The following is a 64,687-nucleotide window of genomic DNA, read 5'->3' as shown; positions in this document are numbered from 1 at the left end:
ATTTTTCGTTTTTCATATAAAAAGGAAATAAAACAAAAAAAATTTGTTGTATTGAGGAATGTCCAACGAAATGCAACAAATTTTTATTTTTATTTTTTATTTCGTTTTTAATATAAAAAACGAAATTTAAAAAAAAAAATTGTTGCATTTTCATGGACATTGCACGAAATGCAACAAATTTTTTATTTATTTTTTTAATTTTGTTTTTAATATAAAAACGAAATTAAAAAAAAAAAATTGTTGCATTTCGTTGGGATTGCACGAAATGCAACAAATTTTTTTATTTTTTTATTTCGTTTTTAATATAAAAAACGAAATTAAAAAAAAAAAATTGTTGCATTTCGTTGGACATTGCACGAAATGCAACAATTTTTTTTTTTTTTTTACTTCGTTTTTAATATAAAAAACGAAATTAAAAAAAAAAAATTTGTTGCATTTCGTTGGACATTGCACGAAATGCAACAAATTTTATTTTTTTTTGTTTTATTTCGTTTTTCATATTAAAAACGAAATAAAAAAAAAAACATTTGTTGCATTTAGATGCAATGTTGCACGTAACAACAATTTCTTTTTTTTTTTTATTTCGTTTTTTATATGAAAAACTTAAATAAAAAAAAAAAAGAAATTTTGTTGCATTTAGGTAACATTGCACGAAATGCAAAAATAAAAAATAAAAAAAAAATAATTTGATTGAAATAATTCCGCCATGAACGGTAACATTTGTGTGTGGTATTTCGTTGGTTATCCGTGAAATACCCATTTTGATCTTAAAAAAAAAGGCATGCCATTTTTGTCTAATTCTTTTCGCAAAAATAAGCCATTTTGGCTCCGGACTCGATTACAAAGGATATTCTTCTTACTCAAGAGATTATTCATAGTATTAGATCTAAAACCACTTTATGCAATGTTTTGATTAAGCTTGATATGTCTAAAGCTTAGGATAAATTATCTTGGTGGTTCCTTACTTCTGTACTCAGAACGATGAGATATTCCGAGGTATTTATTGAAATGGTTTTTAGTCTTTTCTCTAACAATTGGTACTTTGTGACCATTAATGGTACTAGGTATGGTTTCTTCAATCTATTAGAGGTGTAAAACAAGGAGTTCCTTTGTCTCCTACTCTGTTTATTATTGCTTTTGAAATTGTAACGACCCGTTTGGTCGTTACGTGTACTTTGACCATTTTACCCCTGTCGACCCAATTCCCGAGGATATCATGCGATTCTAGAAAAACTTGGGAGATTAGAACTCTTAAATGGAAAAGTTTGATCAGTAGTTGACTTTTGGGTAAACGGACTTTTTTTTTAAATTTTCGTCGATTCTGTGAGGTCCGGAGGGTCGATTATTACTTGGTGGGGTGGATGGTTCGGTTCCTGAGGCGTTTAGTTGCATTTTGGGCACTTGATTGGAAACTTAATTTTATCCGTTTGGGGGTTGACTTGGTAAATAGGACCTCCGTTGGGAATTTCGAGGCCACAAGTGAGTTCGTCGCTTGTTTTTACGTGTGTGTGCATATCTGGTTTGTGTACGGGAGGCCTCGGATTGATGTCGAGAGTTTGGGATTGACTTGTGAAAAACCAGATATTTCTGGTTTCTGGTGTGTTCGCCATGGCGGGCTTAGTGCCGCCATAGCGGGACCGCCTGCGGGGTCTTGACCGCCATGGTGAGGGTCTATGCTTTAATGAATTTTCGCCATGGCGAATGGTCTGACCTCGTGACCGCTGCGGCGGATCGACAGGACCAGATCCTTATTTTATCTTCCTAAGTTCGAATCATTAGTCCAAAACACGCAAAACCTAATTCCAAGAGCTAGGAGAGGTGATTCTCAAAGATATTGGGAGAAATCATCTATTGGGGTAAGTTTCATTCTACTATCTAGCTTTACTACCTCCTTCTTTGAATTTCCAAGGTAGTTTATGATCCTAGTATGGGGGCGATGAGACTTAGGGAATTCTTCATGAACCGTTTTTACAAATTGATTAAGTGTTGCTCCAATTACTCTTTATATCATCTAGAAGTGTAGATTAACACATTCTAGGATTGAATTGCTCTATAGTTCAGGAATCTAATCATGAGAATTAGGGTTTCACCCAAATTGAGGGTTCTGACTAATTGATGAAATTGAAGGGTCTAAAGTGATTAGAAACCCATGTAATTAAGGATTATAATTGTTGGGACTATAGGTAGGGTAATTTCACCCTTAATTTTCAATTTTATCCGTATGATTCGTTAGGGGTATTTTGGGCATTTTCCCCCCAAATTGCTTCTTTTTATCCGTATGATTCGTTAGGGGTATTTTGGGCATTTTCTCTCCAAATTGTTTCTTCTTCCAATTAGTTGGTTTATTGCTTACTTAGCATTACTATTTGTTAGACTTTGAGCATTCCGAGGCACTTCGTAAAGAGAAGGCTCTGTTAGAGTAGTTCGTGGCTCCAGTTATGCATTCGAGATAGGTTACGGCTTATTTGAATTAAACTTTGATAAGTGAAATGTATATATAGTAGAATTGACGGAAGAAAGCATGAGTAGGTATCCGGACACGATGTTGGGTTGGATATGCTCTTGGGTTGGTATTGATTTCAGATTATGTGGGCTCGTCACCGTTACTTTATGTATTGAACCATGAGGTGTATTTGTTGTGTTTTTGGAAGGAAAGGGCTGACATATACTCTTGTGTTGATTGAGATAGTTTGTATGATTCATTCTATTGTTGAGCTGATTTATCTAAGTCTTGCTACGGCTTATGGCATTGTGACTTGTACTCTCATTTGCATTTGATTTCATTGATTGATCATGCTTATATTGAGTTGGTTTCATATTGGGGTTCTAGACTTGAACCATATCTTGAGATTCATTTGGTATACGTACATATATATAAGGCACATTTGACAGGGGTTTAGGATGTGGCCTAGATGTGGACTCTTGATCCGAGGTCGATTCTGGAGCGAGTAGTACATGGACACCACGGGTCCCCACGGGTCATGACTATCGTGCGAACAAGGCCTTTAGCATGTGTGTACGGTTATGTTACCTATCATTGGTTGCATTGCAGTGGACATCATCTTATTCCTATGATTGAGCTGTTTGGTTGTTGTTGTTGTGCCAATCTGTCTAACTTGTTGATTTTATGAATGTATGCATGAGCTAATCTTAGTCGTCCTATGATATCTACCGGTACATAGTGTTTTTACTGAGACTATCTTCCTACACCCTTTTTGAGTGCAAATTGCGTTCCAAGACCGTCATCTAGACCTCATATCTAGCCCGAGGCAACTCTTGACCAGATCTAAGGGGTGTAGCAAGAGGCAACTCTTGTTATTTAAGCTATTTTGGATAATTGAATGATTAATTGGATAAGAGGATGGTTCACCCACCAGGGGGGTTAGCGTGGGTGCCATCACGACGTATTTGGATCGTGACAGAAACTTTGTCTAGAGCTTTGAATTATTTGCATTTTAATGATAAGTTCACCGATTTTTCTACGCGTAAGAAGGGCCCTCAAATTAATCATCTCGGCTTATGTTGATGATTTAGCTTTTTTGTTTTACTCCTGGGGATAAAAGTTCCATCAAATTGATATCTACCTGTACATAGTATTTTTACTGAGACTATCTTGCTACACCCTTTTTGAGTGCAAATTGCGTTCCAAGACTGTCATCTAGACCTCATATCTAGCCCGAGGCAACTCTTGACCAGATCTAAGAGGTCTAGCCCGAGGCAACTCTTGTTATTTAAGCTATTTTGGATAATTGAATAATTAATTGGATAAGAGGATGGTTCGCCCGCCGGGGGGTTAGCGTGGGTGCCATCACGATGTATTTGGATCGTGACAGAAACTTTGTCTAGAGCTTTGAATTATTTGCATTTTAATGATAAGTTCACCGATTTTTCTACGCATAAGAAGGGCCCTCAAATTAATCATCTCAGTTATGTTGATGATTTAGCTTTTTTGTTTTACTCCTGGGGATAAAAGTTCCATCAAATTGATCATGTCACTTTTGAAAGAGTATCAACTTGCCTCAGGACACGATATTAACAAGGATAAAAGTTATTTCTTAACCCATAGCAAGGTTGATTGGACAAGATTACCGAATAGAAAGATAAAAAAAAAAAAAAAAAAAAAAAAAAAAAAATTGGACAAAGTTACAATCAATCCTCCTTTCCTTTTAATTATAAGGGTTGTCATATCTAGTGGTAGAAAGGAAATATTTTATTTCTCTGACATTTTCAAAAGGATTATTAACAAGATTTCAGTTGGCAAGGCAAACAGCTTTCTCCTAGAGGGAAGGCTGTCATTATTAAGCATATTCAGCAATCTTAGACTTTACATATTTTTGTTGCTTTGATGCCTCCTGTGACTATTATTTATGAGATTGAAATGCAGTTTGCCAGCTTCTTTTGGGGCTAGAAAAATGGTAAGAATAGTTATCATTGGGCTTCTTAGGAGAACATGTGCTTTCCTAAAGAGGGAGGACTTGGTTTTAAAAGTTTGTCTGATATCTGTAATACCTTCTCTGCCAAGAGGTGGTGGAGATTAAGGAATGAACCCTCTATTTGGGCTCAGTTTTTAAAAGCAAAGTATTGTATGTTACGCTTGTCTTTCAAACATGCATAGAAAAGCTTCACATGACTTGGTTTTTCATTGGTGACTAATATAGTCGCCAGCTAATTTTATCCCGATATAGGAAACTATTTTTTAAGGTTGATTATGAAAGCCTTTTGTACCAAAGAACTATTAAGAGATCTAGTTATCACCAAAGAAAAGTGATACTTGGCACAAATATCTATATGTCACGCCACTTTCCCTCTAATTCTTAGTACTTTAATCGCATTATTTATAATGAAATTGTTGTATTTGAGCTTATGTTGCTATGTTTGTGTTTAGGTACAATGAGGTAGAATGAAGGAAATCCGAGCAATTTTGAGTGAAATGGGCACTTATTGCACTCGAACAAGATGATGAGAGGAGCGTGCAATACTTAGAACGAAAAACGGGTCACTGAAGGCAAGCGATGGGTGCGCATCACGTAAGCAGCGCACAGAGATGCACTCTCTGACCAAGTCTTTTTGTTATTAGGCAAAGTTACACCGCGATGGGCTCGCGTTGCGTTTTTTTACTTCATTGCATCTTCGGCCTTTATTTCTCGATTTGATCGGGATTTGGTTTTTATTATCACAGACTTTAACCTAGACTATAAATCGAGGTTTTTACATTGTAAACGACGGCGGGGACATATTCTTGAGCAGTGTAACCATCGTTCTTAGGTTTATTTCTTTTCTTCTTAATTTTAGTCACAAAACCCTATGTTATTCATGAATTCTTGTTTCTCTTCGTGAACCATGAGTAGCTAAACTCTCTAATTCTAGGGTTGTGGTGAAGACATAATAGTTGGTTTGATGACAATGTTTATCTATTGAGTTTCCATCGGTTGCTTATCTATTCTTGTGCTTAACTGTTTAATTACTTGATCACTAGTTAAACACTATCTGTGGTGTGTAAATTGAACTTGAGAAAGGGAATTTGCATGCGTAATAAGAATAAATAGGGCTTGTTTGTATTCACCTTAGGGTAATCGTTTCGCTATTGAGGATAGTGATATACCCTTAGCCTTGCTTAGTTGGTTATGGAGAATCAAATGCGTTCTTGTTATTTTCTAGCGATCATATAGATATACACGTTAGAGTAACTTGAATAGACTTGTGAGCAATTTGAGAGATACTCATAAAGTAAATATTAACTCGTAAACTAGTAACCTAGAAAATAAAATAAGGAGAATTGTCAGAAGACTTAACTGGATTGTCGAAAGCCATGACCCTGAAACTCTTTCTCATCTGATAAACCTTATAGTCTTTTTCCTAGTCATCTCAATCACAAAGTCTTCATTTTTATTAGTTTCTTTCAATTAATACTTTAGTTACACCAAACATCTTGATTTTACTCTCTTTAATAGTTACGATTGAATTTGAATTGGTAAATAGTAGAAAGTATAAGTCTCTGTGGGTACGATATCTGGACTTAAATCCTATATTACTTATACTACAACATATACTTGCGTATGCGTTTGGGAGCAACAAGTTTTTGGCCCGTTGTCGGGGACTTAGAAAAATGTACTATTTTTGTTGTTTGAATTCTATTTTTTCAATTCAAGTTTTTACTCTGTTTCTTGTCTACTAGTGCTCCTCAGGGGATTTCTCTCGTTTATGCCAGACACTCGAAATAAAGGAAAAGCATTATCTATCTTTGACCCAGAAATTGAAAGGACGTTACACAAGCAGAAAAAGCTGGTAGAAGATGGGCGTGCTCTTGCTTTTTTTGACAACACTGAAGTCGAAAACAAGGCAGTTGAAAGAGTTGCTGAGATGGCCCAACAAAATCGATTTCCAAGGTACAATTTTGCTAGACCCAGTCTAGTGAATATTGCTAAGGCTATTGTCAAGCCTAATATCGATGAAAACTTTGAGCTGAAAGAAGAAATAGTGTAGCTGGTGCAAAATACGTGCCAGTATGAGGGTAAACCTCATGAAAACCCACATAAGCACTTGAGGACGTTTGTCGAGCTGAGCGAGAATTTTCACTATAAGGATGTCTCCGACGACTATGTGAAGATGGCACTATTTCCATTCTCATTGATTGGCGAAGCAAAGGAGTGGCTGCAGAATCTGCCTTCCGGGTCTATTACCTCTTGGCAAATGTTGTCAGGCAAGTTCATCAAAAATTTCTTCTCATCTAGGAAGATGAAGGAGCTAAGAGGGAAAATTGCTAATTTCACTCAGAAAGATTCTGAATCTTTGCCACAAGCATGGGAGAGGTACAAGGGCTACTTGATAGACTGTCCACATCATATGCAACCAAAGGAGATCATCGGATACTACTTTGGGGAGGGGCTGAGGCATGACTCTAGAGCATTATTGAATGCTTCAAATTTGGGGACCAAATCTTGACTAAAACATATGATGAGATAGAAGATCTTTTGGATCTTATGTCTCAAGGTAGTCAAGAGTACTCAGAACCAAGTCACTTAGGGGTAACACAGAAAGCTGCTGGAGTGCTTTATGTAGATGATATTACTGCAATTCGAGCAGACCTTGGTCAACTTTTTCATCTTTGTTAACAGGCTGACCAATGCTCCATTCGGTAATTAGGTGCAACAAGTTCATCAAGTACAAGCACATTGCGATGATTGTGGCAGAGAACATCTATTTGCAAATTGTCCTTCAAATCCATCTAACCCATAATCAATCTATACATGGGACACCAAAATTAGGATGGCGGACATCAGTTTGGAAGCAAATACAATTCGAATTATCAGAACAATTATCAAAAGCCTCAAGGGCAGCATGTGAGTTACTCTTTGGAGGAAACAATAAAGCAATGGATGTCTCAGAACTAGCAGATCTCTCAATAGCAGCAACAGGTGATCAATGAAATGCAAAAATCCATCCATGAGCTAGAATGTCAGATGGGACATATGGTAGTTTCTCAAACTATTAGACCACATGGTGCTCTTCCAAGCAATATCAAAAAGAATTCGAAAGAACAACTTCATGCTGTCTCTATGAGGAATGGTAGACAATTGGAAGAAGTTACTCCAAAGAACAAGAAGGTGAATGCTGAGCTGATTCTTGCTAAGAGGACAGAAACTGAACAAAAGATTACTAATAATGTTGCAGAGCAGTTAGAGTTAGTGGCATATAGGCCACAACCACCGTTTTCGAAAATACTATAGAAGCAAAAGGTAGCTTTGGGTTGTAAGAAATTCCTTGAGATCTTGAAACAGGTACACATCAACATCCCTTTGGTGGAGCTCTTGCAAGAGGTTCTGAAATATGCTAAGTACATCAAAGATGTTGATGCAAACAAAAGATGTGTGATAGATATCGAGACTGTAGCGCTTATTGAAGAGTTTAGTTGCAGAGTGAGGAGCAAGATTCCACCAAAGCTAAAAAATTGGGGCAGTTTCACCATCTCGATCGCTATTGATAACATGGAGGTTGGGCTAGCATTGTGTGATTTGGGTGCTAGTATTAATCTGATGCCCACCTCTGTGTTCCAGAAGTTGGGATTGGGTGACCCGAGACCAATAACAGTCACTTCGCAATTGGCATATAGATCTCCGGCATACCCTGTTGGTATAATTGAAGATGTTGAAAGTGGGTCCATTTATCCTACTAGTTGACTTCATCATTCTTGATTATGAAGCCGACAAGAATGTATCTCTTATTATGGGAGGGGATTCTTAGCTACTGTTGATGCAGTCATCAGGGTAATATAGATGGGAAGATGTTCATAACGGTAAATAAGTGATAAGCTACTTTTGACGTGTTCAAAGCTACTAAGTTGCCTCCCCATTATGAGGAATTAAAGATGATAATAGTGATAGAACTGTAGCTAACAATTGCAGAGCTAGATAACTTTTTGGATTTTAGAGATCTCTTGGAGATAGAGTTGGTATATGATGAGGATTTAATGGAAAATGAGGCAGTCGAGGAGTGTCTTCACATTCTTGACACTTCTTGTGCCTATGTACATGCCAATAAGACGTTTGAAGATTGAGAGAGAATGAAATCTTGGAAGAAGCCAAAACTTTCCATTGAGGAGGCCCCGGTTCTTGAGCTGAAACCCTAACCTTCTCATTTACGTTATGCTTTTTTGGGCAGTGGTAACACATTTCCTATAATACTCTCTAGGCAGTGGTAACACATTGCCCGTAATGCTCTCTGCCTTTTTGTTTGATATGCAGGTTGAACATGTGTTGCGAGGAATTAAGAGACATGATCTGAGCTCTAGGATGGACTATAGCTGACATTTGCGGGATCAACAACTCATTTTGTATGCACAAGATATTGATGGAGGAGGATAGCAATCCAGTGTTGAAAATCATAGATGACTGAACCCATCATGAAAGAGGTGGTGAAGAAAGAAGTGATTAAATGGTTTGACGCATGCATTGTTTAACCCATCTCAGACAGCAAATGGGCGAGTCCTGTTTAATGTTTCCCGACAAAAGGGGGCATAACCATAGTGAAAAACAAAATATATGAACTGCTACCCTAGAAAACGATCACTAGTTGGCGGATTTGCATTGATTATCGGAAGTTAAACACTGTAACTAGAAAAAATCACTTTCCTCTGCCCTTTATGGATCAGATGTTGGATCAATTAGCGGGGTGCGACTATTATTATTTCCTGGATGGATATTAAGGTTACAACCAGATCATGATAGCACCTAAAGATGAAGAGAAGACTATTTTCACTTGTCCTTATGGCACTTTCTCATTTCGAACGATGCCCTTTGGATTATGCAATGCTCCAAATACTTTCAAGAGATGTATGATGGTTGTTTTAACTGATATGGTGGAAAATTTTATAAAAGTATTCATGGACGATTTCTCGGTCTTTGGTGGTTCTTTTGATGAAAGTTTACGGTATCTTGATGCGGTGTTAGCTCGATGTGAAGAGACGAATGTGGTACTTAAATGGGAAAAATTCCATTTCATTGTTTGAGAAGGCATTGTTCTTGGACATAAGGTGTCAAGAAGAGGCATTGAAGTCGACAGGGATAAAATAGAAGCAATCGAGAAATTGCCACCTCCTATATTTGTTAGAGGGGTGTGCAGTTTTCTTGGGCATGCAAGTTTCTATCGGCGGTTCATCAAGGACTTCTCAAAGATCGCGAATTTGATGTGTAAGTTGCTTGATAAAGATATGAAGTTCATGTTCAATGAAGCCTTTCTGAAGGGTTTGGACGAGCTCAAGTTGGGTTAGTAACTACGTCTATCATCATCGCACCCGATTGGACTCTGCCATTTATTTTGATGTGTGATGCGAGTGATTTTTCTTTAGGGGCTGTTCTCAGGTAGAAAAGAGACAAGATCTTTTGATCCCATTTATTAGGCCAGCAAAACACTTGATGCAGCCCAGATGAACTATACAGTTACGGAGAATGAGTTATTGGCAGTGGTCTACGCCTTTGACAAATTCAGATCTTACTTGGTGGGGACAAAGGCGTTAGTGCATACTGATCACACTATTGCTCGTTATTTGTTCACAAAGAAAGATGCAAAGCCGAGACTCATTCATTCAGTGTTATAGCTGCAAGAGTTTGATATCAAAATTCTTGATTGAAAGGGCACAAAGCACTAAGTAGCAGATCACATATTGAGACTTGGAGATCAAGAGCTTGTTGATGAAGTTGTGGTGATTAAGGAGACCTTCCCAGATGAGCAACTTTTTGCTCGTCAATCAGCAGAACTACCTTGGTATGTAGATATGGTGAATTATCTGGTAAGTGAAGTGTACATGCCTTTGTTAATCACGAGAGAAAGAAGCGGCTCCTGCATGATAGTAGATTCTATATTTAGGACAAGCCATATCTTTACAAAATCAGCCTAGATCAATTGGTGCGAAGATGTGTCCCAACAAAGGAAGTGCATGCAATTCTTGAGAGTTATCACTCGTCACCTTATGGGGGCCATCATAGCAGTAACAGAATAGTAGTTAAGGTACTTCAGTCAGGTTTCTAATGGCCAACATTGTTTAAAAATGCTCATGCTTTCGTAAGAAAGTGTTACAATTTTCAAAGAACGGGGAACATCTCAAAGTGCCATGAAATGCCATTGAATAGTATCTTGGAGATTGAGGTGTTCGATTGCTGGGGTATAGATTTCATGGGACCCTTCATTCCATCCAAGGGGAACAAGTACATTGTTATCGCGGTCGATTACGTGTCAAAGTGGGATTCCACTCCCAACCAATGATGCTAATGTGGTGGCTAGATTCTTGAAAAAGAACATCTTCACACGTTTCGAGACCCCGAGGGCTATTATCAGTGATCAAGGTGCGCACTTCTGCGACAGGCTTTTTGATAAGTTATTGGCTAAGTATGGGGTAAAACACAAGGTGGCAACTTCATATCACCCTCAGATCAGTGGCCATGTGGAGGTATCAAATCATAAGATTAAGTGAATTCTGGAGAAGACTGTACACATAAACAAGAAGGTTTGGTCCCGAAACTTGATGACGCTCTTTGGGCCTATAGAAATGCCTAAAAAACTTCTATTGAAACCTCTCCATGTAGGTTGGTTCTCGGTAAGGCATGTCATCTCCTTGTTAAGCTTAAGCATAGAGAATATTGGGCGATCAAGAAGCTGAATTTGGACATGGAAACAGCAGGCGAAAAGCGGAAGTTGCAACTACATGAACTTGATGAGTTTCGATTTCATACATATGAGAATGCAAAACTCTACAATCAATGGACTAAGAGACTACACGACAAGCACATTCAACACCGCAAGTTTGAGCTTGGGCAGTTAGCGTTACTGTATAATTCAAGGCTCAAGGTGCTCGGTGGAAAGTTGAAGAGCAAGTAGTCTAGACTATTAGAGATAGTTCGTGTGCCAACACATGGAGCGGTTGAGCTGAAACCACTAAACTCTGGCGAGACCTTCTTAGTGAATGGGCAGCGAGTGAAACAGTATTTTGGAGAGGTCATTGATCGCGCGAGGACCTCCGTGGATCTTGAAGAGGCTTGAAAGAGCATGCATCGTGGCTCGATGTTAAATCAAGCGCTTCTCGGGAGGCAACCCGTGTTTGTAAAATTAGCATAAGGAAAAGAACAAAAAAATGACGAGAAAAGAAGAAAAACACAAAAAGATGTCATGCCACAACCTTAACTAATGAGCTTGTGTGGAGGCAACCCAACTTTTCGTGCTTATAGTCCATGTTTGTTCATGTTGCAGGGCTAGGGAAGGAGCGAGAACGCAAAACGAGTGAAAAATAATAAAACTCTAGGTTTGTTTGAGAGCTGCTTGTGCGTCGCACAAACAGCGAGTATGGTGCTCTGAGTGACTGAAGTGTGAGTTCAGAGAGGGTACATTTGAGCGATACCTGTGCGACGCGCAAGCATCGCCTAAGTTCTCTGAGTGTCAGAAAATTGGTAACCCCGCGGTGCTTGCGCGATGCACATCCAGCGCGGGGATCGACCCAGTTCAAAAAAAATATTTTCTAAGTTAAAAGGCACATAACCCTCGCCATTACTTCATAAGTTTAAAATACCAAACAGCTCTCACTAAAAAAAACAAAAAAATAAAAATAAAAAGCCTCTCCCTAACTCTCATTTTAATCCCAATAAACACCCAAGAACTTGTGTCAATCACCTCATAACATCACAAGGTAAGTGACTCTCGTCCTCCATTCATGAAATCCCTTCCCCTTTTTCCATCGTTCTTGAAGTTATGAAGGTTGAAAATCCTAATGTTATACGTTTGGGCGAAATTGAGATGGGGATTGGTATTGTTTGTTTATTTATGATGCTTAGGGTTAGAAAGTGACTCCCATTGTAAAAGGAGGGTTTCACAACCCACCATTGTTGTCAAATTCAAAGGGAAGATTCTATGCTTACAAGGTGTTCGATAAAATGCTTGAACCAAGTTTTGTGTGCAATTGTAAAGTCTTGAGTAGCAATGTAGCATTAAACAATCATAAGAACCTTTGGGCATCAATTTGAGCTAGAAATTCAAGGGTTTTGGAGGAAATTGATAACACACCACAACCCAAGCCTTAAAATATGATCTCTTATTTTTGTATTGTTTTCTTTTTATACTAGCATAGAATGAGTTAACTTCTTCGTTTTAAGTAGTTTGAAATAAGTGTGGGGTTAGTTTACCCCGAATGAGCACCAAAAGAAGAAATAACCACAATTAGTGCCCGAATTTAAGAAGTCAAGTACTCCAAACACAAGTACATGTAATAGAACTAAGTGTGGGGTCATTCCACTACCCTATTTGGTTATTGAATTGTTACTTATTGTTTAGAATGCTTTGTTGTTGCAGGCACAATGGTTAATCCAAAAAGCAAATGCAAAGTCGTTGCCTTCTCCTCCCAAGGCACAAAGAGAGAGCGTTCTAGAAACCCTCCAATAATAATAAAAAAGGAACCAAGTCTGGAGTAGGTAAGAACCCAACCACTTCTATTCCTTGGCTTCGTCTTCAAGGCCTCTCCCTCAATTCATCCGAGATGGTGGTCACGCGAACGAATGATATGACACTTTTGACCTCTCGGAAGGGTACATCTATGAACGCACGGTCAATCAGTCCCGTTGAAATTTCAGGGACATATACAAACAAATCATCGACATGGGATGGAAGTCAGTCTTTGACCAGCAGAGTCCAATGAACATCGATCTTATTTTGGAGATATATGCCAATTTTAGGGCGGAACATTTAGATGAGGAGCAGTTGTCCCTCTTCATTCCGGCCGAATGGGTGCTTTTGCTGGCATCTACTTTGTGTGCAACACTTGGCGTCCTAGATCATCCGATTGAGCCATTGGTAGGATTTATCCGGGGTCGACTATAAAGAAATTAGAGAGACAATGTGTGGGCCTGATTCTAAGGCCAAATGGGCCTGGTATAATGACAAGTACAAAAGGCACAAGAGCTTGGAATGAGAAACTTTCAGAGGGAGGAACGTGTATGGTTGAGGTTGTTGAACTACAGGGTGTGCAGAAGGACATGGTGTGTATTGTCTACTTTCTCATGACGGGGAAACCCCTAAACATTGGGTATTAGATGATCCAAGAGATGAAGCGAGTGAGGGAGGGCAAGTCTCATAGGTTAAGCTTTGGCAACATACTCACATCATACTAGAAGAGGATTAATGAGAGGGTGGTTGACCCTCGTGATAGAGTGCTTCCTTCACCTGATAGCGTGATTAACTTCTCCAAGGTCAATGCCCCAGAGCAAACCACCAAGCACAATCTCACTCTAGCTGAGGAGAGGTCAGCACAATCCACATTGATAGCCCAAATGCACAAGATAGCAGTGTTGCAGGCTGAGCATTTCCATATAGACTTCTCGAGTGTCTATGCAGAAGCACCACATACAGTGTACTCGCGAATACTTCTCGGGAAGGAAGCCTAATTGCCTACCGATAAAGATATGAACTCGGCCTATCTTATGACGGCCGATGCAGAAGCAGAGGTGGAAGTGTAGTCAAATACTCAGGGCGACAAGGATGAGGAAGATGATGAAGTCGAGCCATCTGTTATCAAGGCTGATGATGAAGCAGAGGAAGATGACTATGCCCTAGTTGGCCCAGGTAGTATTTCTCGTCTTACTCTATTTTTATTTTTCATATGCATTGAGGGCACTGCATGAAATTAAGTGTGGTGGGAGGTACATCTCAAGATAGGATGCTTATCTTTGTAGGATTTTTTTCTTTTACTTTCTTTTCTTACTTTTAGGATTAAGATTCTAGTTTTTTTGTTCTTTTGATTAGTAGTTAACCTCATAATAAGAAAAAAAAAACTGAAAACATTGAAAAAGTCAAAAAGATTTTGCTTTCTAGTTTTATTAGATCCTCAGTAGTGGCATAAGGCATCTATGTAATTTTCGTTTGTTTTTAGTCCATAGGAGAAGAATTCAAGCCTTTAATACCATTCAAATGCTAGGTACTCGGGTTAGGTGAAATATTGGCAATGTGAGCGATTCTTGATTTTGATTTGAAAGCATGCCTTGAAAACAAATAACCTTTCTCGAAACACTTCAATCATATTTTGTTAGCTCATGTATGACCCATTTGGTATGATTGATATGTTGTTGCTTGATTCGAGGGACGATGTGGATCCTTTTTGCATTGATTATGTGCCATGTGTGTGTAAGGATAATTGTGTATAATACATGCCTTGTATAGATGTCTAGAACTTGCCCTGTGTGTTCGTAAAACGAAATGAAGTGTGTTGTGACTTAGGAAGTGATAGAGGCATTTCTTTGTTAGCCTAAATTTTAACTTGTCCTACCAACATGTACATATTACCCTAGTGATCCTTTAGCCTTTTCTTTGATAGCAGTCGATAAGTCCATACCCTTTTGTTCTAATTGGCCTAATCTTGATCCATAATACTCCTTGGGCACTTTAATGATAAATTGATATTATTGGAGTTGGGATGTGAAAAAAGAGGAGAGTACTTGTTGGTTGAAATCTAGTGAAGTCTATTGGTGCACCTAAGGAAAAGCAATTTCGCTTATTAGTTGGTAATCGAAAAAGAAAATGAAAAAATACTGAAACTAAAAAGAAAAAGAAAAAAAATGGTTGATTATCACCAAATAAAAGTTCCCCATCTAACTTGTGTTGTCAAAAATGTGGTGCTTAAATATAAAGAAATAAATTAGGTTTTGATTTGGGAGGATTGGTTGGTTGTAGAAATTGGTTGACGAAGAAAGTTGTGTGAAACGATTGTGTTGTATGTATTAAAGTACTTAGGGAGGATCACTATTATCCAAATATTTCCTACCCATCCCTTAGCCTACGTTATAACCCCTTAAGTCCTACTTGATCCTATGTTCAACATACTTATATTAGTGAAGCGGTTACACTACGGGCAAACTTATGGTTCGTCGTGTTTGACATGTGATGTTCTTTATGAGAGTGAGCGTAATTTGTTGATTTCATGTCCATTGAAATAAAATTATTTTATTCATGTGAGATATATATGGACAATTCTCTTTCAGTGAGGACACATAGCTGGCAATAGATTGGTGAAGTGTTGGATTCTCGGTTAAGTAGCATGATTGTTTTGTTTGAGTGGAGTCTTTGAGTCATATATTTATGAAAGTAAGATTGTTCTTGAGAAGGTTTTTTGTTGGTGTTGTAAACAAAAAATCTTGATTATTAGCATGGGTTTCGTAAGGATTGACTCAATGTTGTTTGAAATGTGATTTTGAAAATGGTCATGTTAACCAAAGCCTGAATAGGCCTATTTGAGTGGCATGGTTGTGAATGTGTGGTAGGTTGGTGATGCACCTTTGAAATCAAAACAAGACCGGTACTAGTGAAGTGTTTTGGCATGGGTTGACCCTTAAGAATAGGTTTCACCATATTGATCATATCTTGTTCAATGGTGTCCCAACACTTCTGAAAAAACATACTAGAGAAACTATCTAGACCTGTAGAACTATTGGTGTCAATGTCAAACATGTCATCTTTAACTTCATCATTGGATATATATCCTATAAGCATCTGATTGTCCTCAATTCTAAAAGACTTAGGAATATAGTCTAATACACTAAGATCAATGTATGTATGGCTTTGGGAGAAGAGATCGTGATAAAAGTCCACAACAGCTCTAGCAATGTCATCCTCTTCCTCTGGCCAATCATTCCCATTATTGATTATAGGATCTTCATATGATGTCCCCTTCCTCTGAACACTGAATGAAAATATTTAGTATTTTCATCACCTTCTATCTTCCATTTAAGATGTGCTTTTTGTCTCCAAAAGGCATCAACAATTTAAGATGTAGGACCAAGTCAGCCTTTGCTTTGTTCATGCTCATTCTATCATTCTACTCTAATGTATTCAGGTATTTTTCTTCACAATCCATCACCTGCTTCTCCAACTAATTATTTTTTGATGAAAAGGTCACCTATTTTGTTTTTGGACCAATCACTAAGAGCCTTGCTCACCCTTTTCTTTTTTTGCTGGACTGTCCAAAATATATTTCCCTCAACATGTTGATTCCATTGAGCCTTTACTATATCCTGGAAATGCTCCTGGTCAGCACAGAAGTTCAAGAACTTGAAATACCTAATATTATCGGTAGCTTGATTCTTGTAGAGTTATAAGTAAAGGACAGTGATCAGAGCTCATTCTAGCCAAGTGTTAGACATAAATAGAAATGAACAGGGATCCCAACTCATCATTAGCTACCATCCTATTCAATCTCTTCCATATTATGATATCTTCCTTCCTTTTATTACATCAAGTAAAAGCATTACCACTCTAACCCATATTTGAGAGCTCGCAGTCAGTTAAACACTCAACAAAATCCATGTTCTTGCTCAGTTTATGTGGTGTGCCTCCTACCTTCTCATGTGGATCTAGTACGCAGTTAAAATCACCACAGATAATTCAAGGTTGATTGATAGTAGATGTAATAGCCCGCATGTGTTCCCATAATTGGACTCTATCAACAGATCTAGTTTTTGCATATTCCATATATATGAGGAATTCAATATTGACCTTGTTACGAAGAATCTGCAAAAGCATCTGATCATCATTGGCATACACATTACACTTAAAATCAGAGCTCCAAGATATCCAGATTTTACTGCTACTGTTAACAAAGCATCCTTGCATACCAAGGTTTTGTCTATAATTTTCAATGTTTTCCTCGTTGATAAAAGGTTCCTGAATTGCAACAAAAGAGGTTTTTTGATAAGACCTTTTAATCTTTCAGTAGCTACTTGGGAATTTATGCCACTAATGTTTCAATTAAGAACCTTCTTCATTAACGTTCTTATTGGAAGGTTTTTGTAGAATTTTCTTCTGTCTCCCGGTGAGAGGAGCTTTTTGATCATGTGAATCAGCATGTTTCTTGTTTGGTGCCATAAATTCATGATCATTTCTTGTATCAACATCCCCTTTGTTCACCTTTTTCCAATTGGTATTTTTGCTGGTGCAGATGTCCTGTTGTTCTTCCTCTTCTTCCATAGATCCTACTGATGACTCTTGTGAAGTATCTTCCTCAATAGAGTCCTCTTCTGCCCATTCATCAGGAGGATTTTCTTTCTCATTCTTTTCCTTTCCAAAGTTTTGTTGTTGTGCACCTATTTCAACAACTTTGTCTTTATTTCTTGAGACTGGATGGTATGGGTCAATTTTATCCTTGTTTTTCCCCCTTTGCATTGCTTCCTTCTCCTATCTCAGTATCATTCCTTTCTTTTCCTTGTGATCTCCTTTTCTTCATACTACTGGCAGTTTTCCATTCTTCTGGTTTGATGACCACTTGCCGTTCATTGGGATTTCTAATGTTATAAGTGACTATTTTAGGAGTTTCACTTGGTGTCCCCATGATCTCCATGACTTTAGAAACCACCACTTGTTTTTCTTGGTTTCTTGTTTTCACGACCCAAACCGATGAGTCGTGACGGGAGTTTGACCTCTAGCGACCAAACACCCTTAAACACTTATCTGAGACATACTGAACATCAAAGGCCCATAAATGGCATAAACTGATCTCATAAGAGGGAAACATCAGAACTCTGTACAATCTATATATATATATATATATATATATATATATATATATATATATATATATATACACCACATCCGGAAGAACAGTGCAAGTCATCTAGGCTGCTACATATACTATACACAAAGAATAGAAGCCGACAAGGCTACATCATCCGACTACTACATACTGTTTGTCTACGAGACCTCTACCGGAACAAATTTCGCAAAAGGACGGGACAGGGCCCCGTCATACCCATATGTATACACATCCAAAAAAAGGGCATACCAAAACTACGTAGCTCCAAGATCAAATTGAGCGCATCGACCGCCGCGTTAGCATCTGAGGTCCTACTGTCGGGACCACCCGTCGTCTCCCCGTACCGCGGCATGAACGCAACCCCCGAGCAACGGGGAGTCGGCACAAAATAATGTACCGAGTATGTAAGGCATAAGAACAACATATATATATATATATATATATATATATATATAGACATAAGAATTGTGGATAAGATCTGAACTCATAAACTGAAATGACTGACTGCATGTACTTGTATGAACTAGTATCTGCCTAAACCTGCAAAAAATATGTGTTAACTAACAATGCCTCTGTGGGCACATAATATGCATGCTCATACCTATCAATGATGGTCGTGCATCTATATGAGTGCGTATATAACGCCTGATATGCGTGCGTATATAACGCCTGATATGCGTGCGTATATAACGCCTGATGTATGTGCGTATATAACGCCTGTAAGCCTCTATGGCATCTCGTCATATCATATTGGCTCCTCTGTGGCCATAATCAATATCATCATCATAGTAGTAATGCGTATATAACGCCCGATATATATCTTATATAACGCCTTCTAGTCACGGTCAATGTACATAAATATATAATGAATGTATGCATGAATAAACCGTATGAACGAATCGGCTACATAAAAGGCCGGGACCCATGAATAGAAGGATTACTCATAAATGGGGTAAATGAACATCAAAGACTGAAGTACTCCTAATACTTCTAAGAGTAGAGTAATATGGAAACTCGCTTACTCGCTTGTTGGATCATATCACAGGAACATGCCAAAAGAAGATAGGAATAACCTTAACATACCTAGAAGTATACTCAATCGTCCAACTTCTACCTCTCGAACTTGCAAGTCTACAATTAAGATAACATAGGGCTTAATTAGACTATTTACTTCGCTTACTAACCATCCTCAAATACGTATAAAGCTCAACGAACTATAGACAATAATTTTCTTTGTAAGCTTACAACTCTCCAACTTCTCATTCGATCCCACATCAACTACAATACTCACATCAACAATGCCAACACATATATATCAAGATATACGTAAACCCGCTTCCAATCATCTCTTAATATAACCCTATATCACTACATTGCCCTTCATCAACTTAACACTTCCACAATTACCTTCTCTTCACTTAATATCACTAAAACTCTTGATACTCAACTTAAATATAAGGGTAGAAATCATTTACATACCTTGAGGGGTCAAGAATCCCAAGAATCACTTCAACTTCAACTCCCTAAACTTCACAACCTTGAAGAAACCCTAATATATTCTCTCCTAATATGATGGAAAATATTGGGAGAGAATATATTAGGGTTTTTCGATTTGGAGAGAAGGAAAATATGAAATAGTGGTCGTGGACCACCTATTTATACTTGAAAGCCAAAAAGGCCGGCCGTCCGGTTCGATTTAGCGGGGTCAACCGCGCCCGTCGACGTGTCGACGATCCGTCGACTTGTCCATCGACCGCGCTCGCAAATGTATGGTCGAGGATCCGTCGACGTCGCACGTCGATGGTCCGTCGAACATGTCGACGACCCATCAACGATGACTGGTGTCCTATGATTTCCGATTCGCCGGATCGCGCGATTCGATTCATTCAACTTTTAACTCTATAAATTGCCAGGAATATCTGCTGGTACCCTCGTACACAGGGTAAGGCACTTTCTACTCCAAACTTGGGCTCGGATCTCTATTCCAAGGGCATACCCAACTAGGAAACCATAAGTTCTACTACTACGAACACGAGGGGTGTAACACTTGTGTCAGTGTCCTCATTGTCTAGAGCTTCTTTTTTATTTTATTTATCTTGATTGTTGTTTCCTTCTTCATCCTGCGTGATATTCTCATTCTCATGGATGTTCATGGGGTTGTCAATTGTGTCCTTTTTGTCTACCTCTTTTTCAAAATTTGCTCCAGTGGTAAACTCCTCATTGTTAATGTAGTTAATAGGATGAGGTTTATCCACCTAAAAATGGCACCAGTTATTTTGAAAGTCTTACTTTAGGGGTGCACTTTTCCTTCTGTTCTGTTTTGCTGGAGCACTTTTCCCTCTTAAGGACTTGTCAGCTTTGTCTATGCGAAGCACTCTACCTCTTTGATCAAATTGTTGCTTGAGAGTTACGTCTTTTGCGTCAGCCTGTTTCCATTTTGCTCATTCTCTTTCAAATTGTTGTTCTTTTCTTTTTGAGGCTCTGAAGTAGCATGTTCAACAGGTTCCCTAGGAGTGGTATGTTGTTTAATTCTTTCAGCCTCTTTACTTTTATTTTCCCTTTTCTTTTCCAATAAAGACATTCTATCATGGCATGACCTAGTTTGTTACAATGCTTACAATATTTGGGGATATTTCATATTCCAATTTTTGCACAAAACTCCTTATTGGATCATTTTCATCTTTAGTCTCAACCCAAACATTATGAACCAAAGGTTTCATCAAATCGATTTCAACTCTAACTCTAGCCATACTTGGTCTATTAATAGTTTTAGTAGCCAAGTCAAGTTCAATAGGAGTACTTGCTTCAGCAGTGATCTGTTTAACATAGTGCCATGTCTTCAAATGGAAAGGCAATCCTGGAAGTAGCACCCACACCGGCACAATTGGAAGGTCTCCTCCGGTTTAAAGTCCGGTCACCATTTTTAAAGCCAAATTTGGTATCCATCAATGTGATCAATGACACTTTTGTAAGGGATCACATTGTAGTCATCATCATTGTTGAAAGTCATAAAATTATCAAAAACCCCAGTCTTGACAGTTCCTTTCAAAGAGAATTTCTTAGAAAATTTTGACCTAATCATGTCAATTTGGAGTCTTGATTTCAAATATCACCCAACTATGGTTCGCTTGCAAGGATTAGTCATGTTCCCGCAGTAGTCTCGTGTTTTGAACAACAAGAGAAAGCAAACCATTATGGACAGTTCTCCTTGCCATAAATTGATTTTGATCGCTTCGATTTGTAGAATTTAGGGGCTTCGATAGAGAGGTAGCATAAGAGCTACCTACTAGGAGCTCCGCCGAAGTGGGTTGATCTGAGAGAGGAGGAGATTGGAGTTTCAATGGTGGGTCACCAGCTAGCGACCCCATCAAAAAGAGAAGTTGAGGTTCAGTTAACGGCTATATCAGTTGTAACGGCTATTTTATTTTTAGAGAGAAGGAGGACCTTCTTTTTCTAAAGCTTTTTTTACTTTCATATTGCCTTAACCATCATTAAAATTTTGTTTCTAATGAATTGGGTCTTTATTTACTTAATTAATCTTGTTCTATAATTTTTTTAACGGATTAGCTAACCCTATGACTCGCTCATTTACTTCGATTTGAGCTCAGAAGAGGCAAATTGAGGTTGGAAAAGATTAATTAACAAGGATTTGGGGCTTTAAACCCTATCTAATAACTTGAGTTAGGAATAGGATAGTTAACTTGAGATTCAATTGGTTGTGCTTGATATCACACTCTAAGGCTTGAAAATGCTTATAGTGAAATTCATTGATTTGGTTGGAAGACTTCTAATGAGATTTTGGAATTCATTTTCTATTAACATAAACTCACTCTTAGTTGTAAAATTGTAAAATACATTAGATCGTTACTTGAGAGTAATTTTCCTTGTATCCATGCTTGTGGCCATTGACCATTTTACCTGCTTTCTAGTTAGTTTTATCTTTGTTAGTTCTTAAATAAAAAATCTAATATTGAAAAAGTGTTTGGCTTAGATTAGTTGGTGATAAATACTTACTTTCTGAATCGCCCTTATATTGTTCTCTGTGGGATTCGACCCTGACTCATAGTTGGATAAATTATATTGCATACTACCGAGCACACTTTTTTTTAGGAGTGAATTTAGACGTTATCAGAACCCGAGACCTCTAGTTAAGGGAGGAGCCTCATTCGCTGCACCACATTCTTCAATGTTGTATTTGTTTGACTTGTTCAAATGAGTAGGCTAGCCATTAATTTTAAATCTGGAAAGGGCCCAAAAATTGCCTAAAACCTATTGGATTTGGCTAAAAAAAAAAAAAAAAAAAAAAGGCCCCCTTCCATCTATTGGGTAAAAAATGCCCTTAACATTATTTTTTGGTTTAAAGATACTCCTAATCTATTATATATGGCTAAAAAATATCCCGAGTCATTTGCACAAATGCCCTTATTTCGGAGTGGTTTTTTCCGCTCAAATTTGTGGTCTTTAATTTTTGTCCTTCAGTACTTTAAGTTGCAAAGAAGAGGACAAAAAAACCCCATCACCGAAACTTACATAACTTTTTCACCCGACAAAAAATTATATTTTCGCATCATAATATCCCAGAAGTTATACTCCGCTCGGCATAACTTACTTATGTCGGGCGGCTATGAAATACATTATGACTTCCCTGACAGAAGTTGTGTAACGCTTATAACAACTTATGCCGATAAATGAATAATGTATTTCATAGCAACACAGAGGCCCACACACTAGAAAACTTAAGTCAAAAGGAGTAAAAGTTCAGTTCAGAAGATAAAAACTTTATAAATGTTACACAACGTGTGGTAAGAGTGGCTCCTTGGGCGAGCAGCACCATTGCCACATGGTCTTCTCTCCCCAGCCATAGTTTCGTTTTCCAGTTGGAAGGCACCCTCACCTACTTTCCTGAGTGAACGTCAATCAACCTTGAGCCTTGCACCACTGTTCAAGGGGAGATTGTAGAGTAGTCATTTCACTTATACTTTCACATTGAAAAATCTAAGGTCTTCAACCATAAAGGAAACCTTCTAGAAGAAGGAGGTTATCTCATCTTTGTCGCCCTCACTTTGTAACCCTATTGAGCAAATAAACATCACAAGCTTCCTACTTGATTTATTATTTTGTCTCGTTTATTCTACGCCTATTACATATTTGTTTTAGTTTACGTTTCACGGTTTGACCACAAGATAAAAGATTTTGATTGGATACGATTCGCTTGTCTTTAACTCCTATACAAAATTTAATTGTTAGCTAGAAACCATTTTTAGCGGCAAACAATATCTTCAAATGGTCAATACTCTCAACTTACATACTTTGTATAAGGTATCAAATTAAAGTTCTTCGTTTCTAGTTTTCAACGCTTCAAATTGTTTTTTATCTGGACATTCCTATAAAAAATAATGATCTTTTTACCTCAGTCTGTATGGTCGCCTAGGTGACTGCGATGCTCCCCATTGCGGTGGAACCTCACTATAATTGACTACAAATTGACCACGTACGGTTCCTCAATAGGTAACCCCAGACACGGGGGCATAGGAGGAGTCATACAAGATACCAATGACAACTGGATCATCGGTTATATGAAAAGGATCTACCATATTTGAATCAGCTTTATTTAATATGGAAAAATCTAGATCATCTCACTTAGAAATTGCATTTCGGATTCAACAACTAATATATCCACACCTCGCCCAAAAAAGTCAATTATCACCTACGTCATACATATACTATTAGTTTTAGTTTAAAAAAAAAATGCATATACTATTATGCATTTACGGACTAAAACAAAAAATACAACATAAATGAATAAAAGAATATTCGTATATTTATGTCAACAATATAGCGCTTAAATTACTAAAAGATCAAGAATAAAGATAAGCCTATCAAAAAAAAAGGAAAGAAACCTCTCTTATAGTCCACTATAGCACACCTATACTAATGAATGAATAAAGCAACAAAAAAAAAAAAAAAATATCCTGTCCTCTAATTGTCATCATCACTTTTGATTAGCAGAGGGTTGAAGATAATATGAAAAGAATAAAAGATAAGTAAGGTATTTGTGAATAATCCACAAATGCATGTGACAATAGCTCCTAATACTTTTGAGCAGAAAATTGGAACAAAACGGCAAATGGGTTGCCAGCTTGATTGAATATTTCCATTCTTGAGAAGAGAGTAAGTCTCTAATGCTGCAGCACAACTTGCAACAAGTATCATTGCAATAACCTAGAGATTAAAACATAATTAGGAATAATAGAAGATTTAATTATGGAGGAAGAATTAATATAAAGGTGTATTTCAGCTAAAGGGTTGAATGCATGATGATATGTTAATATAGTTATTTGGGTATTTATTTAATTAAAAATCTTGAAGAGTTAAAAGAATTTTGTCAGACAAATTACAACACACGTTTATTTTGTCCAACTAACACTCAGACATTGTTATTAATATCTTTCGTACTAAAAATATTCATGAAAACATTCCTCGATTTGGTAATGTTATTATAAATCTTAGACATTGCTTTTTTCCAAAGAATATTTTTCATTTACCAACCAAACAACAAAAAATAATTTTCAGGAAAAATTTAGAAATTTTTTTCTTAGAAAATAACTTTTGTCACCAATCACTCTTATTCATAATTTTCCTAAAGCCGCAGTAAATATATACTTTTTTAACTAGAGATTGAGCAATATAGACTTTTGAGGATTAAATTCTGAAAGTAAACTATTAAAAGATGTATTTCTTATTAGATATATAAGCAAAAAGTGGAGGAAGTTAAATGGAAAAAAAAAAAAAAAAAAAACCAACGGGAAAAGGTGAGAAAAAGGCACAAACAGAGATATAGAAGGTTAAGAATTTCCCATAAAATTTTAATTACTTCTATTACGTACTGTTAATAATATAAAGTAATAAATATGGTCTTTCTAATTTTTCAAATAAAAGATGGAACTTTCGAGTTTCACAAAGGTGGTATGCGTAAGTGATTTTCGCCTAAGAATTATTTATTTGATTAGATTACTTAAAAGGTAATTACAACTTACAAGTTAACTCTATTTAATGGAGTAGCATTGATTGATAACCTAAAATAAACGATACGCGATCTGTTATACATAGTAAACAAAATTTATTACATTGTTAGATAACTTAAAGAATGAATTTAAGTTGTATACACTAATAAAATAAAAACAAATTACACTGAAAATATAATTTGACCTCGCAGGTTACTTACCATTTATTTTTTTATTATCAATCAATGCTTATTAAACAGAGCTACCTATAATTATCTTTTAAATAAGTTGATTAATTAATATTTTTATACTAATATGTGAAACATTTTTTTAATCTTAACTCTATTTTTTCATAGGAGAAAAAACTGTAAATAAGAGAAATAAGTCCATTACCATATCCAGAACAACGACCAACTTCCATAGAAGACTCCCATTAGGAAGAATTATAACAAGAAGGTTGTAAGCAGCTCCAAGAAAGTTCACTACTATAAAGAACCTGATAACCAAAATTATTATAAAGTTGTTAATTAAAAGCTCATCTGTAACAAGACCTGAAATTTATTTAAAATTTAGGTAATGAGTACTTTTTGTTATGAAGTTAAATATTTTAAAAAATATATATAAATTGACTAGCTAGGAGTATATAAAAAATGTGCATGGTAATTTTACTTGCTGAACAATATTTCCTTAAAAATTGCATAAACTAAATAAGGAAAGTAATAATTTCTTACCTTTTCTTGATCTTGATAATATTTAATAGTACATTTTACTCTTTGACTTTCATGTTATTAAACACTATACTATATATATGGTCATAGTCATAAGTCATATGCACACATGTCCGATCCAAACATAAGGAAAGAATTTATTTTTACGAAATATATATCTGTTACATCAAAGTTTATATGTAAGCTAATCAGTTGAAGATCTATACACTAACAATATAAGAGAATATTTATACACTTAAATCATTTATTAGGTAATTAAAAGTAAATCTCATAATCAACATTAATTGATATTGTGATAAAAATGGTAACTATATTAATATGATGGGTTCAACTATCTGTGTGTATAACTTAGTATTTAAGTTATTTACACTATCAATGTAGTTTAACTCGCAAGAACACAATAAATTGCTATTTTTATCAGGTTATCAATTTATCGCTAATTACCTTGTTTTTACACTGACGGTGCACGGAACTTCAATCTCAAACTCAAATATAGAGGAAACTAAAAGGATTTTTTTACATTTTTGTCCCGTCGGCTGATATTAGTTACGGGCAATAACCAAAATATATACGTGTATTATATGTATATTTTGTGTATACAACATGTATATTATATGTGTATGTATACTTAATATAAAAAACCTATATTCTGAGTGGTACAAAAATGTAATTAAGAAATATATAAACATATGATATGAGTTTTGAGAGGTGAAAATTCTTACTGGAAGCTGTTCCAATCCTTGTATGTTGGTTTAAAAGTGTATCCATTGTAAGAATCCTCGTAAGATGCTAAAAAAGTGTATCCATCTTTTATGTGAACCGTTTGTCTGCTATTCAACATGGTAAGTGCAGCTGCTAACGTTGTAGCAAAGATGATGAATCTTACTCCTATCGAAACTTTTGTCTTCGCCATTATATTCCTGCGAATTCTGCATTTATAAAAACAAAATAGAAAAGAAAGAATTAGATTTTTCAAATAGTCATTCAATTAGTAGTTATTATATCAGAAATTAAAAATAAAAAAAATAAAAAAGGAAATAGGGTATCAAACCATGCACACAAATGAATAAATGTGCATCTATTTTTGTTTATCACAGTCTGAATTAACATCATGAGTTCAAAAATAAAGTACCTTTAGCATACAAGAGTAATTTTAAGTGTTATTTTTTAGTTTTTTTTTTTTTTTTTTTTTTTTTGTTAAAATACGAAAAGAAGACAGTGAAAATTGAATGCACACAAATATTGTATGAAAGATTCCTACCAGTAAAAAAATAGTTTTGTTTTTCATAAGGACAAGAGCTTTGGTCAAAGAAAGCAATATAATGGTGTGAGAAAGAGCACAAGAAAAAGAAAAACATACAATTTGATTGCGTGAGAGAAGGAAATCCTTTAGAAATTTTTACCAAAGAAAAAGATGGAGAGGAGCGTTTAGCCGAGTAAGGAGGGGAATTTAAGGGAGAAAGAAGTTCCGATTTAGGCATCCAGCCCACTACTACGAATTTGGGCTTGGCCCAAAGCATTGTCAATTAGAAGGGTCTCAGGAAGAAATTGTAATATTTTACGGAAAAATTATCTAATATAACTGATTATGCTCGATAATTACACTATATAGCAGTACTTTTAAATAATTACAAGACATTGTTGTTATTATACCATATCTTCATTGATATATGTATCCCTAAATTGTAGGTACAATTCTTATATCGTGCGCATATTGTGTATATATTACTAGTGTACAGAGACGGATTCAGAATTTTAATTATACGGATTCAATTTTAAGATTTTTAGTATTGAACCCATCATATTTTTAAATTTATGCGTTCATATCTACTATTTATTACAATTTTAATAATTTTACACATAAATTTACACTCCGCGTCGAAAGTTGAACCCCCATTTATAATGGTAGATACGCCACTGCCAGTGTGTATACATTGATAATGCATGTGCGCGCGCACAGGGTGTTGTATATGCTATGTTTTGAAAAAAAAAAATATTGCAACATTTTTTATTAAAAATAAAATAAAATAAAATAAAAAGATATCGTTGTGCCTTGCCAAAAAGGGCACTAGTCTCGCTACTTTTGAAGTTTTCTCATATTTTGTCACATCAAAACCATATCATTCATAAATGTCAAAACGACACTTTTGACTGAAGCAATTTTATTCAGCTACATTGGTGAGGCACGCCTCAAGAATCACATGGTAATTAACCTTCGTAAGGAAATGATCTTCCGTAGCCACTTATTGGAATATAAAAAATGACGTTTTCAAATTTTGTGTGTTATTTTCATATATAGTATGTGTAAAAATGAACTTTTTTTATAAAAAGAACATAAAACTAAAAACAAATTTCAATTAACCCATTTAAATTATGGTAATAAAAGATTTTGTTTACACTATTTTTGGATTTTAACACGTGATATCAAGTTAGTTACCATACTTTTCAAATCAAGTTCTTCGCACTTTTAAGGGTTAAGATACAAAAACTTTTGCCTCTAGCTTCAGGCCAATTAGCCAATTACCAGCCTTTCCCTTATTGTCTTTGTCACTGAACTTGGCGATCTTTGGTACTTAAACCATTACAAGAGAGGAGACAGGTTGTTTGAGTAATGATTTTCATTTGACATCCTCATAGGTCCAGAAGTTACGCAAATTTGTTTAGGGCAACTTACATAAATAAATGTCTTTTAATGCTTGCTTTCAATCCGTAGCTATCTTTTCTAAAATTACATTTTGTAGCTACTATTTGTAGCAACAGGCACTGTATTTGCGTGTATTCGAATACACGCACATATTGTATCCAAAAAACAAAACGCTGTAAAATAGAAATTAAATGTGGAGGGAATCCATTTAAATAAGAAAACAGAGTAATATCTTCCACAATTCACTCCTCTGATATTAGCTTTCATAATTCGACACGTTTCTCCTTCCTCTTTCCTCCTTCAAATTACGTAACGTAAATTCAAATTTCAAAAACATAAACTGAAGAGGAAAAGCAAAACAAAGCATACTTCTTTGAATAGGTAATTCGAAATACATGATTTATATTTCAAAACTTCATTGAATAGGTAATTCCAAATGCATGATTTATATTTCAAAATAACTTAAGATTCAATTGTATTTTAGTATCTTATTTATCACAACTTTTTGTGAGGTTTTAACGAATTCAGCAGTGGTTTTTGTTTCAGAAATCGTTCAACTGCAGTGATAAAAGGACTTTTTTTCATGTCTAAATTCGTTTGTTATGTATTGTATTTTACTTGATTAGTCGATTTCTACACTGTTAGTTATAGTTGAATAATGACTGAAATTTGATAATGTATTTCAAGTGGTAAGCAATCGCCTTGAATTCTTTTTTTTCGAATTCAAAAATGTCTAGTTTAACAGCATTAATTTGACAGTGAGGTAATTAGAACGACGAGAATTTTTATGTGAATTACAGAATAGATGCTATCGTTTTCAAAGAGTTTGCGTCGTATGTAGATTTGGTACAAACAATAGCAAATCAGTCGAAGTTAGATACAAGCATAAAAAACATAAACATCAAATACACAGTGGAAGGAAATCCCATGCTGATGGAAACACACAACGATATGGGCGTGAGAGTGTATGTCGAATTAAAAAGAGATAACAAACAGTTCGGTATGTATCCGTTGTGCATTACTACAACTGATAAGAGCAGTGATAACTGTGTATCCGGTGAAAGTTGTATTCAATGAGAGGTGTTGCAACTTGGATACACAAATCAAATGAATGCCATGGAAACAATCGGGTCTATAGATTTGGCGTCATTAAGTTGTGGCAAGGCTGTTGTTGTATTCGAAAACGACAACAGTCTGATTATCTCAAACAAGAATCAAAAAGAGGTTGTTGTTGATCAAGTGTACAAGGACAAAGACACATTAAAGGTTGTGATGGCAAATTATGCAATTTCAAATAGGTTCAATTTCCGCGCCGAGAGGTCTAATGTGTAAAGGTAAGTTTAAAATTTTTATGGTGTATATAACTGTATGCATTGAAACTATATAAGTGTATATATGTGTATTGTAATTAATACATGTATGCATGTGTATCCAAAAAAAATAACTTAAATACATGTATTCTCAAAAAAAATGTTGGTTGTTGAACTAATTAGATATGTATATATACAGCAGTATGTATTTGAATTCAAACAATGCATTCAAATAGTTTGTATCATCATAAATTTGTTTATGTATTCAACTGTTGTATCTGTTCATATATTCTTATACATGTATTGAACTGATGTATGTAAACTTAATGTATTTGTATTCATGTGTGCATCTGTTGCTATACACTTATATGCGTATCCAAAGAATGTGATTGGAAATTCACGGCGTCAAGTGTTGGTAAATCTGAAATGTTCAGAGTTAGAGAGTTTCGTGACAAGCATATATGTCCATTGAAGGATAAGGTGTATTCAAAACCCCAAGCAACAAGTTGGTTGATAGGTGGAGTTGTTAAACAATAGCCAACCATAAGAAGATACACCCCTAGTGATATAGCGAAGGATGTCAAAAATGATTTTGGCATGGATGTGTCCTACATGTTAGTTTGGCGTGCTAAAGAAAAGGCTATGAAGGAGTTAAGGGGGTAACCGGTAGATTCTTACAACAAATTACCCGGATACCTATACATCATGGATAAAACACACCCTGGTTCAAATATAAGAATGCGGAAATCCCACGACAATGAGTTCCAATATCTATTTGTATCACTGTACACATTTATTAAGGGTTTTGAGTCTTATAGACCCATTGTGATAGTAGATGGGAGCCACCTCAAAACAGTATTCAATGCGACATTCGTTTCAGCAAGCACATTAGACGGTGCAGGTAAGTCAAATACATATATATAGTTGTTATGCAATGACATGAATACACTCACATACAATATTGATTATACTCAAATGAATATATTCAAACTAAATTCTTTGTTCGATTACAACTGTATGTGTAGGTAATGTACTGCCCCTAGCATATGGTATGATTCATTCAAAGAATGATAGGTCTTGGATGTGGTTCTTTGAGCGGTTCAGGGAAGCTTGTGGAGTTAGAGAGAACATGTGTATTGTATCTGATAGGCATGAGAGCATAATCAAAGTTGTATCTAGAATTCATCCAACTGTTCCGCATTTTGCATGCATATGGCATCTATGGGGTAACGTATGTAAGAAATACAAGAAAAGTCATGATGTGTTGAGTCCCGTGTTCTATGCAATAGCAAAAGAATACACACAGGATAAATTTGATGAGCTGATGGAGAAGGTTGAGAAGGTAGATATTCAAGTGAAAGAATATTTGAAATTAGCTAGAAGGGAAAAGTGGGTTAGAGTGTATGCATCTGTTAACCGAGAATGGACAATGACTTCAAACATTGCATAGTGTATTAATTCAGGACTTGTAGCAGTAAGAGAACAGCCTATATTTGAGTTTCTCGAAGAAGTGAGGAAGATGGAATTATAATAACCGGATAAATGGTACATACATGTTCACAACATTTGGAAAATAAAATCAGGAGTTGTTATCAATAAATAAGTATCTATGTTTACGTATGATGGTATGTTTCAGTTTCATTAGTTGAAATATATTCGACTGACATGCAATTATATTTAGTTGTATTTGAGGGTTGCAGTATGTTTATGACCATAATGATTTTATTTTCTGAACATGTATTTGTATGCATTTTTATTATATGTATTTATATTTATCTATATATATTTGACTGCACCAAGGCTTATAAAATACAATGCTTTTTTGTAGGTGGAACCATGAACTGAATACTTGTACACGGTTCATGATACAGGAAGGCGTTTAATAGTTTGCTTGAAAAACAAAACTTGCAGTTGTCGGATGTTTCAATTGGACGAAATGTCATGCCCACAGGCATGGACTGCCATTAAGAAAAAAAATCTCATGGCTGACAACTATTGCTCAGAAGTATTCAAATCGCATATCGTGGTGAAGACATATGATGTAGTCGTGGATCCTCTACCTGATGAGAGTGAATGGAAGATTCCTACATACATCTCAGAGGATGTAGTTTTGCAACCAAGATACAAGAGACCTCTAGGTAGGCCGAAGAAGAAGCGTGATAAGCCATTAGTTGAATTGCTTCTTGGTAAACATAGACATGCTTGTAATACCTGGGGACATCTTGGACACAATAGTCGTTCTTGTAATAATGAGCCTCGAAAGAAGTAATTGCTTATGTTTATAAGTGTTTACATTTGTTAGTTAAATATGTTATTGGTTTTCAATATTGAATAAAGGAAGTCACTTTGAATACATTGCAATATTTGTGTAATAAGTTCTTCCAGAATTATGAACTGATTTCTGAATACGTATACATATGAATACACCACGTTGATCAGTACTTTAAAAAATAAGGCAATCTTATTCTGTTTGGATACTTAATTATATTCTAGTTGAATGCATCCAAATGGTGGATATAGATGTTGTAAAACATGAAAAATATCACTGTGTCATCCATTTTATATCCTGGCAATGTTATATGAAGTAACAGTGTATTTATTTAGTTAAATATCCATATGTAGCATTATGTATTTAATAGTGAATACAATTTTGAATTAGAGAGAAATACACTGTGTTAAATACAAATAGGTACACTTGTATCCAAATCAAAAATACATGTTAAACTACATTCAGATGCATTCAGATACTTTGTGTATTCACAAATCTCTTCAACAAATATATTTGACAGTGGCCATGTTAAATACAGTCACATACACTTGTTAAGTAAATAATCCAACACACACCTGCTTTTCTTAAAATGGTTTGATGTATTTGATAGTCGCCATGTTAAATACAGTCAGATACACCTTGGGTATTCATAAATCTATAAAGTAATTACAAAGGTTTCAATTAAACTTCAAAATACTGATAAGTAGATAATCCAACATACATTTGTTTTTCTGAAACTAAATACATCTAAAATATATGATATACAAACAATCATAGTTTGCATTTCAAATTCAAAATTTATAAAACACTACTAATTAACATTGATTGTTTCAACTTTGTCATAATCTACGGCTGGCCTAACTGGTCTTGGTGGCACCTTGATATCGCTATAGCATTTCCAAAGACCTTCCGTGCAGCGTAGTCCCACAGGAGTGCACTGTATCTTGTACGGAGCATCTATTCATCAATTTATGCTAGAATACCTTCACCCGAGCTCATATATTCAGCGAATGCTGCCACATAAACACCACAATCCCTGCAAAATATGATAGAAATTTATGAATGAATAACATGTATGGAAAAAAAAGGTCAAAATACAAGCAAAATATATACATGCTCGCAGAGTCTTGTTGTGGCAGGATTTCAACATACTCTACTTCAAGGTTATCATTCTATGGCATGTCCGTATATGCTGGGTGTTTTGACCAATTGATGCCTTGTTTGTGAGTGTAGAAACCACTGATGTGTAGATAATGTAGCAGAAGGGTAGCAAGCTTGTGTATTTCACCTTTAACAATTGCATTGTGGCCCTGCGGCTCGGTATGAGTTGTAGACATAAAGGCGCCTGTCATAAGGATACAAAAACACATAAATACAAAAATATAAGAAACAATACAATGTTTCCATTCGATTGTATCTTTAAAACTTATCTTAAAAAACACAAATACATAAAATACCTGTCATTGAATGAAAGTACAGCCAAAATCCAATGATTTTCCTCTTTGATGTTGACAGGTATAAGCAGATTCTCAACTGAATGCCTCGGGACATTTGCAAGCAACCTGTGCCCCTTAACATGGTGACATATGTCATCTTCTTCTTTGACTACGTTGGATCCAGTTTCTGGATTGATATAGGGAAGATAGATTTCATCAACTTTTTGCTTGAAGAGACAGTCAATAGTTGTGTATTTTTAAGTGTTGTTCTTGTCATACTTGTCTTTCTTTTGCAAGTAGTAGAAAATGATGTCAATGTCCCGAAAATATTGACATACAAACAGTAAGAACAACAAAAAAATACATAATCTAAACCATTAAATACAGTGTATTATATGTATAGCGTATATATATTGCACCTTGTCATTCCACAGTTGGTCATTCATTGATAACTGGTAGAACCAGTTTTTGTCTTCGATTGTTGTGATGCCAAAATTATACATATACGTGGCATCATGCTCAAAAGCTGTCATCTTCTTTTTGTAACATTCTTCCTTGTTCTTTCTACAAAAGAATTACAGAAAATACATACAGTTAGTTGTTTAAAATATACAAATGTCACTTTAAAATATAATAGGTTGAAAAATATACTTGTTTTCACGCCAGGCAAGCTGTCCCTTATGAATTCACATACGATATTTCTCAAAAAGCTCTGTGTCAAGTGGCTCGGTGATGGGATCTTCCGCAAATGAATGGTTTTTTTAAAAAATGCGCACACGGAGGATTCCTGAACTACCTGCAAGTATATAATACATATTTTTTTAAAAGTACTGTGGAATACACAAAAAATTAAATACATTAAGACCTGTCAATAAATACATACTTGAAGTAGAGTCGTAATCCGCCATGAAGCGGAGTCGTAACCCACTGATGGATGCATAATGATTCGTGTTTCCGGAATTTGGCTTGAAGGCAACTCGTCAGCCAAGTAAAATTGAGATAAAAGTTGCACGTCCTCACCGACTTTGTGTGGCGTCTCTAAAACTGAATGATCGACGTGTTCCACGGGTATAGGTGTGTGAAGGGAGCTGAAACGGGTATCTAAAGTTTTCTTTTAACTAATTTTAAATATACTTTGATGTGCTCACACTAAGTACACGCTCTTATCGCATCCGGTCGACAGGAGCATATTAGGAAATGAAGAATTCGCGTAAGAAAATGTGTAAAGACATGGTCATGTTGCTTTGCTGTATTTACGTGGACCCTTATATAACATGAATTCATAATGTATATGAAAGTAAGAAGACCATGTGCTCTGCATATTTCACAGGTTTATTGGAGATTTACACAAGTATATATATCTATGTTGGATGCACGGCGGAGAACGTGCTTTCTCTCTTATTCCATTTAATATTCATTTAATTTTTGACAAAAATTCTCTTCATGTTGCAATGTTTTAAAGTCCAAATTGTAAGGACCATATTTGTGAACTAACAATAAAAACCGAAAACAATGACAAAAGAAAAGGGAAGATGGAGGAAGAAGCAACTCTTGAACCCAATAAATTTCCTTGAAGAGAGTTCTTATCAATGATCCAACTTCATCTAATCATCTACATCAACAACATTCCTAGTGTTTTCCCACGAGTGGGGTCTGGGGAGGGTAAAGTGTTTACAGACCTTACCCCTACCTCGAGGAGATAGAGAGGTTGTTTCCGAAAGACCCTCGACAATCTAATCATCTACATCATATTAATTATTTATCTCAAATGATTTGGAAATCCTATCAAACACTATAAACTAATTAAAGGATTCCCAATTCAAATCAAAGCTATCTATGTTTTTTTTACATCACTTCATACATCTCCTTCCCCTTCTTTCTTGGTATCATTTTCTCCACCATTCTTCTCATTACCTCTTTTCTTCCAAAACATCATACGTAAACCTCTAGTCTCCAAAATCTTCTCAATTTGCTCAATAGGAAGACCCTTAGTTTCTGGAACACAAATCAGGACAAAAAATAGAGCTACAACGGATATAACTCCAAATACTAGGAATGTCCATGATGTTCCAATGGCATGTGTCAATGACAAAAAGGATTGTGCTACGATAAGGTTTGAAATCCAGTTTGCTGTTGCAGCTATTCCTCCACAAACCCCTCGAAATCTTAAAGGGTATATCTCCGAATTAACAATCCATGGAACGGTACCCATTCCCGGAGAGAAGAAGATGATGTAGAGTGCTAGCCCGAGTAGGGCTAGCCATCCATATCTACTTGGACATCCTCTTGTGTACCATAACCTATCTTGATTATGACAAGCATCCTTAATAGTATCATTAGAGATAAGACACGCCCCGGGCAGCAACTACAAGAAAAAAAAGATTAGAAAAACTTGTGTTAGGTACACACTTATAATTTTATATAAGTACCGAATATCATGATTTTAGCATAGACATTTCGTTTATGGCAATTATGAGTTACTATTATAATATCATTATCAAAGAGAAAGTAGGATAGTGTTGGGCTCGATGCTGAGGCCTAGTAAGATGTTACTTTTCATCTTCATGTAGGTATAAAATCAAATGGTTATTGAAACAAAATACTATTCCTCCGGTCTCAAATATGAGTCGTTTTGACAAACTTGAGTATATGTTTCAAAACAAGAAGCATTTGTTACCTTTTCTTTTCAAATCTATCCTTACTGTTTCAAGTAGAGAAGTGTTCATGAGACGTTTAAGAGAGATAAAGGGCATTTTAGACAATACTCTTATGATTAAGATTATTAGTAAATGTCTTTATTGAAAAGTGTGGAAAACCCTTAAAAGACATACTCCATCAGTTCTACTTTATATGACACTTTTTTCCTTTCCAGTCAATCCCAAAAAGAATGACAAATCTTTATATATAATAATAATTTAACTTTAAACTTGTCATATACCCTTAAAGAGATGATTGATAACCACACAAATATCACTTATTTTAGATCATAAGTTTTAAAAGTCTTTCTTTCATTCTTAAATCCTGTGTTTAGTCAAACACCTTCACACAAATTATGACGGAGGGAGTTTATGAGTAATATAAACCGGAGGTAGCAGCATATAAGGAGTATTATTACCTTATTTTGAGGTGAAGCACAGAAGCCACAATCAGGAGAGGCTTTGAGACACCTAGTACAATCCCAAGAACTAGCAGAACCAGCATCATGGTAAGCAGGACAAGTGAAATTTGCTGCAAAGTGAGATGTCTCAATCATACTAACTGCTGGTGAAGTTGAAGTAGCCTCGTGAAAAACAGCTGACAAAAACCCTAGAGAAATCACAACACCACACAAGCTGATTATAAGAAGTTTCTTCCTCCCAGTCCTGTCTATGAAATATATGCTAACAATCGAGCCAAATGCATTTAGCCCGGCTGTGACAAGCGATAGAAGGAGAGCTGTCCGGTTCGAGGCAATTCCAGCCAGCTGAATGATAGTAGGACTGTAATACATTACAGTGTTTATGCCTACAAATTGCTGGAAGATTTGGAGACCAACTCCAGCTATTAGTCCACGACGAACTGTTTTCGTCTGGCATAGTTTGAAGAGATTGATTTTTTCAGATGCTTTGTTTTCTTCGATTTCTTTGTCTACTGATTCTTTAAGAGCTTGAATTTCCACTTCAACTTGCTCAGGTGAATATATTTTCCTTAATATTGACTTGGCTTCCTCTCCCCTCCCCTGTTTTTATCAAGAAAACATTGTACAGTCAAACCTCTCTGTAACTGCTTCCTTTGTTCAGATTTTTTTTTGCTACTATAGCGAAATGTTGTTATAGAGAACATATAATATAACCTAACATGAATGTATCGGTTCCATAGAAAACATGACCGCTACATTGAAATGTCGTTATAGAGGATAACTGTTTAGTGGAATATTGTCTTGAACCTGAAATATCAATCAAATTTAACTTATATATAGGTTATCCATGGTAAGTGGAACAAGTATAACTTGGGCAATAAAGCGGACAACCTGCTACAGCAATTAAATTACACTTAATAGTGTCAAAAGTTATTTAGTTGGTCGAAGAAACAATTGTATTAACCTTGCGATAAAGCCAACGAGGCGATTCAGGAAGAAGAAGCATTAATATGAACTGAAGGAGGGCTGGCAATCCTGCTACCCCAAGCATCCATCTCCAGGTCCCTGGTACCTAATTACAAGCAGCAAAAAAAAAAAGCTACAATTGACATCTTATTCATCTAGTGTTTCAAGTAGTGCGTAATATATATATATATATATATATATATATATATATATATATATATTTAATGTTTTCTTATTTTAATATTTGCAAAACAAAATTGGATGTAAATATGCGGAATTTCTAGTTAACATCCGATCAAACTGAACTCATCCTACAGCTCTCAGCTTACATTTATTCTCTAAGAATGATTTGCTTTGGTTTATTGACAATTTTGTTTTCTTGAAAATATTTCAGAAAATTATATTCGATGAGCATGTTGGATTTTCCAATAATTAATTTGGTAAAAAAAATACAACATTCTTTTATTTATTCAAGATTCTGTTAGATACTAAAAGAAGACTTCAATAAATATGGACTATATGCCTTTATTCCAGTAACACAATAATATTAGTCGAAATCCTTCCGGCAATTATTATTCTTTGTTTAGATTAAGGTTGTTTGAAAAGATTTATAATGGCCACTACTTGTATTTTCAGAACAGAACACAGAAGTTACAGAAAATCAAGCATTCTCTGTTTTAATAATCGTAACTTCGCAAGTACATGACAACAAACTTTTTGTCTTTTGATCCCCCGAAATTTCCTCACAACTATTTCAAACCTTAAAGCTTCTAACACTTCTACGGCTCCTTATACGTTTCAATATTTTAAGACGAGAAGGTAATCATGTGTGGTTAAAGTCTCATGGGGCTAACATCTCAACATATGACATTTGACCCAACATGTTCTCGAAAACGTCTTGTTCATGTTTACGCCTTAATTTTTTTTTTTTTTTTTTTTTTTTTTTTTTGGCCTATACGTTCAAGAACATTTTATTGTTAACTTTCTTCGGAGTGTTTTATATAAGGGATTTCTTCATTTTTGGCCCCTCAGCCGAAACTAATTACGGGCCGCAACCAAAACATATACACCGATTATGTAGATTTATGTATAAAATATGTATATTTATACTCAATATACAAAACCTGTACTTTTGTTGGCTATTGTTTTATTGAGCGATCCAAAAATGTAATTATCCTTTCATCTATTTTTTTTTTTTTTTAGCTAAAGTTAAAATGGAAGTAACTTACATAAAATGTTGCTCCACAATTTTGAATTTTGTAACCAAGATATTAACCTAACAGCCAACAGTCCTTACAGGATTGTCTTTCTAACCCTCTAACATCACAGATCTATGTTGCTCGGACTCATTAGAAACGTCGACGAATGCGTGTCGGATAGCCCAAATTAGTGCATTTTTGGAGAATCCAACAGGGGTGCAGTAGTATTTTTGGAGAGACCGAGCAACATAGTCACAGAGTTTCGTTCAGACACCTTAACTCGGTCAAAACAAGTACTTAAAACACCTCCATACTGCATGAGATAATAATAAATATGAGTTGCATGCATACCTTGGTGAAAGCAAGGTTAATAAGGTAGGACAAGAATTGGCCTCCAGTGATGAGAAATCCATTGGTACTAACAAGTGCACCTCTAATCTTAGCAGGAGAAGCCTCTGATATGTATAAAGGGGCAGTCATTGATGCCATCCCTACACCAAGTCCCACAAAAACTCTACCAACTATGAGTAGTGCTGAATTCATTGCTGATGCCATAATCACTGCTCCAACAAAGAAGAGGAAATCAGCAATGAGTATTGCAGTTCTTCTCCCAAATTTGTCATTCAGCCAGCCACCAATTGCTGCCCCTATGATTGCTCCAGCAACTGCCATGCTCACTATTGATTCCTATAATTAAAATTGGCCACGCATAATTAGCAATTTTGAGTGTTAAGTTGATAGAATTTTTTTATCCATTAGACCAAGCCAATAAATACATTACACGTGTCTTCTAGTTATATTTTTGTCCAGTTAATCAAGGTTACTTAATAATTTGTGTTTTTTTTTTTTTCATTTTTGGCCCATCCCTGAAATTAATTATGGGCTCTAGCCAAAAACAATATACATTGATTATGTATATAATATGCATATTATATGTATATTGATGTATATTACGTACACAATATGTATATTTATACTTTATATACAAGACATATATGTTTTCGGCTATTATTTTTTAGGGCGGCCAAAAGAGTTAAGTATACCTAATTGTTACCTTATTTTTTTTTTTAGTTAACGGCGGTAAATCAATATAATTTGGTGTAAACATCGGATATGGATAAGTATTTTTTCCCAAGTCAGACATGTGAACAAACTATAGAACCACCGAGCTAAAATTTGTGGAAGTAGAGGGTATGTGGTTATGGAAAAATCAAATAAAATTAAATATTCACTGAAATTATTTTTTCTTTTTTGAAAAAGCTCGGGAAAGTAAACATTTAGGTGTCTATATGCTTCCAAGGTTGATATTGGTTCCAATCAAGAACAAGTGAAGACAATGATTATCAAGGGCACTCCAATCGTGAACAAAAACGGTCCCACCCACCACTTGATGTTAATTTTGCAGTGAAAAAAGCCAAACAGAAACAATTTAAATCGGAGCAGAAAATGAAGATGATTATTTTACTTGAGCAATTGACGAACCGAAATACTTCTAAAGAGAGAAGGAAAGATAACAACTTTTTAAGCTCTATTATTAAAAACAAAATACTGGAGTATAATTAAACAAATTTTCGAATATGGTCCACATGGCATGTGGCTAAAGTCGCAAGTTAAATTGATAGAAAATTGCCTTTTGTTTTTAATCAAATTTATGAAATTGTCCCCAAAATAACCAAACAAACATATTTAAACGCTCCACTTTTCCAATTGTTGCTCCGTCAATTTTATGTGGTTTGACTGTCCACGGAGTTTAAGAAAAAAGAAATTTTTAAAAACTTTGCAGCTTAAAACAAGCAATAGATATTTGTGATTATAATCATCTCATTAATGACAAAATAATAATTTTCCAACTATTGAAAGATGTCAGTCTTTATGGATAAACTAAAGCTTAAAGTGTGCCCCTAAATTGAACATGGTACCGCTTAGTGCAAATATACAATTTAATTAAAGTGTGAACTATTTGAAGGATGATGCCAAAAAGAAAAAGAAAAGAAAAAACTGTAGAAGGACAATCGTGTTTACCTGTAATACGGTATTCCTATCAACATCCTTGAAGTCATCTCTAATGTAAAGAAGAGCTCCTGATATCACACCTATACTCCACAAAACAACATTAGACACTCTAATTAACCTTTGTTTGGATAGAGGGGAAGAAAATTATGGAAGAAAAAATAGCCAGTGTGATATTGCTAAACAATAGTTTAACTTCAATGCATTGATAGGACATAATAAACTTATAGCAAAACTTAATTATACACAAGTTTTAAATAGTAACCTAAAAATAGCACAAATGGCCTTCTTGTAACAGGTTAAAGTACGTTGATCGTGTAGAATTCGTTTATGTTATTATTGTGCGGTGGCAAAGCTATTCTTCTCCAAGAAAAGTCAAAGTAACATTCTCTTTCATCCGAAAATTACACTATTAAATAGTTTTTTCATATGTTTATATACTATGTGCTGCATTCACTTGACTTCTTCATGTGCTTCTTTCTTTATATTTTGAATAATTTTAGTTAAAATTCTGATTCCATCATCATCACTATGTTAAATTCATTTGTAAATATTATATAGGGGACTTGGGGTGGGGGGGGGGGGTTTAGAGAGACCTGTATCATAGCCAAAGAGAAGGCCACCAATTCCAGCAGAGAAAGCAAGACGGAGAACATAAGGATTCTTCCAAGAAAGAGCTAAACATTCTTTGAAAGCTGTTGCATCTGTTCCATGAGCTGCTCCTCCTTCCATCTCCACTCAAATTAAGCCAATTTCAATTCAAATACAAAGTAGTAAATTAATTAGGTGAGTAGTACGGGCTTTCTGGAACATGGAAGATGGAACTATGTGTAAAGAGGAAGAGGAGAGAGAGAGAGAGAAGAAGGGATTTCTAAGCTTGTGAGATTTATAGAGGGCAAGAAAACGTGCGACCCAAAAAAAAAAAAAAGAGAGAGGGCAAAAGAACTACTAATACTTAACAAATAAATAAAAAAAGAAAAGGGCAACGGGTTAAATTTCCTTCGAACTATGCGAAATGGAACAGATTTGTCCTTCGTTAATAGGTGGGTTCAAATATGTCCTTGTTCTTACTAGTTGGAGTCAAATTTGCTCCTGAACCATGCAAATGGAACAAATTGTCTTTATTTTTTAAACACTAGAAGCTTAACATCCGGTGAAGCCACATATCACGCAATTAAGGATTATTCCTTTTTTTTTTTTTTTTTTAAACAGAGAGTACATTTGAACCTTTCACATAGTTTTGGGACAAATTTGACCATTCTCTCTAATTTTGAGTTTTAATTTCTTTTATTCTTTTTTTCTCTTTTCGCGTCACTATCTCTACCACCAATCACCCTATCTTCCTCCTTTAACCTCTATGTAGCTATAGACATGTATTGAAATAGCATTTTATATTGCATGTTCAGGTCATTTTGTGCATTCCCGCCTAGTGTTGTAGGTGGTGATGGAGTAACAGGGAGAGAGAAATAGAAAGAAAAAGGGAAGACAAAATGGTGGTGGAGGTGATGATGACAATGATGGTGGGGAACGACAAGAAGGAAGGAGGAAGAAAGGGTAATTGGTGGTAGAGGTAGTGGCGGGAAGAGAAAAAAGAGGAACAAAAAAATTTAAAAAATTCAAAATTGGGGGGAAGGGTCAATTTTACCCTTGAACTATGCGAAATGGTCAAATTTGCCCTGAACTAACTTACCCTTTGTTTAAAAATATGAATCGTCAACTGTGTGACACTTGGCATTACCTAGTGCTAAACTTCCACCATTTAAAAGTAAGCAAATTTGATTCCAACTAGTAACGATGATGGCATATTTGAACCCAACTATTAATGAAGGACAAACACATTTCATTTTGCATAGTTCATGAACAAATTTACCTCTTTACCAAAAAAAATAAAAAATGGGAGGAATATTATAATACTAGTTAACTGTGATATTTTAACTAAAGAAATATAATTTGTGTTAGTACAAGTGTACAACAACAACAACAACAACCATATCAAAATTGTAGTCCCACAGTGGGTAGTTATATAAAAGCAAAATTTTCATTCCACTCTTTAATATTTTAACTTCCATTTTGATGAAATTATTTAATTCAAATCAAATTTGGAACCGAATTTGACATTATAACTTATGTATCCTAATTTTAAAGTTATTTAGTTCTAAATAAATAATCTATATATAGTTAATGAACTTTTAAGACAAATACATAATTTGAATGATGGCGTGATGGAGACTCCTCTTAATTAGGGATTAGGGGTTCGAACATGGATATGGAAAAAATCTTTGGAGAAGCGCCCCTCGAATAGGCGCGATGCGGTGCACATTTCGGATTAATTGGGCTCGAATGCGGATATCGAGCACCAATCGAAAATCAAAGAACGTGAAAAATGAGGTAGGAGGTTCGATAGCTTTTGAAAAGTAGACTTTAAAAACAAAAACAAAAAAATTGACATAAATAAATAAGATTAGGACCTAAAAGTAATTAATTAAAAAGTTTTAAAAAAATTTGAAAATTATTGTAAGGACTACAAAAGTTCATCGAACAATTTTTTTGAAACTTTAAAAACAAAAAACAAAAAAATTGACTTAAATAAATAAAATTAGGACATAAAAGTAATTAATGAATTTTTTTTTAAAAATTTAGGAAATTATTGTGAGGACTACAAAAGTCCTCACATTCCCTCTTATATATAATAGTAATGTTTTTTCAGATAAAAACAGTGGAGGGGAGAAGAGGGGGTGGGGTGGTGGTTAGCTAAGTATTACTATATCTTATTGCTGCGCTTCTAAACTTTGTGATTCACATTAGGGGCCTAATGATTCAGACCGCTTAAAGGTGAAAGCACTCTCCTGAATCTGTTGTAAGTTGTAACCACAAAATACACCTTTTCTTCTAACAATTTAGAATTTTCTATTTCATGGTAATGAGAACAGAGTCTCCTCTCCGAAAATATTTTACCATACTCGTTATTTATATTGAACCGTATTAAATTATAGCAATAATTAAGTGATCAAATGAGATAAAAATATACATTCGTCTTAATTAATCATAATTATATGTTAGATATTTATATACAAAAAATCACAAATCATCCCTCCCTCTTACAGAAAATATTTTGGAGTTAAAATCTGGATTCTTAGTGTAAAATAAATGTGTTGGATCAGATGATGGATCAAACTAAAGCACATGTGGTGATTCGATCGGTTCAAAATTTGTTTAGATGAATATCAATCGGTAAATATATGAAAACTTGTGGCATTTAGCACGTCTTTTCCGGCCCAAGCTACATAAAAATTTATATTTACAGCTCTTTTTTATTTTTATTTTATGTTTTTTTTTCTACTCTTGCTTTTTGTGTTGTTTTTGTATCATCATATCAGTTGTAAAGGTAGTTAGACAATTTTTCAATGTTTCTAAGATATTTAATTATATAAAAGTTTTTGTAAGTTAAAAAACAACATTTTTTTGGAGCATATTTAGACTTCCTTTTTTATTTTCAAACAAATTAATGCATGCGTCAAAGCTTTTCTTTTTTTTATTTTACTAAATTTATTGAGATTAAATCTTTAATGATCCAAATTGGGCTTTAACTTATGTTAGATTTAACTAAGTTTTCCATTAAACTTGTATTGGCTAACCCATTTTTTGGAAGAAAAATAATTACGATATTCAAGTAATATAAAAATATTTAATGCTACAAATTTTTGTATAATGACATCAATGAAGGTAACTTATAAATATACCTACTAGAAAACAAGAAATTAGTGACGGACAAAATTTCGTAGCTAAACAGTAAAAATTCCATGCTAATCTCATTTGGCTACGAATTAGCTACCGATTATAAAAAAATCTAATTAGCGAGGTGCTATCTAGCGATGGATTAGCTAGGGATTACCGACAAATTCCGTAGCTAATTCCATATTCTCTTGTAGTTATAGCATTTAGAATTAAATAATTAAAAGTCTTGATACATCGAAATACTTTAGACGTTTCTTCAAATTAAACCATACAAAAAGGAACTAGAAAGTTAATGAATTTTTTTTTCTTACTTTAATCTTTTGTTTTCTTTAAAAATATTGTAGTTTGTTTTTCTTAATGAAATATTGTAATTTCTTAAACATGTATGTAGTTTTAGTATTTCATGTTTATCTAACCATTTGTCCTAAATTATATAAACCGTTGATTATTTTATCTTTTGTAAAACATTTCAATATCCGAAAATGTGAAAAATGATTACTCTCCTTTTCAATTATTTATTATTATTATTATTATTATTATTATTATTATTATTATTATTTCTTAAATTACTCTTTTCAAACAATTTTAGGTATATATGAAAAATAATTTTTAATTAATAATTAAGCGTGTACTAAGGTAGAAAGAGAATTTCACAACTTTTTTACTTGTCTATAATAAATTTTAAAGAAAAAAACATAATTTGAAACATGTTTAATAATCATTTCCAAATAAAAGAAAGACAATAAACTTTTGGATCAATTTTAGATTTGGTTGAATTAATAGATCTTTTGTGGTGTCACTTTAATTTTTTCATATCATCACTCATCTAGCATTTAATTAGCCCATATAGTTATTCAAATTTATCAAAATGGGTGAGAGCTTATAAGGTAAGTAAACCTTCAATTAGGGATAATATGAAAAAGATTTCATTTGAGGACTACAAAATTTTGAGATCCTCTCTTTTATGTAATAGTAAAGTAAAGTAATAATGGGGGTATAGTAATTTACCCGGTTCGACGACCATATCTTAAACTATTTCTTATTACACCATATACACAATTTCCTCTGTTTATCCATTTATTTAATTATTTATTTATTTTTGCTTGAAAATTTGACTTGTGTAGGTGAGTAGTACATCTAGTTCCTTCAAATAGCACAAGTTAAGAATCAATTTGTTAGGTTACACTTTGTACTACACCTACAATTTAATTCAATCCAAAACTTTGACTCATCAGGTCACTATGACTTGTCATTAGTGATATCACTCAGTACTCTATTAGTCAAACTTTGGGGGCGTTACATATACCCTGCCTAATTTTGACTAATATTTGGCTTGAAAAAGTTTCTAAAATTCAAAATAAAGATAAAAATTAATCGCATTTTAAAATCCAATTACTATATGTTTTTTTAGCTTTAAGCTTTAAACTTAGTTCTTACTAATTATTTATTAATACTATATAAATTACAATAAAAAGACAAATAACATTAAGAAACCAAGGAATTAAAGTGTAAAAATGGTAAAGTGCATTGGGAATTTCTCACGTAATAGTGTTCTTGTAAAAGCATTCCAATTTTCCTAGCAGGTAAAATTGAGGTGCAACGCGCAAGGTTCAACTTTTGTGAATGGAACAAAATTCTAATAGAGAACCATTTCTCTTTAAATGGCTATGTTTTTTTTTTTTTTTTTTGAAAAAATTTTTTTTTTTGTATATCATTAAGAACACTATAAAAGGGGGGGGGGGGGGGGGAAAGTGTCGGGGTGTTCGGGAAGATTTAAATATTGTAATTTTTATATCATATATATGAGAACACTATATATACACTTTCGTAATTTTTTTTGGAGGGGGTGGGGGTGTCGGGGGGGGGGGGGGGATCGGGACCTTACCCTAATAAAGCAATCATAGCAAAAAAAGAAATGCTTAATTTGTGAGATTAAACATTCCTGAGAGATCCAACTATACATATTTAGCTTACAAAAAAGGGCTATATACTATACAAATTTGAATTAGTTGAGGGTTTAGAGTAAATATCAAAAATCAAATGAGAGAAACTGACAAAATCTAACTTTTTAAGCACCCTCTGTAAGCTTTGGAATAGTGAAGTGGGTTGAGAATCATGAGATTAATTTCAAGTTCAAATCTTGATTTCTTCCTATATATTCAAGTTTTTGTGGATAAAATTGTCTGATATATGTGTTGGTGGGAGATATATAGTAGACACCCTGTAGAATTAAATAAGGTGCATGTAATTATCGAAATTAACCCACTTAGAAGAAGAATTTTGATAAGACTTCCAAAGAAAAAATTTATAAAAAAAAAAAAATTTGACCTATATTAGCCCAACACAACACGTACTGGTGGTATGGATAATGACTGGCCGATACTTTACGCCTATTTTATTTGGCATTTTCCCATGTTGGTGGCTTGAAAATTATTTTTTTGAGTCTTATCCATAATCTCTATGTTGACTGCTGAAGTATGTTTCTTTTTATACTTTCTAATATAATATATAAACAAAAGCTTCGGATTGTTTTACTTGAACTTAAGAATTTAAGCTTTTAAATGGATATATATAGAAATCACTTTTATTTTTGCTTTCTTCTACAATTACACAATCTTCCTTTATTTTGTTAGGAATTGCTCAAGCTTCCCCAATTAGAAGGTCTTTAGGCCCATAGTCCTCCTTCGACAAATGTCCTTCAAAGTAAAATACCAGAACAAGCTAGTTTTAGTTTATAGTTCTTGTGAAAGCATGAAAAACGATCAGTTATTAGTAAGAACAGTCAAACGGAGCAAAGCCAAACTTATTGAAATTACAAAGGTCTAGTTTACCTCTCGAGCTTTGTAATCAAGCTCTCAAATATAAATAATCAATAATCATAGAAATTTAAGCAACTAAAATAGATGTATTTTTCAAACATGGTGTGACCAAAAAAAAAAGTTTTAGTTTCTTTTAGTTGTGTTTTCCTTAAAATTTAAATTTCAATATTACAAGCAAATTGATCAAATTGGTGAAAATAACATAAAAGAGTAGTGATGACATTGTATTAAAATATTCTAAACTTTTCTATGGAAAATACTAAGTCATGCTAAAATAAGTATTAATTATATGACAAAGAAAAAAAAACTTAAGGTAAATCAATTATGTAAAACTAAAGAATGATACAATATATATATAGCGTTGAGTTGGTTTTGGTTTGACTGTATTTGAGTTACTAACATCCAAAATAAATTTAATCTAAGTTAAAACTTGAATATGATAATAGATAAAAAATACGAAAAAATTTGAAATATTTATAAATTTATACAAATAAATATTTTTATGTATAAAATATTTTAAAAATTGAATACATGTAATGTCGGGTTGGTTTTTGGTTCGGTTTGACTTTTTTTTTAGCTAAACCAAAAACAAACCAATTATGTTCATCCAAAACTCAAACCTTGGCCCTTCCTCCCTCCGCCCTTGTATCTTCATCATAGCCAAACAACTTGGAAAGTTTTAAATTTTCCCTAAATGTCAAAACCTCCGAAGCTTTACATAAGCCGCATATTTTATATTTACAGTAATTACAATATAATTACTCAAATCATGTGAAAAGGACAACAATTGTCAATAATTTGACCAGAATTTCATAGGCATAATAGTTTTAATATTCTAAAATTGCAGATCAGTCAAACTGTGTCACTGTCACACATTTTGGCAGTTTGTTTCCTTTCTGTTTTTCAAACATTCAGGAGATTTACTTGTTAAATGTAACAAAAGTAGAAGGAAACTACAGCTAATAATCCAGATGGCATTGTCGCATGTGTGTGTTTGGTAATAGAGGAATCTTAGAAAATATTTTATCTTGGGGACCTATTTTTATTTCATTTTCAGTATTTGTTAGGTATAGAAGTAGATGACATATGATGCTGGAGTAGTATAGAGTATAATGATCGTATTCCGGTATTTGGTTTTATAGATTAATAATCGTATTTGGAGGTTGATTGAAATAAGTAATATGGAGAATTAAAAGTTTGAATATAATAAAATATTGAAGTTGTTAAATTCAGTCACGGAAGATTGATTTTCATGAAGAACTTGTAAATGAATTACATTGATCACAATCGTGTGGAAGAAGAAAGAGAGGAGAGAAGATATTTTCTGATATATGAAATTGAAGATGATATACACCTTATTTATACAACTTCTACGCGTGCACTTAACGCGTGCAATTTAACAAACTAACTAATTTTCAAAACTCCTACTAACTCTTTAATCATTACACTCTAACAGCCTCTAACAAACTGTCCTAGTCAGCAACTGTCAATTCAATACTCCCCCTCAAGCAGGTGGTGAGAAGACATTGATCACTCCAAGCTTGCTAAGTAAGTAATGATGTTGACTAACTCTAAGAGCTTTTGTGAGCACATCTGCCAATTGAAATCTGGAACCAACAAACTCTAGCTTGATTAGTCCCTCCTTAAGCTTCTCCCTCACAAAGTGGCAGTCAATCTCTATATGCTTTGTTCTTTCATGAAATATGGGATTTAAAGCTATCTGCATAGCTACTTTGTTATCACAACATAGCATGACTGGTGTATTAATGTGAACCTTCAAATTTTCCATCAACCATACAATCTCAGCTAATGCAGCTGCCATGCTTCAATACTCAGCTTATACTGAACTCCTGCTTACTGTATGCTGCTTTTTTGACTTCCAAGAGATCAAGGAATCTCCAAGCTCTATAACATAGCCTGTAACTGATCTCCTTGTATTTGGACAAGCAACCTAGTCTGAATCACAAAATGTTGTAACCTTAGTGATTGAACTTCTACTCAACAATATCCCTTGTCCTGGTGCATTCTTCAAATATCTGAGCACCCTCAAGGCTGCTTCCCAATGTGACCTCTTTGGTTGCTGCATGAATTGACTGAGTACTTGAACTGCAAAGCAAATATCAGGCCTTGTAACAGTCAAGTATATCAGCTATCCTATCAATTGCTGATATCCATGAACATTTGATGGTATGGGATCATCAATCTTCTGACCGTCAGTCTTGATCAAAACTGAATCACATTATGTAGTAGTAAGCTTGACATTCAACTCCATTGGTATGGAAGCAGGTTTAGCACCACTTAAATCAGTATAGGATATAAGTTCCAATGTGTAATTTCTCTGGTTAACTAAAATGCCCCTTTTTTATCTCATAACTTCAATTCCCAGAAAATATCTGAGTTGTCCCAAATCCTTGACTATGAAATTGTTGTTTAAAGTCTGTTGAGCTGCGTTGATCATTTGTGACCGCTTCTTGTGATCAAAAGATCATCAACATATACAAGTTTAACCACTATGTTATCACCATCTTGCTTAGTGAATAGTGAATGATCAAAAGGGCTTTGATTATATCCAGCTGCCATCAGTGCACTAGATAGTTTTATGTTCCATTGCCTTGATGCTTGTTTTAAACCATATAATGACTTCAAAAGCTTTCACACTTTGGTCTCCCCCTATCTGTGAAAACCTTGAGGTAATGCCATATAGACCTCTTCTGTCACAACGCACATAGCCGTGAGTGGCACCCACACTAGTTCACCTAGTGGGCAAACCAATCCCCTTAACCAACCATCCAACGATTATTAATTACCTAGCCATTTTTAGATATATCAAGAATATAAACAAAGTAATAATCATCCAAACGTCTAGTCATGTCATAAATGATTAACAAATGCGGAAGTCTAACGATTACAATCCCAAAATCCGAAAGTCATCGTACAAGGACTCTAAAACATAACAGTCTAAGGAATGAACAACTGTCTGAACTAAACATAAATGTCTGAAATGAAATAGACATCCAAAATAAGAAAGATCTTCAGGAGGCCTGACAAGGATAGAAGCTCACCCTCAAATCTGTCGGTAACTGGCCTCACGCTAAATGTGAGGTCTTGTAGACATCTTTGGATCACAATCTGCACTCAAAAGAATGCAGTAAGGTAGTATCAGTACAAACACTATGTACCGGTAGAAATCATAGGCCAACTAAGATTAGTATCATGCATAAAATCACGAAATCAATAAAATAGACATATAGGCACAACCGTACACAGCTATAAGAAAAGAATCATCCCACTGAATTAAGATAAGCCTACACAACCAACAATCAATAAAAGTAACTCAAATCATGTAATCATCAACACAGCAGTATCTCCCGAATTATCTCAACTCTGTCACATATGCGTACACATATGCTAAATGGTAATGTTTGCCCAAATAGCCATGACCTACAAGGGACCCATGGTGTCCATGTACCATTCGCTCCGGAACTGACCTCGGATCACGAGCCCATAACCAGGCCACATCCTCACCCCCTATCAAATGTGCCTTTTCATATTTATATTGTCTTTCTCATCACAATGTATTTCTGTTTCGCAATCAATTAGGAATGTGAACAATCAATGCATCAATATCAAAGAACATAAGTCACCATGCCACAAGTCATGTCAAGACTCAAGAATCAATTCATCAAAAGCATGAACAAGGGATTACTCCAAGTCAACAATAAGAGTATTCATTAACTCCTTCCTTATCATATCATAATAGTTAATCACATAATCAATCAATCAATATCAAACTTGGAAATTTCCAACCACAATTTATGTCGGAAGCCCTAATCATACTTCTCCTAGCAATTTCATAACATATACAATCAACTACTCAAAGTCTAACTCAAGTAGGTCATAACCTACCTCAAAGCAGAACTGGACAAACGCTGCGATAGATTTCCCCTTTTGCAAAACTTCCGAACGTTCAAAGTCTAGAAATATAGTGCTACATGAGTATTCGAATCATCTACTCAAACAATAAAATGATTGGGGAAAAGAACCTAACTACTTCTACCCTTTTTAAATGGGTGAACTATCACTAAGCGGGAATTCAAGCTGACATTGATCCCAATAATCATATTCCATCCGTTTATGGGTTTTCTAATTGTTTCAACCCTTTTACAAGCAATTTTTTATGCTAAAGTTACCATCTTTATGAAATCCTAAGTCTCAATACGTCATTCGTATCATGCAATAATCAAATTCTCATCCTAGGAAGTGATAATCTATGCTCCTAGATGATTACACAGCAATAAAATCAGTAACCCATTCATTTATTCGAGGGTTTACAGTTTCTAGGGTTCTATCCTTTCATTTACCATTAGAGACCCTTTAATTAATCATGGAACCTAACACTATGATGGAATGAACAAGGTGAAGGGTTGAGAGTTACCTCTGAAGAGTGTTTTAGCCCTAGCCTTAGAATTTCGCTACAGGAGTTCTTGGAAACTGTTTTGGAGTTGTGTGGGGAATGGGTCCAGAATAAAGAATATAAAACACGAATTCTGCCTCGGCGGTCACGCTAAAGCGGCAAGCCTCCGCTACGGCAGACCTCATTAATCCCTGGCTTCCTGTGGCGGCGAGCCTAGCACCGCTATGACGGACCCTCGGCAGTATCCCGTTTAGACCGATAGCTCGGCTTTTCCACCCGATGGCTCGGCTTTTCACCCAAAAATTCCAACACCAATCTGAGGCCCTATAGACACAAACAAAACATGCACATATACATAAAAATGTGCTACAGACTCACTCGCTGCCTCTGAACTCCCAACGAAGGTCTAGTTTACTAAGTCACCCCTCCCCCCCTCCCCCCCCCCCGCGCCTCATGCCATAACAACCTAGCCGGTTGTTACATCAGATACCAATTAAACACCCGTTCATCCCCGAATGGACAAGGAAGAGAAACAAGGGAAAAGGTACCTGACTGAGTGAAAAGCTGGGGATAGTTATTGCGCATATCAGATTCGGTCTCCCAAGTAGCTTCCTCAATGGGATGATTTTTCCACTGAACCTTCACTGACGCTATCTTTTTCGACCTCAGCTTACAAACCTCTGTATCTAGAATATCAATAGGCTCTTCCTCATAAGACAAATTCTCATCCAACGAGATAGAATCCCTACGAATGATAAATGAACCATCACCATGATATCTCTTTAACATAAAGACATGAAACACCGGATGAACACCTGATAAACCTGGAGGCAAAGCCAACTCATAGGCTATATTCCCCACACGACTAAGAATCTCAAACGGACCAATGAATCTAGGACCCAAACCTCATCACACCCTTCATGGATGAGACTTTTAACAAAACTTGTTCTCCAACCATGAACTCAAGATCTCGGACCTTTCAATCCGCATATTCCTTTTGTCTACTCTGAGCCGCCAAGAGCTTTTCCTGAGTCACCTTAACCTTATCTAATGAATCGCTGAAAAGATCAGTACCCCATGGCCTTACCTTAAATGCATCAAACCACCCGATAGGAGACCTACATCTCCTCCCATAAAGAGCCTCAAACGGGGCCATATCAATGCTCGAGTGGTAACTATTGTTATATGCAAACTCTACCAATGGTAAGAACTGATCCCAATGGCCACCGAAGTCAATCACACAAGCTCGGAGCATATCCTCTGAGACATGAATAGTCCGCTCAGACTGGCCATCTATCTTAGGGTGGAAAGCTGTACTAAGGTCCAATCTAGGGGCCAAATTAGACTGCATCACCTTTCAAAATAGGGATGTAAATATCGTGCCTCTATCGGATATGATGGAAATAGAAACCCCATGCAAGCAAACAATCTCTCGGAGATAAATCTGGGCCAACCGACGAGCAAAAGATTGGTAATCCGTCAACAATGACCCAAATCGAATCAAACTTACCCAAGGTTTCGGAAGAGTCCTTGCTATCCTCTCTTACCTCTATGGGCGTCCAACAATGACCCAAATCGAATCAAACTTACCCAACAATATCAGGCTTTTCGGAAGACCAACACGGTACATCTTGGTAACCGGGTCCATGGAATATCTCTCTATCGCCAAATTGTCTTAATCGAATCATTAACACTGCGGAATGGGCATCCTCGATCAAGGCCTCCTTATCAATCAAGGCCTCGCCCCGGCCTCACAACGCAAGATTTTATAGTGAATTTTACTCAAACTCGCATCCTCGAACTGTCTAGCTTTAATCTACTCAAGAAACGATAATCTCGCCTCAACACAAGCCAACACTCTACCCGAATCAGACACATCGAGCCTCAAGAAAATGTTAGCTAGAATCTGAACCTCTTTAGCCAACGGACGCTCTGACACAATCAAACGAGCCAAACCCATGCTAGTTGACTTCCTGCTCAAGGCTTCTGCCACCATATTTGCCTTGCCAGGATGATACAAGATAGTAATATCATAATCCTTAAGCAACTCCATCCATCTCTACTACCTAGAATTAAGATCCCTCTGAGTAAACGCATGCTGGAGACTGTGATGATCAGTAAATACCTCACAACGAGCACCATAGAGATATTGCCTCCAAATTTTCAACGAAAAAACCATAGCTGCCAACTCTAAGTCATGAGTAGGATAGTTCTTTTCATGAATCTTCAGCTATCTGGAAGTGTCACAACCCAACCCGCCATAACTGGCACCCATCTAAATCCTAGTGGGCGAACCAATATACAAGGCATCTATCCATTCAATCCGATTTTATATTAACCAAGATAAATAATTATTACTCATTTAACAACAAAAGAACAAGGTAAATCATGCCATAAATGCTGACATAAGTGCGGAAGTTCTAACTATTCAATCCCCAAAATCCAAAAGTCATCGTACAGGACTCTAAGCTAAAAACATGTCTAAGAATCTGAAGTCTAAAAATTTAGTAATCCATAATGTCCAAAGTACGAAGAGACATCATAGCAAGAAGATCTTCGAGCGGCCTGGCATGGGAAGAAGCTCACCCTAAAATCTATCGACAATTATCCTCCACGTTAAATGTGAGGACGAGCAACGGTCTCTCGTATCAAAATCTACACTCGAAGAATGCGACGATTTATTAGTGCAAACACTATGTACCGGTAGATATCATAGGCCGACTAAGATTAGTATCATGCATATTTCATAAAATCGATAGAATAAAACAAACCAGTCAACAGTCATGAATATCAATAAATCACAACAAGTCAATAAAGAATAGTCACAATCAAATCACCAAGATGTCAAGCATCACAATCACGTAAGTCGCACAACGGAAATAAGTTTACCACAATAACCTCGCTCGTTATACATACTCTTAGCCGATGTCTTAGCTCGGTAGCCATGACACGGTGGGAATCCATGGTGTCCATGTACCACTCGTTAGGAATACCCCTCGGACCCGAGCACAAACCTCCGCCCCAGAACGAATCTCGATCGCGGGACATATCAAAGTACCTCTTTCATTTTCGGAACGATCCTCGGACCACGAGCTCATAATCTAGGTCACATGAGTGCCTTTCCCTACCTCTTACAGAACGGTGTTTCTTACCTTTCCAATATCAAGAATCAACTCATCATTTCATGTCACAATACTCTTGAGAAGATTATATTAGCTTCTCATCACAACATATCCACTGTAGATTTACTCACACAAGAATAATGGCATGGAGCCTACACAATCAATCGATCACATTCACATAGGAGTTAACCACACAATACCATGCATGAAAACTAGACATGCTTTCTCCTAAGGAGATCACCAAACATACAATCAACTAACCAAAGTCTAACTTAAGTAAACCGTAACCTACCTAAAAGTAGAGCTGGAACACACAGGTTACTCTACTATAGTCTTTCCTTTTGTCAAAGCCTCAATACGTTCACGGTCTAAAAATAGAAGGCTCAATGAGTCACATTGCTCAATTTACAAACACCAAAGAAAGAACACCATTCCCTTTCCCCATTCTAAGGGTGTATGATTTTCTAGGTGATAAACAACCTATCAAGGCCCCTAGTATTCATTTACCATCAATTTATACAACATTCTATCAAACATTCCCATTACAAACAATTTTTTATGGCAAAGACACCATTTTTATAGAACCCTAGGTCTCAAATCACTTAGTTTACTATTCTAAATGTTCAATTTATGACAAATAACAACTAATCAATCCATTTACATGATAAATAAGCAATAATAACCCCAAACCATAAAGTTTAGAAGGTTTATTCACATTCTAGGGTTTCTACTTCACTTTCATCAATTAAGACCCATGAAGATGATTACAATAAGGAAGGGAAAGGGAATGATAGAATGAAAAGCAATGGAACTTACCTCTCAAGGGTATCTTGCCCTAGCTAGAAAATTCACTCTAGGTGCTTGTTGAGAAGTGTGTTGGTGTTTTGTGAGAAGAAAAAATAAAACTAAGTATATAAAATTCGGGTTACTGTTTTACGTCTACCGCAACGGCAGTCATCACGACGCTACAGCGGTCACTTGACCGCTATAGTGGTCCCAAAGGAAACCGCTTGACCGCTATGGCAGTCTTATTACTGCTATCGCGGTACCTCCATAGCGGTCCAACTTCTACCAAAGCGGCCACCAAGGACATGGATAGCCGCTGGCAGCGGTACCGCCGCAGCTATACACCCACCGCTGCAGCGGTCCATTTTGGGTACTGAGCTCGACCTTTGACCAGTTTTTCCCCTATCACCCCAGATTTCATCCAAGGCCTCAAAAACACAACACAAAATATGCACACATACAAAAAGACGCCCTACGAATCTACCGCGGCCTCAAAATTCCCAACGGAGTCCTAATTACCCATAACGACCAGAATGGTCGTTACAGGAAGCATAAGTAATCACCTTCTTTTCCTACATTAAAACAACACCCAAACCAGAACGAGAAGCGTCACAAAAAACCACAAATTCCTTGCCCTCTACGGGCAAAGATAGAATAAGAGTTATAGTCAATAGAGTCTTGAGCTTTTGGAAGCTCTCCTCACACTCTTTGGACCACTGAAAAGGTACCTATTTCTGAGTCAAACGGGCCAAATGCGAAGCAATAGAAGCAAACCTCTTCACGAACAGACGGTAGTAACTGGCCAACCCCACAAAGCTGCGAATCTCTGTTACTGATGTAGGCCTAGCCCAATCTCTTACTGCTTCAATCTTTCTAGAATCAACGATAATCCCTTCCTTCGAGACCACATGTCCCAAGAAGGACACAGACTCAAACCAAAACTCACACTTAGAGAACTTGACATACAACTCCTTCTCTCTCAGCAACCCAAGAACAACCCTCAAGTATCTTTCATGATCTTCTTTACTCTTTGAATACACTAAAATGTCATCAACAAACACTATCACAAATGAGTCTAAGTATGGCTTAAAAATGCCATTCATCAAATCCATAAAGTCAGCTGGGGCATTAGTAAGCTCGAAAGACATAACCAAAAACTCATAATGTCCATACCTGGTCTGGAAAGCTGTCTTGGGAATATCCTCTGCCCGAATTTTTAACTGATGATAGCTCGATCTTAGATCAATTTTTGAAAACACAGAAGTCCCTTAAAGCTGGTCAAACAAGTCATCAATACGAGGGATGGGGTATTTATTCCGAATGGTGACTTTATTTAACCGGCGGTAACCAATGCACATCCACATAGTTCCATCTTTCTTTTTCACAAACAAAACAAGAGCACCCCACGGGGAGACACTCGGATGGATGAAACCCTTACTAAAAAGATCCTGCAGTTGTCCCTTTATTTCCCTCAACTCTGTTGGTGCCTTCCGATATGGAGGGATAGATATAGGGTGGGTCTCTGGCTCTAAGTCAATGCAAAAATCAATGTCATGGTCCAGTGGCATGCCCCACAATTCTATGGCAAATACCTGCCCAAACTCATGTACCGCAGGAACTAACTCAAGAGATGGACCGTCAACACTGGTATCACGGATATGTGCCAAATAAGCCAAGCACACCCTATCTACTAACTTCTTTGCACGAATAAAGGAAATGATTTTCTTTGGGGAGAAACTAAGGTTACCCTTCCACTCAAGTCTAGGCACCCCAGGCATAACTAAGGTGACTGTCTTGGCAATGTTAACACCTAATTTTCACCTCATAAAACGCGTATTTTAATTTTCAAAATTTTTAAGTCCAAGATAGAGTAAGGATGCCCTTAAAAAATTAAAAATTTAAAAATCCCGAGAAAATTACAAAAATTGACGTTTAATTATTATTTTCATAAAAATTAACAATTACAAGAATATTATGAGTTACTTACTTTCATAAATATAATTCAAAAGAAAATACGTATCTTGCTCCGTCTAACTCGGGAAAATCGTTAATTAAGACGACGTATGAATTACGGCTCATTTTTTACCTCATTTTTCACATTCTTAGATATTAAAATAAACATTCCACCTCCACTCTCATTTTCCCCACCCCGACTCCTCTTCTTCCTTCTCAGGCGATAATGGTGATTCCCTAGGGTTTCTTTAGCAATCAAAATCTACGGCGTTTCGTGGCTGATTTTCGCTGAATTTTTGAAGGCTTTTATCCTTTGTCTTGTCTTATCATGGTTCCCAGGTTTAAATTTGTGATTTCGCGATTATTTGGGCTCGAATTAAGTCGTTAATTGGGATGTTGCTCAGATTCTCTAAATACGTGGTTGCCATGGGCGGAACCAAGAGTTCCTAGCCAACTTGTGCACCACGTACTATAAACAGGGGACCTAGAGTAATTTCCCAAAAGACTTTGTACAATTCGGGTACTATTTTAGGATTTCTATCCTATATGTACAATGAATACGTTGGATGTACTGGTTTTTTGTCCTATTGGTGACTAAGTGTACTATCTTAGTATTTTGCTGATTCATTTGATTTTTATTTGGATTTTAGGATATAAATTTGTTATATTTTGTGATATGTCTTTGTTTTATGATTGGTAGTAGTATAATCGGTATAACTTGTTGACGAATTTCTTGAGTTGTTATTGAAAATTTGAATTTATTTTTCGAATTAGGTTGAAAGAGGGTGGGTGGGGGGGGGGGGGGGGGATGTGTTGGGATGGGCTTTTTCCCATGATTTTTCCCTAAAACCTATTTGGCTACTCCTATAAATAGAAAGAGATGGCCATTAGAAGAGAGGTTCCCTTTTTTTTTTTTTTTTGAAAAAAATAGAAAAATCCTAAATTGTGAAGAATCATATATATATATATATATATCTCATTCCTTATATACTCCTGGATATACTACCTATATACAAAAAAAAAACTGTTGATATATCACTATTATCAAAAGAAGAACAATACTAATATATACTTTATATATATGCTATTCAAAATATATACAATATATGAGAAAAATTCAAAACAAGTCTTTGCTTTAAAGAATCTTGGGTGATGGTCTTTGAAGTTGTGATCCAATCTCTCATATTTGATCTTTTGGTTGCCCAATAAAAAGGTATTATCCTATTTCTAGCTTCTCGCTTTTGTTATTCCTCGTTTTCATATTGTTTTTGATATGCTTGTCCCTATCTGACTTTTTGTCTTGTTTTCTCTCTTGGTAGTCTTTTCTTTCGGAAATTTTAAGATTACCGCCCTACCTTTCAAGGTGGGGGTAAGTTTCGCGTACACTCTACTCTTCCCAAACCTCATATTGTGGGATTCCACTGGGCATGTTGTTGTTGTTGTTGTATCCTATTTCTAGCCTTTTTCTTTATTTCCTGTTTCAACTTGTTTGGTGTATCGTCTGCCTGTGTTTGATTTCAAAGCTACTTTAAGTTTTCTATTTTGAAGAACTTAGTATTTACATCTATTTGTATATGGTTTTAAGTCTATTTTGATATAAGCCTTGTTTGGGTACTGTTTCATTAAAACATCAAGGTTGTCATGACATAATGTTGATATAATGAAGTTCAATTTTTTTTAAGTGATTAACTATTGAGTATTAAGGTTTACTAGGTTAAAATGGGTTAGGTGTTAGCTTTGGATCTTGTTTACTGTCTCATTTGTTAGTCTTAAGAGGCTGGGATGATATCCTTCTATTTTTTAGACTATTTGGTTGCTGTTTCTGTAGTTCCTGAGTACCCTTAGTCCTGTTATGGTTATTTAGTTCACTTTCTAGTTTGTTGGATGGTCTTTAATAAAGTATGGATCACTTGGTTTGTTTTATAGATGTCTGCCATATGTTTATCATCTAAAAGCTGTTTAGAGTTTTAAAGTAAGCCTATGTTCTTGTGTCCATTAATTATTAGTAGTTAAGTTCTAGTCTAAATGGTATCTTGAAGTGATATAAACATATCTGAAATGGTTAAGTGATCATCAAATAAGAACTGGCTTCAAAAAATGAACTTAAGTCTTTATTCTCTTTTGAAAAAAGTGACTTGTTTATGTATACCTCTGAGGTTTTGTTTGAATCTACCTTGTGTGTTAATTTCAAGTGATCTTCTAAGATTATTTAAGTTGAGAAAATAACTTTAAAACCTCAGAATATGATGCTCATACCTTTATTTATGCATATTTGAACTTGAAAGACACTTAAACCTCTGCTTGCTTGGTATTATGTGTGCTGGAACTTGTTTTCATTCTTTTGAGATTATTTTCTTTTCAAATCTGTAAAGAATGACTTCCCAATCCCCGATTCTCCTTTACTTGGCTTAAGTGACATGTTAAGATCATAAGAAAGGGATTTCTTGCTTGTCTTTATGAATGTTTTGCCTTATTTGGCATGCATTTGTCATTCTTAAACTTGGCTAGACATCTGAGAGGTGGAAATGATCCTGTCTACTTGCTTGAGGAACACTAGAATGGTTAAATGTGGATTAAAGACTCTAAAAAAATGGAAGAATTTGTCTAAGAATAGGAACTGGATAAGTCTATGACTTGTCTAGTTGGTCCATCAGAATGACTTGAGTCTCTTTAGGTCTTGTGTGTGTATCAATCATTCATTTGAGTCATTGCTGATATATTTTGTGAGTTTGCTTTGACTAGATAAGTTCTAAATACCCATCTTGCTTGCCAAACCATGTTGACACTAATAAAAACTAGAATTTAACCTCAAAATATAACTGAGCATAGTGATAGTTTCATGACCTTCCTTTTTTATTTTCTTATGTTTGATCCTGCAACTTGCATATGCTATCCTATTGGCTGTAATACTCTTGAGTATATCACTTCGTGACCTAGGACAGTGGCATGAACCTCCTTTGAGACTTGTAATTATTTTCCGTGTGAATTTTCCATCACTTGTGACTTGCTTTGACCCTCCTTGACCTTGACTCATGTTTATTCCTAAGAATAGTCTTATATTCCCTCCTATTCTTGCGAATTTGTTGGTTCTGATTTGACTATCTCTTATATCTTAGTTGAACACTATTTTGATCCTGTATTTGTGATTGAATCCGTTTGTTCAAATCCTGAAGTAAAAAAGTGGGAATGGCAGCTTAAGGCTCTCTCTTAATGTTCTCTATAAGACTGCTTGTATGTTGAGGCAATTTTTTGTAATTAGCTGAGCCCTTATGAGCTCTGAATAAACTTAAACTAAGATATAGAGACCTAAGGGATCATGGTAAAGCTGTACCCTGTAACACTAGACACTTTGAGTTTACTTTGGGTTTGATGATCATGTTTTGTCATCCCTTTACTATCTAGATTGCTAAAAATATGATACAAAACTAGTACTAAGTCCTTTACAACTTGGTTTATGGCTAATGTATTTACAGTTCTTTGTGAAGATGGCCTTTAGTCATGTTTGGAAGCTGATTTGTAATTTGAAATTATGAAAATTGCTTAAGTATCATTACTGTTTTGAAAGCAGGAACTGAATGATTCTTATGACCCATCAAGCTTGATTGAGTATTCTAATAGGGTTGAAATGATTTAGTATATAACTTATAGGACCTTGAGATTACAAATTGTTAATATGGGAGTCAAAGTGGGAACTTGTTTTGTTAAAATGGAGCCTAATCAGTTCTTCAATGCTTATGTGTGCTTAGTTGAAGTCTTAAGAGTTGAAATAACAAAAAGATTAGAAATTCCCTTTTGTTTTGACACTTACTCCTATTTTGAATTATTTAAGCCATACAGGGATTAAAAGGAACCAATTTTTGACCTTGAAGTGATAAATTGTGGCTATATGCTATCTTGAACTTGGCATTGTCTTGAATCCATTTGGTTGTTCTAGAGAAAAATTGAGTTTGCTATTTGCTAAACAAGACTAAAATCGACTAAAATTGTACGAAACAAATCTGTTTGACTTAAAGATTGGGGATTGTGCTATAACTTGCAATTTTGCTTATTTTCCCAAGTCTGGAAATTTGAAGCTGAGTGAAATTCATTCCTGTGTCAAGACTGATATTTGTGATTCTTGTTAAGTGTTGTAATGCAACCTGAATTAGCTATTGAAGTTGAAATTATGAATGTTGTTTTGCCTACCATTGATCACTAAGCTTACTTAATTAATAGATTACTAAAACTGTAAAAGCAGAATTTTAAACCTTTTGTGAAAGTGTGTGTCCTTTGGTTCACTTGATTGCTTGTTTTGGACCCTATATTTGGATGAAGTTCCTTTAATAGTGATTAAGACTTGATTAGTAAACTGATTCTGGACAAAACATGTACTTGGTACAACATGTAGTGTTTACGGAACTCTGTGAAGGTTCAACTTTCCATTTATTTAGATCTTTCCTTACATAACACCATGAGGTGTCTCTGTTTGCTTCAAAAAATGCATTACATTTGGTTCTTTTTTTTTGAAAATTTAAAACTAACTTCAAAAAGAAGAAGAGATTATGTGTGTGAACTATTTAAACCATTTGTGTGCTTACTTGCCTCACTTCTCCCTGGTTGACTGTTTCTTTTGTTGTGACACTTAGAATCTATGAATACCTTACAAAACTGGTCACCTTTGGTTTGTTTTAGCTTGACTTAACCTGTGCCTAGGGACTTTGTGTGCATTATTTTGACCTATTGGTATCTCTAAATACAACTGAGAATGAAGACTTGATATTTGAACTAGAAATGTTGAAAAGGTAAACTGAAAATATTGTTTGCAACTGTGCTCATGAAAACAGTGTATTAATCCCCTCAAATTGGAATTTTGAAAATCTCTATGTTTTTCTAAGAGTTGCTGTCATTTTAGGCTAGATTAATCATGAGCTTCTTGACTTAGAAACTGCCTGATTAATTGAGTTTTGGGATGCTGATTTGCTTAGCTTAAACTATGGATCTTTTGCTATATTTTTTTTTACTGAAATATTGCTTGATTTACTTGCCTAAAGCTTGCCATTTGAAGAGGTACACTTGCTTACCTATTAGTATGTGTCATTGTTGGGTTTTAAGTATTTTCTGGGAGTTTGATGTTATTTCTAGATAGTGTTAATGAGTTATTTTGAAGGAAGAATATGGAGAACATATAGTGTATATGGAGGGTATGCCTCCCTAAGGGGTTTTGCTCTCTCTATATATAGGTATATCACCTAGTATATCTTGAATATCACTGTCCTACACTTAGAAAAAATCATGCTTGCTTCACAGTTTGGGCCTGGGCATCAGTTCGGCCGAGATTCATTTTAAATTTTATCCTTTTGGCATAATTGTCCCCTTCCCTAGATAGCTAGTAATTATGGGCCTGGCCCAATTGTTTTGTAATTTAATTTTTGGCCATGTAATTTAATTTATGTCCCTAAGATTGAGTACTAATGTATTGTATACCTTTTATTTTGTAAACCTCCCCATCCATTGGTGGGTCCAATGAGACCCACCAACTCATTTAGATCGAGTCAACCTCAACCATGGACGAGTTAAGCATTGGAGCGGATTTGGAGCGGAATAAGCTTAAATTGCATTATTTTTTCTGTTGGGCTTGGTAGGCCCAACCCCTTCACTTGATATTATCTATTTGACATTATATGCTTATTGAAACCCTTTACTAATTGTCACAAAATTAGAGTTGCTAAAAATCATTTCCAAATAACAAGAATTGATTTTTGATAAATAATTGGCGTGCAAAAGTGATTCTTGGGACAAAAACGGACTTGTGGGTAGAAATGGGCATTTTTCAAACTTAAAAAATATATAAATTTTGGACATTGAGGACTTGGAAATTTATGGACATTGAGATAAATTGGGACCGTACATATGGACAATTTGGACAAATGGACACAAAATGACCTTGGGCTGATATTGGACTAAAGGAATACAAAAATATATAATATAAAAAATACGATTAGAATACGGACTATAATAGTATGCCTAAAAGTATTTTCCATACTAAAAAATATTTTTTTCAAAACTATTTTGGGTGGACTTACGTAGAGTCCTACTTAGGTTAAGAGCCTTCGGGTATTAGCCTAAGTGTTCTAATCCGACACCCAATTTTGGGCAGAATTTTACTACTTTCGTTTCTTGAAATATGAAGTATTTTATATGAAAGACTAAACTCTTTCACTGCGGGAATACAAGCTAAAACATTTTTTCACTATAAATAACTCATATCTACAAAGGCATACTATTAGAACCCGTAGGTCAACCGTATTTTACGGATCTTTAATACCGAGGTGCCTAGTACCTTCCCCGGGGGATCACCAGAACCCTTACCCATACTTTGGTTAGATTAGGATTCTTTTAAAATTTAATCGTTTTGAATTAACCCTTTTCGAACCGGTTTTCCTAATTTCCTAAAAATTAGGTGGCAACTATAAAATAAGTCCATTTAGAGCACCATCTACGTAGAAGTATACTTTTTTCTTTTCCCTGTACGATTGACAACCGTACTTCCCCGGGACACTTTCCTTTTTAAATGAGGCAAGTGCAAATACGAATAGGAAAATATAGAACCGCTACAGGCATAATAGTCTAGAATTGCGTGGTAAGGAGCTAGCCAACTCATTCCCAGAATGAGATCAAAATCTACCATGTCTATAATCACTAAGTCAACCTCGGTGTCATACCCCATAAGTGCGACAGTACAAGATCGAAAGACTCTATCTACAACCACAGAGTCTCTAACTGGAGTAGATACATGTATAGGGCCATCAAGTAAATCATAGACCATATCAAGACCCATAGAGAAATATGTAGACAATGTAGAACCCGAGTCAAACAATACAGAAGCCATCCGGTGACAGACTGAGATGTTACCTGTAATAACTACATCTGAGCCTTCAGTCTCTGTCCTGCCAGGAAAGGCATAACAATGAACCCGTCCGCCAGTAGCCTGCGAACTATTGCAATCACCCTGCCTTGTCTGGGCTCCGCCCCTGCCAGGCTTAAGTCCACCTCTACCAGTTTGAAACCCGCCTCTATTAGGCTGGTTGCCACCTCTACCGGTCGTGTGACTGCCACGCCCAGACTAAGTGCGATTACCCCCAT

The 64,687-nt window shown here is 35.4% G+C and overlaps 4 protein-coding genes and 1 non-coding gene across 5 annotated transcripts; 3 read left to right on the top strand and 2 right to left on the bottom strand.

The window, feature by feature from the left end:
- Window positions 1-6,741: 6,741 nt before the first annotated feature.
- On the bottom strand, window positions 6,742-6,849 carry LOC132031589 (small nucleolar RNA R71). Its single transcript, XR_009408312.1, has one exon. It is a non-coding gene; the product is annotated as a small nucleolar RNA R71 (small nucleolar RNA).
- Window positions 6,850-7,469: 620 nt separating this feature from the next.
- On the top strand, window positions 7,470-8,804 carry LOC132065431 (uncharacterized). The gene is made up of 4 exons (XM_059458831.1): window positions 7,470-7,688; window positions 7,779-8,151; window positions 8,403-8,524; window positions 8,742-8,804. The coding sequence occupies exons 1-4, from the start codon at window positions 7,470-7,472 to the stop codon at window positions 8,802-8,804; spliced, it is 777 nt and encodes a 258-aa protein (XP_059314814.1).
- A 413-nt stretch (window positions 8,805-9,217) lies between these two features.
- Window positions 9,218-12,921, top strand: LOC132065421 (uncharacterized). Its single transcript, XM_059458826.1, has 7 exons — window positions 9,218-9,469; window positions 9,530-9,761; window positions 9,918-10,037; window positions 10,149-10,285; window positions 10,664-10,962; window positions 11,079-11,340; window positions 12,832-12,921. Exons 1-7 carry the CDS (start codon window positions 9,218-9,220, stop codon window positions 12,919-12,921), a joined length of 1,392 nt encoding a protein of 463 aa, XP_059314809.1.
- Window positions 12,922-31,674: 18,753 nt separating this feature from the next.
- Window positions 31,675-32,007, top strand: LOC132065415 (uncharacterized). Its single transcript, XM_059458812.1, has one exon. It carries the CDS (start codon window positions 31,675-31,677, stop codon window positions 32,005-32,007), a length of 333 nt encoding a protein of 110 aa, XP_059314795.1.
- Window positions 32,008-34,994: 2,987 nt separating this feature from the next.
- On the bottom strand, window positions 34,995-41,701 carry LOC132055766 (probable inositol transporter 2). Its single transcript, XM_059447748.1, has 6 exons — window positions 41,333-41,701; window positions 40,749-40,819; window positions 39,078-39,413; window positions 37,526-37,633; window positions 36,559-37,161; window positions 34,995-35,808 (listed from the first exon to the last, which is right to left on the bottom strand). The coding sequence occupies exons 1-6, from the start codon at window positions 41,466-41,468 to the stop codon at window positions 35,299-35,301; spliced, it is 1,764 nt and encodes a 587-aa protein (XP_059303731.1). The 5' UTR covers window positions 41,469-41,701; the 3' UTR covers window positions 34,995-35,298.
- Window positions 41,702-64,687: the final 22,986 nt, after the last annotated feature.

Source organism: Lycium ferocissimum, chromosome 1 (genome assembly GCF_029784015.1).
Source record: "Lycium ferocissimum isolate CSIRO_LF1 chromosome 1, AGI_CSIRO_Lferr_CH_V1, whole genome shotgun sequence".
NCBI lineage: Eukaryota > Viridiplantae > Streptophyta > Magnoliopsida > Solanales > Solanaceae > Lycium > Lycium ferocissimum.
This window is presented reverse-complemented; position numbering and strand designations above follow the sequence as displayed.

What these genes read in the sequence shown, in the direction of transcription:
- LOC132065431 (XM_059458831.1), top strand. Translation starts at nt 7,470, where the DNA reads ATGGTAGTTTCTCAAACTATTAGACCACATGGTGCTCTTCCAAGCAAT. An exon ending in CAGAGCAGTTAGAGTTAGTG is followed by an intron (nt 7,689 to 7,778) that starts GCATATAGGCCA and finishes ATCTTGAAACAG; the next exon opens with GTACACATCAACATCCCTTT. An exon ending in TTGACACTTCTTGTGCCTAT is followed by an intron (nt 8,525 to 8,741) that starts GTACATGCCAAT and finishes TTTGATATGCAG; the next exon opens with GTTGAACATGTGTTGCGAGG.
- LOC132065421 (XM_059458826.1), top strand. Translation starts at nt 9,218, where the DNA reads ATGATAGCACCTAAAGATGAAGAGAAGACTATTTTCACTTGTCCTTAT. An exon ending in GATGTGAAGAGACGAATGTG is followed by an intron (nt 9,470 to 9,529) that starts GTACTTAAATGG and finishes CTTGGACATAAG; the next exon opens with GTGTCAAGAAGAGGCATTGA. An exon ending in TAGATATGGTGAATTATCTG is followed by an intron (nt 10,286 to 10,663) that starts GTAAGTGAAGTG and finishes GCTGGGGTATAG; the next exon opens with ATTTCATGGGACCCTTCATT.
- LOC132065415 (XM_059458812.1), top strand. Translation starts at nt 31,675, where the DNA reads ATGTCATGCCCACAGGCATGGACTGCCATTAAGAAAAAAAATCTCATG.
- LOC132055766 (XM_059447748.1), bottom strand. Translation starts at nt 41,468, where the DNA reads ATGGAAGGAGGAGCAGCTCATGGAACAGATGCAACAGCTTTCAAAGAA. An exon ending in TCTCTTTGGCTATGATACAG is followed by an intron (nt 40,820 to 41,332) that starts GTCTCTCTAAAC and finishes TGTGGAGTATAG; the next exon opens with GTGTGATATCAGGAGCTCTT. An exon ending in ATAGGAATACCGTATTACAG is followed by an intron (nt 39,414 to 40,748) that starts GTAAACACGATT and finishes TTTTAATTATAG; the next exon opens with GAATCAATAGTGAGCATGGC.